This window comes from Paramormyrops kingsleyae, chromosome 7 (genome assembly GCF_048594095.1).
Source record: "Paramormyrops kingsleyae isolate MSU_618 chromosome 7, PKINGS_0.4, whole genome shotgun sequence".
NCBI lineage: Eukaryota > Metazoa > Chordata > Actinopteri > Osteoglossiformes > Mormyridae > Paramormyrops > Paramormyrops kingsleyae.
Window position 1 is genome coordinate 197680 of NC_132803.1, and position 72089 is coordinate 269768.

Sequence of the window (72089 nt, forward strand, 5' to 3'; positions counted from 1 at the left end):
TGTGACTAGACCTAGCATGCCAAATTTCAAACCCCTAGCTGGTACCGTTCAGCTGTGAGGCCCCCCTGAGCTTAATATGAGGCATATAATATCCTGTAATTATAAATTTAAAATTACACCAAAGATGGTGTGGAAGTCGTGCCTCCCTGAGACTTTGCACACTTGTTCATACCCATAAGTAGTTAAATCATGCCAAATTATAGACTGCTAGCTGGTACAGTTCACGCTGATCCCGATTCATGTGAAGAATGTCTGTCTTGGACTCTCAGATCTCTTTTGGAATGATCACTGCAATGATCATTTTTGCTAGCTCTCAGCGGAGGCGTACACACTTCTCTCCCTCTCCCTCCCTTTATCTTCCCTGCTTTGCTCCTCTCGTCTCGTCTAGTCTACTGTCTATACTTGAGAGACTCTCTCAGCCCTGCTCTTCAAAACTAAGGAAATTATGGATTTGATCAACTGGTCTCTCCACGCAATTGACACCATCTTGTCGAAGAGAAGCACAGGTTTGGGGGAACCTGACTGTCCTGCAGGAACATACGCAGCTGGCTACACGATGGACGGATGGGAGAAGTGGAGGGTCGTGTGTCTGGCAGCTCTTTCCGTGGAGGACATCGAAGACATTTACCTATTCGGAACCATGATTACAGGTCTGATGCTGATTGGATTAGGCATTGCCCTGACTTATCGGAAATTGAAGAAAACGGTGACAGCCGCTCAAAGCCCAACTAGGCTGGCCGGGATGATTGACGGACTTGGCAGAGCTGTTGGCGCCCAGACTATGGCTTTAGATCGCAAACTGGATAACATCACTGTGTCTAATGACCGCAGATTTGATAACATCATGGAGAGGCTCACGGCTCTGCAAAGGATTTTGGATGGCGGAGACCAGCATGGACATTAGAGGAGCTGCGAAATTACAGTTTCTCGCCTGAAAACCCAAACAACCCCATTCTATCTGCTTTTGGCTCCCCCCTAATCAGCACGGGCCTTGGTCAAGGCCGCTGCTGAGCTCAACAACTCCCCCTGAAGAACAAGGCAGTGAGACTCTCTTGCATTCCTCTCCCCCAACCACAAGGACACCCTACCCCCATCCCACGCCTTCGCCGCTTCATACCCCCAGCGTGAACGAGCGGGTCCTTGTACAGCGCCGTTGGCTGCAGGACCGGTCGGCTGTTTGTCTATGCTGGACTACCTCCACCTCCCCATTCCCCTCCCCTGTTGTGAGATGTGGTGACTATGTGCTTATTGCTGAGGTGTTTTTTTCTGTTCCTATATTGTACTCCCTACTGGAGTACAGTCTGGGGGCTGTTTTTTTTATTCACCTCCACTCTCCTCACGTAATCTTGTTTCTCTGAGTTTTCCTATAGTCCCCTGTCTTCCTGACCTGTCTACCCCATATTTGTGTATGTGATGTTTGCATACGTATGGTCAGGTTGATGGCCAGTTTTTTCGCTGGTACTTGTGACCAGTGACATGGTGTATTGCAATAGCAATAAAGGGTTTCATCAATCAATCAATCAATCAATTAGCAAATTAACAACGATTTGGATATCAGAAAACTACCATAGACATTTGGGAGAACGCTTCTTGGAATTAAGATCATACCTGTGGAACAAAGGATTACATAAGCTGAACTTCCAGAGCTCAATTTTGGATTGCCACAGGTTGGGAATGTGGTCCTAACACATTCCAAGCGGCCATTGACTGAGCAATGCAAGTGATGGAATGGGATGAATTCCTTGGAATCCCTTCCGAACTCCATATTCCGGCCCATTTTAAAGATTCCACAATGACGAACAAAGTCCTAACCGTACCCATTTGGGAGACCGCTTCTTGGAATTAAGATCATACTTGTGGAACAAAAGATTACATAAGCTGAACTTCCAGATCTCGATTTTGGATCGTCACTCCCATTAGAAAATTAACACTGAATTACATAAGTGCTCCTTACCCTATCCATTCGGGAGAACACTTCTTGGAATTGGAAAATCGTCTTTTTGGCCTCTATGGTCTTTGTGGCTTAATCTGTGGCTGTGCTGAAATTAGAGAATATTTTTTTTTTCTCTGGAATGGCTCCCAATGAATCTCAATGGACCGACTAGAGAATAATATTTTTTATTTGGAACGACGTGGCCTACTGTACATACTGCATTGCAGCCACTTATAATAAAAATCCAGCTGGTTTTAAATGAAGGAGGCATAATCTTAACAGACATGTATAGATGAGATTGAAGAACAGACAGTCTAGTTTCAGGAACACTTTGAACCATCTTCCTAAGCCACTCCTACATGGAGTTATGGCCTCTCAAATGACAGGTGGGGTGCCTCCATTCACTTAACATTGGCGACCTTGGCAGATTCAAATGGTCACTGCAGATCAGAGGTCGGGGCTACAGTTATGAAACTTGGCAAACTAGTTTATACCTACATCTAGTTCATGTAAACCAAATGTCAGACCCCTAGCTGGTATGGTTCAGCTGTGAGGCCCCCCTGAGCTTAATATGAGGCATATAATATCCAGTAATTATAAACTTAAAGTTACACCAAAGATGATGTGAAAGGCATGCCTCCATGAGACTATGTACACTTGTTCATACCAATAAGTAGTTAAAGCAAGACAAATTTCAGACCCCCAGCTGGCACGGTTCAGCCGTGACCCCCCCTAATGTTGTTTGAAAAATAAAGTCAATCATCTCCCCATTGTCTTGCATCTGTGACTTTAGCAAATTCAAAAGGCCACTGCAGCTCTTTGTTGAGGGCTGCACTCATGAAACTTTACATACATGTTCTGACATATGTCTAATGTGTGACCACTGATTTTCAGGCCACTATCTCTACGCCACATAGAAATATCACCTGACAAATGATAGGTGGGCCTGCCCCAATCAGTTAAGATTTAGAGAATAATATTTTTTCTCTGGAATGGCTCCCAATGCATCTCAATGGACCGACTAGAGAATAATATTTTTTATTTGGAACGGCGCGGCCTACATACTGCATTGCAGCCACTTATGACAAAAATCCAGCTGGTTTCAAATGAAAGAGGCATAATCTTAACAGACATGTATAGATGGAATTAAGCAGCAGCTTGTCTAGTTTCAGAAACACTTTGAAACATCCTAATACGTCACATCTTCATGGAGTTATGGGCTGTCAAATTACAGGTGGGGTGCTTCCATTCACTTACATAGGCACTTAAACAGCTCCCCAAGGACCACAAGGACACCCTACCCCCATCCCACGCCTTCGCCGCTTCATACCCCCAGCGTGAACGAGCGGGTCCTTGTACAGCGCCGTTGGTTGCAGGACCGGACGGCTGTTTGTCTATGCTGGACTACCTCCACCTCCCCATTCCCCTCCCCTGTTGTGAGATGTGGTGACTATGTGCTTATTGCTGAGGTGTTTTTTTCTGTTCCTATATTGTACTCCCTACTGGAGTACAGTCTGGGGGCTGTTTTTTTTATTCACCTCCACTCTCCTCACGTAATCTTGTTTCTCTGAGTTTTCCTATAGTCCCCTGTCTTCCTGACCTGTCTACCCCATATTTGTGTATGTGATGTTTGCATACGTATGGTCAGGTTGATGGCCAGTTTTTTCGCTGGTACTTGTGACCAGTGACATGGTGTATTGCAATAGCAATAAAGGGTTTCATCAATCAATCAATCAATCAATCAATCAATTAGCAAATTAACAACGATTTGGATATCAGAAAACTACCGTAGACATTTGGGAGAACGCTTCTTGGAATTAAGATCATACCTGTGGAACAAAGGATTACATAAGCTGAACTTCCAGAGCTCAATTTTGGATTGCCACAGGTTGGGAATGTGGTCCTAACACATTCCAAGCGGCCATTGACTGAGCAATGCAAGTGATGGAATGGGATGAATTCCTTGGAATCCCTTCCGAACTCCATATTCCGGCCCATTTTAAAGATTCCACAATGACGAACAAAGTCCTAACCGTACCCATTTGGGAGACCGCTTCTTGGAATTAAGATCATACTTGTGGAACAAAAGATTACATAAGCTGAACTTCCAGATCTCGATTTTGGATCGTCACTCCCATTAGAAAATTAACACTGGATTACATAAGTGCTCCTTACCCTATCCATTCGGGAGAACACTTCTTGGAATTGGAAAATCGTCTTTTTGGCCTCTATGGTCTTTGTGGCTTAATCTGTGGCTGTGCTGAAATTAGAGAATATTTTTTTTTCTCTGGAATGGCTCCCAATGAATCTCAATGGACCGACTAGAGAATAATATTTTTTATTTGGAACGACGTGGCCTACTGTACATACTGCATTGCAGCCACTTATAATAAAAATCCAGCTGGTTTTAAATGAAGGAGGCATAATCTTAACAGACATGTATAGATGAGATTGAAGAACAGACAGTCTAGTTTCAGGAACACTTTGAACCATCTTCCTAAGCCACTCCTACATGGAGTTATGGCCTCTCAAATGACAGGTGGGGTGCCTCCATTCACTTAACATTGGCGACCTTGGCAGATTCAAATGGTCACTGCAGATCAGAGGTCGGGGCTACAGTTATGAAACTTGGCAAACTAGTTTATACCTACATCTAGTTCATGTAAACCAAATGTCAGACCCCTAGCTGGTATGGTTCAGCTGTGAGGCCCCCCTGAGCTTAATATGAGGCATATAATATCCAGTAATTATAAACTTAAAGTTACACCAAAGATGATGTGAAAGGCATGCCTCCATGAGACTATGTACACTTGTTCATACCAATAAGTAGTTAAAGCAAGACAAATTTCAGACCCCCAGCTGGCACGGTTCAGCCGTGACCCCCCCTAATGTTGTTTGAAAAATAAAGTCAATCATCTCCCCATTGTCTTGCATCTGTGACTTTAGCAAATTCAAAAGGCCACTGCAGCTCTTTGTTGAGGGCTGCACTCATGAAACTTTACATACATGTTCTGACATATGTCTAATGTGTGACCACTGATTTTCAGGCCACTATCTCTACGCCACATAGAAATATCACCTGACAAATGATAGGTGGGCCTGCCCCAATCAGTTAAGATTTAGAGAATAATATTTTTTCTCTGGAATGGCTCCCAATGCATCTCAATGGACCGACTAGAGAATAATATTTTTTATTTGGAACGGCGCGGCCTACATACTGCATTGCAGCCACTTATGACAAAAATCCAGCTGGTTTCAAATGAAAGAGGCATAATCTTAACAGACATGTATAGATGGAATTAAGCAGCAGCTTATCTAGTTTCAGAAACACTTTGAAACATCCTAATACGTCACATCTTCATGGAGTTATGGGCTGTCAAATTACAGGTGGGGTGCTTCCATTCACTTACATAGGCACTTAAACAGCTCCCCAAGGACCACAAGGACACCCTACCCCCATCCCACGCCTTCGCCGCTTCATACCCCCAGCGTGAACGAGCGGGTCCTTGTACAGCGCCGTTGGTTGCAGGACCGGACGGCTGTTTGTCTATGCTGGACTACCTCCACCTCCCCATTCCCCTCCCCTGTTGTGAGATGTGGTGACTATGTGCTTATTGCTGAGGTGTTTTTTTCTGTTCCTATATTGTACTCCCTACTGGAGTACAGTCTGGGGGCTGTTTTTTTTATTCACCTCCACTCTCCTCACGTAATCTTGTTTCTCTGAGTTTTCCTATAGTCCCCTGTCTTCCTGACCTGTCTACCCCATATTTGTGTATGTGATGTTTGCATACGTATGGTCAGGTTGATGGCCAGTTTTTTCGCTGGTACTTGTGACCAGTGACATGGTGTATTGCAATAGCAATAAAGGGTTTCATCAATCAATCAATCAATCAATCAATCAATTAGCAAATTAACAACGATTTGGATATCAGAAAACTACCGTAGACATTTGGGAGAACGCTTCTTGGAATTAAGATCATACCTGTGGAACAAAGGATTACATAAGCTGAACTTCCAGAGCTCAATTTTGGATTGCCACAGGTTGGGAATGTGGTCCTAACACATTCCAAGCGGCCATTGACTGAGCAATGCAAGTGATGGAATGGGATGAATTCCTTGGAATCCCTTCCGAACTCCATATTCCGGCCCATTTTAAAGATTCCACAATGACGAACAAAGTCCTAACCGTACCCATTTGGGAGACCGCTTCTTGGAATTAAGATCATACTTGTGGAACAAAAGATTGCATAAGCTGAACTTCCAGATCTCGATTTTGGATCGTCACTCCCATTAGAAAATTAACACTGAATTACATAAGTGCTCCTTACCCTATCCATTCGGGAGAACACTTCTTGGAATTGGAAAATCGTCTTTTTGGCCTCTATGGTCTTTGTGGCTTAATCTGTGGCTGTGCTGAAATTAGAGAATAATTTTTTTTTCTCTGGAATGGCTCCCAATGAATCTCAATGGACCGACTAGAGAATAATATTTTTTATTTGGAACGACGTGGCCTACATACTGCATTGCAGCCACTTATGATAAAAATCCAGCTGGTTTTAAATGAAGGAGGCATAATCTTAACAGACATGTATAGATGAGATTGAAGAACAGACAGTCTAGTTTCAGGAACACTTTGAACCATCTTCCTAAGCCACTCCTACATGGAGTTATGGCCTCTCAAATGACAGGTGGGGTGCCTCCATTCACTTAACATTGGCGACCTTGGCAGATTCAAATGGTCACTGCAGATCAGAGGTCGGGGCTACAGTTATGAAACTTGGCAAACTAGTTTATACCTACATCTAGTTCATGTAAACCAAATGTCAGACCCCTAGCTGGTATGGTTCAGCTGTGAGGCCCCCCTGAGCTTAATATGAGGCATATAATATCCAGTAATTATAAACTTAAAGTTACACCAAAGATGATGTGAAAGGCATGCCTCCATGAGACTATGTACACTTGTTCATACCAATAAGTAGTTAAAGCAAGACAAATTTCAGACCCCCAGCTGGCACGGTTCAGCCGTGACCCCCCCTAATGTTGTTTGAAAAATAAAGTCAATCATCTCCCCATTGTCTTGCATCTGTGACTTTAGCAAATTCAAAAGGCCACTGCAGCTCTTTGTTGAGGGCTGCACTCATGAAACTTTATATACATGTTCTGACATATGTCTAATGTGTGACCACTGATTTTCAGGCCACTATCTCTACGCCACATAGAAATATCACCTGACAAATGATAGGTGGGCCTGCCCCAATCAGTTAAGATTTAGAGAATAATATTTTTTCTCTGGAATGGCTCCCAATGCATCTCAATGGACCGACTAGAGAATAATATTTTTTATTTGGAACGGCGCGGCCTACATACTGCATTGCAGCCACTTATGACAAAAATCCAGCTGGTTTCAAATGAAAGAGGCATAATCTTAACAGACATGTATAGATGGAATTAAGCAGCAGCTTGTCTAGTTTCAGAAACACTTTGAAACATCCTAATACGTCACATCTTCATGGAGTTATGGGCTGTCAAATTACAGGTGGGGTGCTTCCATTCACTTACATAGGCACTTAAACAGCTCCCCAAGGACCACAAGGACACCCTACCCCCATCCCACGCCTTCGCCGCTTCATACCCCCAGCGTGAACGAGCGGGTCCTTGTACAGCGCCGTTGGTTGCAGGACCGGACGGCTGTTTGTCTATGCTGGACTACCTCCACCTCCCCATTCCCCTCCCCTGTTGTGAGATGTGGTGACTATGTGCTTATTGCTGAGGTGTTTTTTTCTGTTCCTATATTGTACTCCCTACTGGAGTACAGTCTGGGGGCTGTTTTTTTTATTCACCTCCACTCTCCTCACGTAATCTTGTTTCTCTGAGTTTTCCTATAGTCCCCTGTCTTCCTGACCTGTCTACCCCATATTTGTGTATGTGATGTTTGCATACGTATGGTCAGGTTGATGGCCAGTTTTTTCGCTGGTACTTGTGACCAGTGACATGGTGTATTGCAATAGCAATAAAGGGTTTCATCAATCAATCAATCAATCAATCAATTAGCAAATTAACAACGATTTGGATATCAGAAAACTACCATAGACATTTGGGAGAACGCTTCTTGGAATTAAGATCATACCTGTGGAACAAAGGATTACATAAGCTGAACTTCCAGAGCTCAATTTTGGATTGCCACAGGTTGGGAATGTGGTCCTAACACATTCCAAGCGGCCATTGACTGAGCAATGCAAGTGATGGAATGGGATGAATTCCTTGGAATCCCTTCCGAACTCCATATTCCGGCCCATTTTAAAGATTCCACAATGACGAACAAAGTCCTAACCGTACCCATTTGGGAGACCGCTTCTTGGAATTAAGATCATACTTGTGGAACAAAAGATTGCATAAGCTGAACTTCCAGATCTCGATTTTGGATCGTCACTCCCATTAGAAAATTAACACTGAATTACATAAGTGCTCCTTACCCTATCCATTCGGGAGAACACTTCTTGGAATTGGAAAATCGTCTTTTTGGCCTCTATGGTCTTTGTGGCTTAATCTGTGGCTGTGCTGAAATTAGAGAATAATTTTTTTTTCTCTGGAATGGCTCCCAATGAATCTCAATGGACCGACTAGAGAATAATATTTTTTATTTGGAACGACGTGGCCTACATACTGCATTGCAGCCACTTATGATAAAAATCCAGCTGGTTTTAAATGAAGGAGGCATAATCTTAACAGACATGTATAGATGAGATTGAAGAACAGACAGTCTAGTTTCAGGAACACTTTGAACCATCTTCCTAAGCCACTCCTACATGGAGTTATGGCCTCTCAAATGACAGGTGGGGTGCCTCCATTCACTTAACATTGGCGACCTTGGCATATTCAAAAGGTCACTGCAGGTCAGAGGTCGGGGCTACAGTTATGAAACTTGGCAAACTAGTTTATACCTACATCTAGTTCATGTAAACCAAATGTCAGACCCCTAGCTGGTATGGTTCAGCTGTGAGCCCCCCCTGAGCTTAATATGAGGCATATAATATCCAGTAATTATAAACTTAAAGTTACACCAAAGATGATGTGAAAGGCATGCCTCCATGAGACTATGTACACTTGTTCATACCAATAAGTAGTTAAAGCACGACAAATTTCAGACCCCCAGCTGGCACGGTTCAGCCGTGACCCCCCCTAATGTTGTGTGAAAAATAAAGTCAATCATCTCCCCATAGTCTTGCATCTGTGTCTTTAGCAAATTCAAAAGGCCACTGCAGCTCTTTGTTGAGGGCTGCACTCATGAAACTTTACATACATGTTCTGACATTTGTCTAATGTGTGACCACTGATTTTCAGGCCACTATCTCTACGCCACATAGAAATATCACCTGACAAATGATAGGTGGGCCTGCCCCAATCAGTTAAGATTTAGAGAATAATATTTTTTCTCTAGAATGGCTCCCAATGCATCTCAATGGACCGACTGGAGAATAATATTTTTTATTTGGAACGGCGTGGCCTACATACTGCAGTGCAGCCAATTATGATAAAAATCCAGCTGGTTTCAAATGAAAGAAGCATAATCTTAACAGACATGTATAGATGGGATAAAGCAGCAGACTGTCCAGTTTCAGAAACATTTTGAAACATCTTCATACGTCACTTTTACGTGGAGTTATGGGCTGTCAAATGACAGGTGGGTTGTTTCCATTCACTTACATAGGCGACCTTGGGAAATGAAAAAGGTCACTGCAGGCTGTAGGCATAAAATGTGGCACACTCATTCAGGTACGCATCTAGTCCGGCTTTGCCAAATTCCAGACTCCTAGCTTATACGGATCAGCTGTGATGCCCCCTCAGCTTCATTTCAGCACTGCACTTAAACAGCGCCCCATTGACTTGCATTGGTGACATTTATCATTTTAAATAATCATATATTGTGTGGTGTACACCCTTGAGCTGTGGCACACTTGTTTCCATATGTGACTAGTTCTAGCATGCCAAATTTCAGACCCCTAGCTTGTATGGCTCAGGTCTGAGGCCCCCCTGAGCTTAATGTGAGGCATATAATATCGGTACATTAAAAGTTTAAAGTTACACCAAAGATGTTGTGAAAGGCTTCCCTGAATGAGACTTTGCACACTTGTTCAAACCAATGAGTAGTTAATGCATGCCAAATGTCAGACCCGTAGCTGGTACAGTTCAGCCGTGACCACCCCTAATGTTGCATGAGAAATAAAGTCAATTCTCCGCATTGTCTTGCATCTGTCACTTTAGCAAATTCAAAAGGCCACTGTACGTATTTTATTGAGGGCTGCACTGATGAAACTTTACATAAATGTTCTGACATATTTTGATAAGAAATAAATTATTCATGAAAAACAAGTTATACAATTAAGTAATCAATAAAAACACGTTTGTACAGTTAAACCTTGGCATAATAATATTATGGGCGAATCATGGGCGATGTATCAATCTCAGGATGATCAGTCCATACACGATCAGAATCAATCCACACCTCTATCACCTCATATATATGACAGTAACAGCAGGATAATGATTAATTCTAGGCATTTCCAATTTTCCCTGATGAATTTACGTGGGGAGTAATTGATGTTAATTATAGCGATTAAATTAGCAAACGTCGAATTATCCAGTGTAAGATAGTAACACTCGGCTCCACGGACCACGGACCACAGACAGTAACGTGGTTATTACTCTGATAAGTGATTATTACCGCTGTCTTTGTCCTACTTTTCCTCTTTCCTCCCCCTTCTTCCCTGCATGCACCTCGGACGCTTCACTTTTCGGCAGGATAACGCCTTTCTGTTAATCGGCAATAGGGGGGGAAGGGGTGCCCGGCGACCCGAGATACATCATTTATTTAATAAGATTTGCTTCTTTAATAAGCTTTTTGTTATTTTCTTATAAGAACGCAAAATAATATCAGTAAATAAATGCAATATAAGTTAATTTTTTTATTCCCCTGCTCCCTTTTCTACCCCTTGGGGCACCCCTAGCAATTGGCTATACTGCCTTTGTAATTTAAAAATAGCAATGATATCATTATAATAAATATATGGCATGCGACGGAGTATTTTGAAAAGAAATGTTACATAAATATAGCAAGTCAGTCATGTTACAGTGTTGTGTTTAGCTACCATGCCACCTGCTGGTTGATCAGTACATTCTAAACACAATGATTCACAAGTACTGAATCAATTAAAATAAACCAAAAGGAAAGTTTGAGTGGTAATTCTGCAAAATATAAAATAAGACCTGAAGGATATCTTTCGGCATTACAGGATGGATCGTGTCACAGTCTTTGCTGTGTCCTTCTGTCATCCACAAATACCGAAATGACACACAGGATTTGACACATTAGCGATTCTCTTTCAATTCAGCAATTCAGCCGTGACCCCCCCTAATGTTGTGTGAAAAATAAAGTCAATCATCTCCCCATTGTCTTGCATCTGTGACTTAAGCAAATTCAAAAGGCCACTGCAGCTCTTTGTTGAGGGCTGCACTGACGAAACTTTATATAAATATTCTGACATATATCTAGTGTGTGAACACTGATTTTCAGGCCACTATCTCTATGCCACAGAGAAATATCAACTGACAAAAGATAGGTGGGCCTGCTCGAATCATTTTAGATTAGAGAATAATATTTTTTCTCTGGAATGGCTCCCAATGCATCTCAATGGACCGACTAGAGAATAATATTTTTTATTTGGAACAACGTGGCCTGCATACTGCATTGCAGCCACTTATGATAAAAATCCAGCTGGTTTTAAATGAAGGAGGCATAATCTTAACAGACATGTATAGATGTGATTCAAGAGCAGACAGTCTAGTTTCAGGAACACTTTGAACCATCTTCCTAGGCCACTCCTACATGGAGTTATGGCCTCTCAAATGACAGGTGGGGTGCCTCCATTCACTTAACATTGGCGATCTTGGCATATTCAAAAGGTCACTGCAGGTCAGAGGTCGGGGCTACAGTTATGAAACTTGGCAAACTAGTTTATACCTACATCTAGTTCATGTAAACCAAATTTCAGACCGCTAGCTGGTATGGTTCAGCTGTGAGACCCCCCTGACCTTAATATGAGGCATATAATATCCAGTAATTATAAACTTAAAGTTACACCAAAGATGATGTGAAAGGCATGCCTCCATGAGACTATGTACACTTGTTCATAACAATAAGTAGTTAAATCATGACAAATTTCAGACCTGCAGCTGGCACGGTTCAGCCGTGACCCCCCCTAATGTTGTTTGAAAAATAAAGTCAATCATCTCCGCATTGTCTTGCATGAGCTCTTATGACAAAAATCCAGCTGGTTTCAAATGAAAGAGGCATAATCTTAACAGACATGTGTAGATGTGATTCAAAAGCAGACAGACTAGTTTCAGGAACACTTTGAACCATCTTCCTAGGCCACTCCTACATGGAGTTATGGCCTCTCAAATGACAGGTGGGGTGCCTCCATTCACTTAACATTGGCGACCTTGGCAGATTCAAAAGGTCACTGCAGGTCAGAGGTCGGGGCTACAGTTATGAAACGTTGCAAACTTGTTTATACCTTCATCTAGGCCTACATATTGCATTGCAGCCACTGATTATGGAATAACTGCTAGTTTCAAATAAAGGAGGCATAATTGTAACAGAAATTTATAAACTTGATTAAGGAGCAGCCTGTCTAGTGTCAGAAACACTTTGAACCACCTTCATACGTCACTCCTACATGAAGTTATGGGCTGTCAAATTACCTATTAACTGTTTAGGGAAAAATATTTGACATATTCAATTCAATTCAATTTTATTTATATAGCGCATTATCACAACATTACATTGTCTCAATGCGCTTTACATTTCTGCCTTGTAAGGACCCCCCATTGAGTAAGCCAAAGGCAACGGTGGCAAGGAAAAACTCCCTAAGAGGAAGAAACCTTGGGAGGAACCAGACCCAAAGGGGGAGCCCATCCTCCAGGGGCCGGCAGATGAGTCAAACAAACAAGATGATATGACTAAGCTAATACAGACAAGATGAAATGACTAAGCTAATACAGGGGTTGAAATATATGTCTCAATGCAGCGGCCGACCGGTGCAGGCACGTGGTGCTTGATGCACGATGGCAGGATTAATAGACACACAGCCGCAGGATGGATGGCGAGGCATCGTGTTGAGCCAAGGGCAGGCAGGTTGGAGGGTAGTTGCCGGAGGTGGAGGTAGTTGTCTTGCAGGCCGCAGAGGCATAAACTCTTCAACGACATTGTGCTCCATGGAGCACACCCCAGAAGGGGTGAGGGAGGAAATAAGAATAATTGTGTATTAGCCAGAGTTGAGGAAATCAGAGGTAGTGCAAGCAAAATGATCGAGTGCAATATTCGTCTAGGCTCCGGCAGATCTGAGTATAGCAGCATGAGAAAGAGGGAGAGACAGGCGGGAACACAGGCATGGGGACTCCCTGAACATCAGCACTCTAGTGTAGAGCCAGAGTGACAGCACTGACGCCTCAGTGTATCCAAAGCCAATGACACCGATCCCCACCCAGCTCATCACCTCATACTGTTAGTCTGACTGGGAGTGAGGGACTAGCTGGAACCAGAACTAGGTTTCCTATACGCTAAGCTATACAAGTGCGTTTTTAATCTAGACTTGAAAAGCGAGAGCTCTTATGACAAAAATCCAGCTGGTTTCAAATGAAAGAGGCATAATCTTAACAGACATGTGTAGATATCTCTCCATAGAGAATGACCTTTGACCATCTCACCCACAAAAAACAAACACTGAAACATCACCATCTTTGCTGCATTGGCAGTGATTTGCGGAACATAGGCGGGCTGCTGTTGATCCCGATTCATGTGAACAATGTCTGTCTTGGACTCTCAGATCTCTTTTGTAATGATCACTGCAATTAGCAAATTAACAGCGATTTGGACATCAGAAAACTACCATAGACATTTGGGAGAACGCTTCTTGCAATTAAGATCATACTTCTGTAATGAAAGATTACATAAGCTAAATTTCCAGAACTTAATTTTAGATTGTCACTACAACTAGATAATGAACATTTAATTGCATACATGCTCCTAACCCTGAGCATTTGGGAGAGCGTTTTTTGGAATTAAGATCATATTTCTGGAATGAAAAATTCCACAAGCTGTATATCCAGATCTCGATTTTGGATTGTCCTCCAATTAGAAAATGAACATTGAATTGCATACATGCTCCTTACCCTGAGCATTTGGGAGAGCGTTTTTTGGAATGTGAGATCATGTTTTTGAACTCAAAAAGGCATCACTGTGCCACCTGGTGGACAAAAACGCCATTACGATGAGGTTGGGAATGTGGTACTAACATGTTCCAAGCGGCCATTGACTGAGCAATGCAAATGATGGAAAGGGATTAATTCCCTGGAATTCCTTCCAAACTGCCTATTCCGGCCCATTTTAAAGTTTCCACAATGATGAACATAGTCCTAACCCTAACCCTAACCCTAACCCTAACCCTTCCTCACGCTTCCATCAGTCCTACGCCTATTTAGGCCCTTAATTTTTTCGCCGGCTCCCTGATGACGGCATGGCAGCCAGAAACGCGTTGGAGCCTGATCTTTGAGCCCAACTTGGCCAGATCAGTGCCTACAAAATTTAGAATTAGAATACGGCCCAACTTGGCCCTAGATTAAGAATTTAGCCTTAACTAAAATATGGCCCAACTAGGCCTTGCCCCTATCCTAACCCTAAACCTAAGGCCAGTAGGCCGGATCCCTAACCCTAATGTCCCTATCTACGGCCAGTAGGCCTTATCCCTAACCCTTAGTCCCTGGACCTTAAGGCTAGTGGCCGGGTCCCTAACCCTAAATCCCCCCTCCTAAGGCTATTTAGCCGGATCCCTAACCCTAATTTCCCTGCCTATATATACAATAATCCCCCACTGTGCTTCCTCATTTCTATCTGTCTTCCGTGGAGGAAGGTCACAGGACACAGTGCTGGTGTGATTTTGTGTATTGGGCATTCAACCAATCAGGATGGATGTGGATTGACCTTGTGGGGGTCTGGGACACTGGGGGTGCCTCCGGGGGACACCGGAGTGGCGCCGGCGCCGTACACAGGGGGGCGCTTTACCTGCAGCAGGATGAAACCTTAGTGAGGAAACATAACCACAGTGTGGACATAATAGGATACTTACCTCCTGAGCCGGCGTGGGCCTGGTCAGCCACGTCCGAGCTAGAATATAGGAGAGGAACATATAATATTTAGATATAAGTGCGGTGCCCAAAGCCCCAGTGGGGGATCTAAAGCCCTAGTAGGGACATGCCCTGTTGCAGTGTAATCAGTGTACTTACCTGTCTGCGTCGATGCTCCTCCATATTCCTCCGGACCACTTACCTGTCTTGGACTCCTGGATCGTCGTCTGCTCCATCATCCCTGCTAAAAGAAGAAAATATTTCATCACCACAATTTAATATTTAAAGCCCCAGTGGGGAACGGACATGGTGCGTGTAGGGGGGTGGATATATGGGTGGACCTGGATTGGCCAGTGCATTACTGTGGCCCTGGGACGCTGGGGTCACAGGCCTAGGGGTTCCTAACCCCGTCTTATAACCCTAACCAGCCCGTGCCATTCAGGTCCATTGTCTTCCGCCTTCCTCACGCTTCCATCAGTCCTACGCCTATTTAGGCCCTTAATTTTTTCGCCGGCTCCCTGATGACGGCATGGCAGCCAGAAACGCGTTGGAGCCTGATCTTTGAGCCCAACTTGGCCAGATCAGTGCCTACAAAATTTAGAATTAGAATACGGCCCAACTTGGCCCTAGATTAAGAATTTAGCCTTAACTAAAATATGGCCCAACTAGGCCTTGCCCCTATCCTAACCCTAAACCTAAGGCCAGTAGGCCGGATCCCTAACCCTAATGTCCCTATCTACGGCCAGTAGGCCTTATCCCTAACCCTTAGTCCCTGGACCTTAAGGCTAGTGGCCGGGTCCCTAACCCTAAATCCCCCCTCCTAAGGCTATTTAGCCGGATCCCTAACCCTAATTTCCCTGCCTATATATACAATAATCCCCCACTGTGCTTCCTCATTTCTATCTGTCTTCCGTGGAGGAAGGTCACAGGACACAGTGCTGGTGTGATTTTGTGTATTGGGCATTCAACCAATCAGGATGGATGTGGATTGACCTTGTGGGGGTCTGGGACACTGGGGGTGCCTCCGGGGGACACCGGAGTGGCGCCGGCGCCGTACACAGGGGGGCGCTTTACCTGCAGCAGGATGAAACCTTAGTGAGGAAACATAACCACAGTGTGGACATAATAGGATACTTACCTCCTGAGCCGGCGTGGGCCTGGTCAGCCACGTCCGAGCTAGAATATAGGAGAGGAACATATAATATTTAGATATAAGTGCGGTGCCCAAAGCCCCAGTGGGGGATCTAAAGCCCTAGTAGGGACATGCCCTGTTGCAGTGTAATCAGTGTACTTACCTGTCTGCGTCGATGCTCCTCCATATTCCTCCGGACCACTTACCTGTCTTGGACTCCTGGATCGTCGTCTGCTCCATCATCCCTGCTAAAAGAAGAAAATATTTCATCACCACAATTTAATATTTAAAGCCCCAGTGGGGAACGGACATGGTGCGTGTAGGGGGGTGGATATATGGGTGGACCTGGATTGGCCAGTGCATTACTGTGGCCCTGGGACGCTGGGGTCACAGGCCTAGGGGTTCCTAACCCCGTCTTATAACCCTAACCAGCCCGTGCCATTCAGGTCCATTGTCTTCCGCCTTCCTCACGCTTCCATCAGTCCTACGCCTATTTAGGCCCTTAATTTTTTCGCCGGCTCCCTGATGACGGCATGGCAGCCAGAAACGCGTTGGAGCCTGATCTTTGAGCCCAACTTGGCCAGATCAGTGCCTACAAAATTTAGAATTAGAATACGGCCCAACTTGGCCCTAGATTAAGAATTTAGCCTTAACTAAAATATGGCCCAACTAGGCCTTGCCCCTATCCTAACCCTAAACCTAAGGCCAGTAGGCCGGATCCCTAACCCTAATGTCCCTATCTACGGCCAGTAGGCCTTATCCCTAACCCTTAGTCCCTGGACCTTAAGGCTAGTGGCCGGGTCCCTAACCCTAAATCCCCCCTCCTAAGGCTATTTAGCCGGATCCCTAACCCTAATTTCCCTGCCTATATATACAATAATCCCCCACTGTGCTTCCTCATTTCTATCTGTCTTCCGTGGAGGAAGGTCACAGGACACAGTGCTGGTGTGATTTTGTGTATTGGGCATTCAACCAATCAGGATGGATGTGGATTGACCTTGTGGGGGTCTGGGACACTGGGGGTGCCTCCGGGGGACACCGGAGTGGCGCCGGCGCCGTACACAGGGGGGCGCTTTACCTGCAGCAGGATGAAACCTTAGTGAGGAAACATAACCACAGTGTGGACATAATAGGATACTTACCTCCTGAGCCGGCGTGGGCCTGGTCAGCCACGTCCGAGCTAGAATATAGGAGAGGAACATATAATATTTAGATATAAGTGCGGTGCCCAAAGCCCCAGTGGGGGATCTAAAGCCCTAGTAGGGACATGCCCTGTTGCAGTGTAATCAGTGTACTTACCTGTCTGCGTCGATGCTCCTCCATATTCCTCCGGACCACTTACCTGTCTTGGACTCCTGGATCGTCGTCTGCTCCATCATCCCTGCTAAAAGAAGAAAATATTTCATCACCACAATTTAATATTTAAAGCCCCAGTGGGGAACGGACATGGTGCGTGTAGGGGGGTGGATATATGGGTGGACCTGGATTGGCCAGTGCATTACTGTGGCCCTGGGACGCTGGGGTCACAGGCCTAGGGGTTCCTAACCCCGTCTTATAACCCTAACCAGCCCGTGCCATTCAGGTCCATTGTCTTCCGCCTTCCTCACGCTTCCATCAGTCCTACGCCTATTTAGGCCCTTAATTTTTTCGCCGGCTCCCTGATGACGGCATGGCAGCCAGAAACGCGTTGGAGCCTGATCTTTGAGCCCAACTTGGCCAGATCAGTGCCTACAAAATTTAGAATTAGAATACGGCCCAACTTGGCCCTAGATTAAGAATTTAGCCTTAACTAAAATATGGCCCAACTAGGCCTTGCCCCTATCCTAACCCTAAACCTAAGGCCAGTAGGCCGGATCCCTAACCCTAATGTCCCTATCTACGGCCAGTAGGCCTTATCCCTAACCCTTAGTCCCTGGACCTTAAGGCTAGTGGCCGGGTCCCTAACCCTAAATCCCCCCTCCTAAGGCTATTTAGCCGGATCCCTAACCCTAATTTCCCTGCCTATATATACAATAATCCCCCACTGTGCTTCCTCATTTCTATCTGTCTTCCGTGGAGGAAGGTCACAGGACACAGTGCTGGTGTGATTTTGTGTATTGGGCATTCAACCAATCAGGATGGATGTGGATTGACCTTGTGGGGGTCTGGGACACTGGGGGTGCCTCCGGGGGACACCGGAGTGGCGCCGGCGCCGTACACAGGGGGGCGCTTTACCTGCAGCAGGATGAAACCTTAGTGAGGAAACATAACCACAGTGTGGACATAATAGGATACTTACCTCCTGAGCCGGCGTGGGCCTGGTCAGCCACGTCCGAGCTAGAATATAGGAGAGGAACATATAATATTTAGATATAAGTGCGGTGCCCAAAGCCCCAGTGGGGGATCTAAAGCCCTAGTAGGGACATGCCCTGTTGCAGTGTAATCAGTGTACTTACCTGTCTGCGTCGATGCTCCTCCATATTCCTCCGGACCACTTACCTGTCTTGGACTCCTGGATCGTCGTCTGCTCCATCATCCCTGCTAAAAGAAGAAAATATTTCATCACCACAATTTAATATTTAAAGCCCCAGTGGGGAACGGACATGGTGCGTGTAGGGGGGTGGATATATGGGTGGACCTGGATTGGCCAGTGCATTACTGTGGCCCTGGGACGCTGGGGTCACAGGCCTAGGGGTTCCTAACCCCGTCTTATAACCCTAACCAGCCCGTGCCATTCAGGTCCATTGTCTTCCGCCTTCCTCACGCTTCCATCAGTCCTACGCCTATTTAGGCCCTTAATTTTTTCGCCGGCTCCCTGATGACGGCATGGCAGCCAGAAACGCGTTGGAGCCTGATCTTTGAGCCCAACTTGGCCAGATCAGTGCCTACAAAATTTAGAATTAGAATACGGCCCAACTTGGCCCTAGATTAAGAATTTAGCCTTAACTAAAATATGGCCCAACTAGGCCTTGCCCCTATCCTAACCCTAAACCTAAGGCCAGTAGGCCGGATCCCTAACCCTAATGTCCCTATCTACGGCCAGTAGGCCTTATCCCTAACCCTTAGTCCCTGGACCTTAAGGCTAGTGGCCGGGTCCCTAACCCTAAATCCCCCCTCCTAAGGCTATTTAGCCGGATCCCTAACCCTAATTTCCCTGCCTATATATACAATAATCCCCCACTGTGCTTCCTCATTTCTATCTGTCTTCCGTGGAGGAAGGTCACAGGACACAGTGCTGGTGTGATTTTGTGTATTGGGCATTCAACCAATCAGGATGGATGTGGATTGACCTTGTGGGGGTCTGGGACACTGGGGGTGCCTCCGGGGGACACCGGAGTGGCGCCGGCGCCGTACACAGGGGGGCGCTTTACCTGCAGCAGGATGAAACCTTAGTGAGGAAACATAACCACAGTGTGGACATAATAGGATACTTACCTCCTGAGCCGGCGTGGGCCTGGTCAGCCACGTCCGAGCTAGAATATAGGAGAGGAACATATAATATTTAGATATAAGTGCGGTGCCCAAAGCCCCAGTGGGGGATCTAAAGCCCTAGTAGGGACATGCCCTGTTGCAGTGTAATCAGTGTACTTACCTGTCTGCGTCGATGCTCCTCCATATTCCTCCGGACCACTTACCTGTCTTGGACTCCTGGATCGTCGTCTGCTCCATCATCCCTGCTAAAAGAAGAAAATATTTCATCACCACAATTTAATATTTAAAGCCCCAGTGGGGAACGGACATGGTGCGTGTAGGGGGGTGGATATATGGGTGGACCTGGATTGGCCAGTGCATTACTGTGGCCCTGGGACGCTGGGGTCACAGGCCTAGGGGTTCCTAACCCCGTCTTATAACCCTAACCAGCCCGTGCCATTCAGGTCCATTGTCTTCCGCCTTCCTCACGCTTCCATCAGTCCTACGCCTATTTAGGCCCTTAATTTTTTCGCCGGCTCCCTGATGACGGCATGGCAGCCAGAAACGCGTTGGAGCCTGATCTTTGAGCCCAACTTGGCCAGATCAGTGCCTACAAAATTTAGAATTAGAATACGGCCCAACTTGGCCCTAGATTAAGAATTTAGCCTTAACTAAAATATGGCCCAACTAGGCCTTGCCCCTATCCTAACCCTAAACCTAAGGCCAGTAGGCCGGATCCCTAACCCTAATGTCCCTATCTACGGCCAGTAGGCCTTATCCCTAACCCTTAGTCCCTGGACCTTAAGGCTAGTGGCCGGGTCCCTAACCCTAAATCCCCCCTCCTAAGGCTATTTAGCCGGATCCCTAACCCTAATTTCCCTGCCTATATATACAATAATCCCCCACTGTGCTTCCTCATTTCTATCTGTCTTCCGTGGAGGAAGGTCACAGGACACAGTGCTGGTGTGATTTTGTGTATTGGGCATTCAACCAATCAGGATGGATGTGGATTGACCTTGTGGGGGTCTGGGACACTGGGGGTGCCTCCGGGGGACACCGGAGTGGCGCCGGCGCCGTACACAGGGGGGCGCTTTACCTGCAGCAGGATGAAACCTTAGTGAGGAAACATAACCACAGTGTGGACATAATAGGATACTTACCTCCTGAGCCGGCGTGGGCCTGGTCAGCCACGTCCGAGCTAGAATATAGGAGAGGAACATATAATATTTAGATATAAGTGCGGTGCCCAAAGCCCCAGTGGGGGATCTAAAGCCCTAGTAGGGACATGCCCTGTTGCAGTGTAATCAGTGTACTTACCTGTCTGCGTCGATGCTCCTCCATATTCCTCCGGACCACTTACCTGTCTTGGACTCCTGGATCGTCGTCTGCTCCATCATCCCTGCTAAAAGAAGAAAATATTTCATCACCACAATTTAATATTTAAAGCCCCAGTGGGGAACGGACATGGTGCGTGTAGGGGGGTGGATATATGGGTGGACCTGGATTGGCCAGTGCATTACTGTGGCCCTGGGACGCTGGGGTCACAGGCCTAGGGGTTCCTAACCCCGTCTTATAACCCTAACCAGCCCGTGCCATTCAGGTCCATTGTCTTCCGCCTTCCTCACGCTTCCATCAGTCCTACGCCTATTTAGGCCCTTAATTTTTTCGCCGGCTCCCTGATGACGGCATGGCAGCCAGAAACGCGTTGGAGCCTGATCTTTGAGCCCAACTTGGCCAGATCAGTGCCTACAAAATTTAGAATTAGAATACGGCCCAACTTGGCCCTAGATTAAGAATTTAGCCTTAACTAAAATATGGCCCAACTAGGCCTTGCCCCTATCCTAACCCTAAACCTAAGGCCAGTAGGCCGGATCCCTAACCCTAATGTCCCTATCTACGGCCAGTAGGCCTTATCCCTAACCCTTAGTCCCTGGACCTTAAGGCTAGTGGCCGGGTCCCTAACCCTAAATCCCCCCTCCTAAGGCTATTTAGCCGGATCCCTAACCCTAATTTCCCTGCCTATATATACAATAATCCCCCACTGTGCTTCCTCATTTCTATCTGTCTTCCGTGGAGGAAGGTCACAGGACACAGTGCTGGTGTGATTTTGTGTATTGGGCATTCAACCAATCAGGATGGATGTGGATTGACCTTGTGGGGGTCTGGGACACTGGGGGTGCCTCCGGGGGACACCGGAGTGGCGCCGGCGCCGTACACAGGGGGGCGCTTTACCTGCAGCAGGATGAAACCTTAGTGAGGAAACATAACCACAGTGTGGACATAATAGGATACTTACCTCCTGAGCCGGCGTGGGCCTGGTCAGCCACGTCCGAGCTAGAATATAGGAGAGGAACATATAATATTTAGATATAAGTGCGGTGCCCAAAGCCCCAGTGGGGGATCTAAAGCCCTAGTAGGGACATGCCCTGTTGCAGTGTAATCAGTGTACTTACCTGTCTGCGTCGATGCTCCTCCATATTCCTCCGGACCACTTACCTGTCTTGGACTCCTGGATCGTCGTCTGCTCCATCATCCCTGCTAAAAGAAGAAAATATTTCATCACCACAATTTAATATTTAAAGCCCCAGTGGGGAACGGACATGGTGCGTGTAGGGGGGTGGATATATGGGTGGACCTGGATTGGCCAGTGCATTACTGTGGCCCTGGGACGCTGGGGTCACAGGCCTAGGGGTTCCTAACCCCGTCTTATAACCCTAACCAGCCCGTGCCATTCAGGTCCATTGTCTTCCGCCTTCCTCACGCTTCCATCAGTCCTACGCCTATTTAGGCCCTTAATTTTTTCGCCGGCTCCCTGATGACGGCATGGCAGCCAGAAACGCGTTGGAGCCTGATCTTTGAGCCCAACTTGGCCAGATCAGTGCCTACAAAATTTAGAATTAGAATACGGCCCAACTTGGCCCTAGATTAAGAATTTAGCCTTAACTAAAATATGGCCCAACTAGGCCTTGCCCCTATCCTAACCCTAAACCTAAGGCCAGTAGGCCGGATCCCTAACCCTAATGTCCCTATCTACGGCCAGTAGGCCTTATCCCTAACCCTTAGTCCCTGGACCTTAAGGCTAGTGGCCGGGTCCCTAACCCTAAATCCCCCCTCCTAAGGCTATTTAGCCGGATCCCTAACCCTAATTTCCCTGCCTATATATACAATAATCCCCCACTGTGCTTCCTCATTTCTATCTGTCTTCCGTGGAGGAAGGTCACAGGACACAGTGCTGGTGTGATTTTGTGTATTGGGCATTCAACCAATCAGGATGGATGTGGATTGACCTTGTGGGGGTCTGGGACACTGGGGGTGCCTCCGGGGGACACCGGAGTGGCGCCGGCGCCGTACACAGGGGGGCGCTTTACCTGCAGCAGGATGAAACCTTAGTGAGGAAACATAACCACAGTGTGGACATAATAGGATACTTACCTCCTGAGCCGGCGTGGGCCTGGTCAGCCACGTCCGAGCTAGAATATAGGAGAGGAACATATAATATTTAGATATAAGTGCGGTGCCCAAAGCCCCAGTGGGGGATCTAAAGCCCTAGTAGGGACATGCCCTGTTGCAGTGTAATCAGTGTACTTACCTGTCTGCGTCGATGCTCCTCCATATTCCTCCGGACCACTTACCTGTCTTGGACTCCTGGATCGTCGTCTGCTCCATCATCCCTGCTAAAAGAAGAAAATATTTCATCACCACAATTTAATATTTAAAGCCCCAGTGGGGAACGGACATGGTGCGTGTAGGGGGGTGGATATATGGGTGGACCTGGATTGGCCAGTGCATTACTGTGGCCCTGGGACGCTGGGGTCACAGGCCTAGGGGTTCCTAACCCCGTCTTATAACCCTAACCAGCCCGTGCCATTCAGGTCCATTGTCTTCCGCCTTCCTCACGCTTCCATCAGTCCTACGCCTATTTAGGCCCTTAATTTTTTCGCCGGCTCCCTGATGACGGCATGGCAGCCAGAAACGCGTTGGAGCCTGATCTTTGAGCCCAACTTGGCCAGATCAGTGCCTACAAAATTTAGAATTAGAATACGGCCCAACTTGGCCCTAGATTAAGAATTTAGCCTTAACTAAAATATGGCCCAACTAGGCCTTGCCCCTATCCTAACCCTAAACCTAAGGCCAGTAGGCCGGATCCCTAACCCTAATGTCCCTATCTACGGCCAGTAGGCCTTATCCCTAACCCTTAGTCCCTGGACCTTAAGGCTAGTGGCCGGGTCCCTAACCCTAAATCCCCCCTCCTAAGGCTATTTAGCCGGATCCCTAACCCTAATTTCCCTGCCTATATATACAATAATCCCCCACTGTGCTTCCTCATTTCTATCTGTCTTCCGTGGAGGAAGGTCACAGGACACAGTGCTGGTGTGATTTTGTGTATTGGGCATTCAACCAATCAGGATGGATGTGGATTGACCTTGTGGGGGTCTGGGACACTGGGGGTGCCTCCGGGGGACACCGGAGTGGCGCCGGCGCCGTACACAGGGGGGCGCTTTACCTGCAGCAGGATGAAACCTTAGTGAGGAAACATAACCACAGTGTGGACATAATAGGATACTTACCTCCTGAGCCGGCGTGGGCCTGGTCAGCCACGTCCGAGCTAGAATATAGGAGAGGAACATATAATATTTAGATATAAGTGCGGTGCCCAAAGCCCCAGTGGGGGATCTAAAGCCCTAGTAGGGACATGCCCTGTTGCAGTGTAATCAGTGTACTTACCTGTCTGCGTCGATGCTCCTCCATATTCCTCCGGACCACTTACCTGTCTTGGACTCCTGGATCGTCATCTGCTCCATCATCCCTGCTAAAAGAAGAAAATATTTCATCACCACAATTTAATATTTAAAGCCCCAGTGGGGAACGGACATGGTGCGTGTAGGGGGGTGGATATACGGGTGGACCTGGATTGGCCAGTGCATTACTGTGGCCCTGGGACGCTGGGGTCACAGGCCTAGGGGTTCCTAACCCCGTCTTATAACCCTAACCAGCCCGTGCCATTCAGGTCCATTGTCTTCCGCCTTCCTCACGCTTCCATCAGTCCTACGCCTATTTAGGCCCTTAATTTTTTCGCCGGCTCCCTGATGACGGCATGGCAGCCAGAAACGCGTTGGAGCCTGATCTTTGAGCCCAACTTGGCCAGATCAGTGCCTACAAAATTTAGAATTAGAATACGGCCCAACTTGGCCCTAGATTAAGAATTTAGCCTTAACTAAAATATGGCCCAACTAGGCCTTGCCCCTATCCTAACCCTAAACCTAAGGCCAGTAGGCCGGATCCCTAACCCTAATGTCCCTATCTACGGCCAGTAGGCCTTATCCCTAACCCTTAGTCCCTGGACCTTAAGGCTAGTGGCCGGGTCCCTAACCCTAAATCCCCCCTCCTAAGGCTATTTAGCCGGATCCCTAACCCTAATTTCCCTGCCTATATATACAATAATCCCCCACTGTGCTTCCTCATTTCTATCTGTCTTCCGTGGAGGAAGGTCACAGGACACAGTGCTGGTGTGATTTTGTGTATTGGGCATTCAACCAATCAGGATGGATGTGGATTGACCTTGTGGGGGTCTGGGACACTGGGGGTGCCTCCGGGGGACACCGGAGTGGCGCCGGCGCCGTACACAGGGGGGCGCTTTACCTGCAGCAGGATGAAACCTTAGTGAGGAAACATAACCACAGTGTGGACATAATAGGATACTTACCTCCTGAGCCGGCGTGGGCCTGGTCAGCCACGTCCGAGCTAGAATATAGGAGAGGAACATATAATATTTAGATATAAGTGCGGTGCCCAAAGCCCCAGTGGGGGATCTAAAGCCCTAGTAGGGACATGCCCTGTTGCAGTGTAATCAGTGTACTTACCTGTCTGCGTCGATGCTCCTCCATATTCCTCCGGACCACTTACCTGTCTTGGACTCCTGGATCGTCGTCTGCTCCATCATCCCTGCTAAAAGAAGAAAATATTTCATCACCACAATTTAATATTTAAAGCCCCAGTGGGGAACGGACATGGTGCGTGTAGGGGGGTGGATATATGGGTGGACCTGGATTGGCCAGTGCATTACTGTGGCCCTGGGACGCTGGGGTCACAGGCCTAGGGGTTCCTAACCCCGTCTTATAACCCTAACCAGCCCGTGCCATTCAGGTCCATTGTCTTCCGCCTTCCTCACGCTTCCATCAGTCCTACGCCTATTTAGGCCCTTAATTTTTTCGCCGGCTCCCTGATGACGGCATGGCAGCCAGAAACGCGTTGGAGCCTGATCTTTGAGCCCAACTTGGCCAGATCAGTGCCTACAAAATTTAGAATTAGAATACGGCCCAACTTGGCCCTAGATTAAGAATTTAGCCTTAACTAAAATATGGCCCAACTAGGCCTTGCCCCTATCCTAACCCTAAACCTAAGGCCAGTAGGCCGGATCCCTAACCCTAATGTCCCTATCTACGGCCAGTAGGCCTTATCCCTAACCCTTAGTCCCTGGACCTTAAGGCTAGTGGCCGGGTCCCTAACCCTAAATCCCCCCTCCTAAGGCTATTTAGCCGGATCCCTAACCCTAATTTCCCTGCCTATATATACAATAATCCCCCACTGTGCTTCCTCATTTCTATCTGTCTTCCGTGGAGGAAGGTCACAGGACACAGTGCTGGTGTGATTTTGTGTATTGGGCATTCAACCAATCAGGATGGATGTGGATTGACCTTGTGGGGGTCTGGGACACTGGGGGTGCCTCCGGGGGACACCGGAGTGGCGCCGGCGCCGTACACAGGGGGGCGCTTTACCTGCAGCAGGATGAAACCTTAGTGAGGAAACATAACCACAGTGTGGACATAATAGGATACTTACCTCCTGAGCCGGCGTGGGCCTGGTCAGCCACGTCCGAGCTAGAATATAGGAGAGGAACATATAATATTTAGATATAAGTGCGGTGCCCAAAGCCCCAGTGGGGGATCTAAAGCCCTAGTAGGGACATGCCCTGTTGCAGTGTAATCAGTGTACTTACCTGTCTGCGTCGATGCTCCTCCATATTCCTCCGGACCACTTACCTGTCTTGGACTCCTGGATCGTCGTCTGCTCCATCATCCCTGCTAAAAGAAGAAAATATTTCATCACCACAATTTAATATTTAAAGCCCCAGTGGGGAACGGACATGGTGCGTGTAGGGGGGTGGATATATGGGTGGACCTGGATTGGCCAGTGCATTACTGTGGCCCTGGGACGCTGGGGTCACAGGCCTAGGGGTTCCTAACCCCGTCTTATAACCCTAACCAGCCCGTGCCATTCAGGTCCATTGTCTTCCGCCTTCCTCACGCTTCCATCAGTCCTACGCCTATTTAGGCCCTTAATTTTTTCGCCGGCTCCCTGATGACGGCATGGCAGCCAGAAACGCGTTGGAGCCTGATCTTTGAGCCCAACTTGGCCAGATCAGTGCCTACAAAATTTAGAATTAGAATACGGCCCAACTTGGCCCTAGATTAAGAATTTAGCCTTAACTAAAATATGGCCCAACTAGGCCTTGCCCCTATCCTAACCCTAAACCTAAGGCCAGTAGGCCGGATCCCTAACCCTAATGTCCCTATCTACGGCCAGTAGGCCTTATCCCTAACCCTTAGTCCCTGGACCTTAAGGCTAGTGGCCGGGTCCCTAACCCTAAATCCCCCCTCCTAAGGCTATTTAGCCGGATCCCTAACCCTAATTTCCCTGCCTATATATACAATAATCCCCCACTGTGCTTCCTCATTTCTATCTGTCTTCCGTGGAGGAAGGTCACAGGACACAGTGCTGGTGTGATTTTGTGTATTGGGCATTCAACCAATCAGGATGGATGTGGATTGACCTTGTGGGGGTCTGGGACACTGGGGGTGCCTCCGGGGGACACCGGAGTGGCGCCGGCGCCGTACACAGGGGGGCGCTTTACCTGCAGCAGGATGAAACCTTAGTGAGGAAACATAACCACAGTGTGGACATAATAGGATACTTACCTCCTGAGCCGGCGTGGGCCTGGTCAGCCACGTCCGAGCTAGAATATAGGAGAGGAACATATAATATTTAGATATAAGTGCGGTGCCCAAAGCCCCAGTGGGGGATCTAAAGCCCTAGTAGGGACATGCCCTGTTGCAGTGTAATCAGTGTACTTACCTGTCTGCGTCGATGCTCCTCCATATTCCTCCGGACCACTTACCTGTCTTGGACTCCTGGATCGTCATCTGCTCCATCATCCCTGCTAAAAGAAGAAAATATTTCATCACCACAATTTAATATTTAAAGCCCCAGTGGGGAACGGACATGGTGCGTGTAGGGGGGTGGATATACGGGTGGACCTGGATTGGCCAGTGCATTACTGTGGCCCTGGGACGCTGGGGTCACAGGCCTAGGGGTTCCTAACCCCGTCTTATAACCCTAACCAGCCCGTGCCATTCAGGTCCATTGTCTTCCGCCTTCCTCACGCTTCCATCAGTCCTACGCCTATTTAGGCCCTTAATTTTTTCGCCGGCTCCCTGATGACGGCATGGCAGCCAGAAACGCGTTGGAGCCTGATCTTTGAGCCCAACTTGGCCAGATCAGTGCCTACAAAATTTAGAATTAGAATACGGCCCAACTTGGCCCTAGATTAAGAATTTAGCCTTAACTAAAATATGGCCCAACTAGGCCTTGCCCCTATCCTAACCCTAAACCTAAGGCCAGTAGGCCGGATCCCTAACCCTAATGTCCCTATCTACGGCCAGTAGGCCTTATCCCTAACCCTTAGTCCCTGGACCTTAAGGCTAGTGGCCGGGTCCCTAACCCTAAATCCCCCCTCCTAAGGCTATTTAGCCGGATCCCTAACCCTAATTTCCCTGCCTATATATACAATAATCCCCCACTGTGCTTCCTCATTTCTATCTGTCTTCCGTGGAGGAAGGTCACAGGACACAGTGCTGGTGTGATTTTGTGTATTGGGCATTCAACCAATCAGGATGGATGTGGATTGACCTTGTGGGGGTCTGGGACACTGGGGGTGCCTCCGGGGGACACCGGAGTGGCGCCGGCGCCGTACACAGGGGGGCGCTTTACCTGCAGCAGGATGAAACCTTAGTGAGGAAACATAACCACAGTGTGGACATAATAGGATACTTACCTCCTGAGCCGGCGTGGGCCTGGTCAGCCACGTCCGAGCTAGAATATAGGAGAGGAACATATAATATTTAGATATAAGTGCGGTGCCCAAAGCCCCAGTGGGGGATCTAAAGCCCTAGTAGGGACATGCCCTGTTGCAGTGTAATCAGTGTACTTACCTGTCTGCGTCGATGCTCCTCCATATTCCTCCGGACCACTTACCTGTCTTGGACTCCTGGATCGTCGTCTGCTCCATCATCCCTGCTAAAAGAAGAAAATATTTCATCACCACAATTTAATATTTAAAGCCCCAGTGGGGAACGGACATGGTGCGTGTAGGGGGGTGGATATATGGGTGGACCTGGATTGGCCAGTGCATTACTGTGGCCCTGGGACGCTGGGGTCACAGGCCTAGGGGTTCCTAACCCCGTCTTATAACCCTAACCAGCCCGTGCCATTCAGGTCCATTGTCTTCCGCCTTCCTCACGCTTCCATCAGTCCTACGCCTATTTAGGCCCTTAATTTTTTCGCCGGCTCCCTGATGACGGCATGGCAGCCAGAAACGCGTTGGAGCCTGATCTTTGAGCCCAACTTGGCCAGATCAGTGCCTACAAAATTTAGAATTAGAATACGGCCCAACTTGGCCCTAGATTAAGAATTTAGCCTTAACTAAAATATGGCCCAACTAGGCCTTGCCCCTATCCTAACCCTAAACCTAAGGCCAGTAGGCCGGATCCCTAACCCTAATGTCCCTATCTACGGCCAGTAGGCCTTATCCCTAACCCTTAGTCCCTGGACCTTAAGGCTAGTGGCCGGGTCCCTAACCCTAAATCCCCCCTCCTAAGGCTATTTAGCCGGATCCCTAACCCTAATTTCCCTGCCTATATATACAATAATCCCCCACTGTGCTTCCTCATTTCTATCTGTCTTCCGTGGAGGAAGGTCACAGGACACAGTGCTGGTGTGATTTTGTGTATTGGGCATTCAACCAATCAGGATGGATGTGGATTGACCTTGTGGGGGTCTGGGACACTGGGGGTGCCTCCGGGGGACACCGGAGTGGCGCCGGCGCCGTACACAGGGGGGCGCTTTACCTGCAGCAGGATGAAACCTTAGTGAGGAAACATAACCACAGTGTGGACATAATAGGATACTTACCTCCTGAGCCGGCGTGGGCCTGGTCAGCCACGTCCGAGCTAGAATATAGGAGAGGAACATATAATATTTAGATATAAGTGCGGTGCCCAAAGCCCCAGTGGGGGATCTAAAGCCCTAGTAGGGACATGCCCTGTTGCAGTGTAATCAGTGTACTTACCTGTCTGCGTCGATGCTCCTCCATATTCCTCCGGACCACTTACCTGTCTTGGACTCCTGGATCGTCGTCTGCTCCATCATCCCTGCTAAAAGAAGAAAATATTTCATCACCACAATTTAATATTTAAAGCCCCAGTGGGGAACGGACATGGTGCGTGTAGGGGGGTGGATATATGGGTGGACCTGGATTGGCCAGTGCATTACTGTGGCCCTGGGACGCTGGGGTCACAGGCCTAGGGGTTCCTAACCCCGTCTTATAACCCTAACCCCTAACCCTAACCCCTAACCCTAACCCCTAACCCTAACCCTAACCCTAACCTTAACCTTTGTCTCTTTCTAAACCTAACCAATCAGGATATATGCCTAAACTTAACCTTTAAAAACAGGCCTAACACTTTCGGACCAAAGCCTTTAACATTTAGTAAATCATGTTAACCTAGCTAACCGTAATGTATATTGACACCAAAATAAACCTTAACCTAATACTCTAAAAACTTTTACGTTATTTAGACACCGTGGTGACTCATGAAGTATGCAATGAACGTGATTAATGGACCCTGGGAACAGAGTGACAAGCGCCGGCCCGTGCATTGCCTTTGGCTCTCTATACCAAACTGCTCTAGTCGTCAGACAGAGTGGGGAGAGTCATCGAGATAGAACTACTTACACCTAACCCTAACCCTAACCCTAACCCTAACCCTCCCTAACCCTAAGTCCCCCCTTCCTCCCTAACCCTAAGTCCCCCTTTCCTCCCTAACCCTAAATCCCCCCTTCCTCCCTAATCCTAAGTCCCCCCCTCCCTCCCTAACCCTAAGTCCCCCCCTCCCTCCCTAACCCTAAGTCCCCCCCTCCCTCCCTAACCCTAAGTCCCCCCTCCCTTCCTACCCTAAGTCTCCCCCTCTTTTCCTAATCCTAATACTTACCTTTCATCCTAATTCTATCCCGGATTCTTATCCTTCTCACTCACCTGTATATTAATACTTACCTGAACTTTCATCCGAGGAACATGTTTTATTGTAGATTCTTTTACTTATCTTTTAATACTTAGTTATAATGATCATTAGGGACCACTAGGGGGCGTAACATTGTGATCAGTGATACGGTGATCACCAGGTTCCATCTTGGGTTACACCTGCAGGGACCTGTAGAAAAATAATAAAATAAGCAATATAAAACAAATTAATTAACAAATGAAATAGAAATGTACTTACCTTTTTTATCCTTGCCTGCCTTATACTTACCTTCCAGGGATATAGCCATTTAGGCCGCCGTCACCGTCGTTTCCGTCACCATCGCCATCACTGCTGTATTATGCTTCAGCATAGCCCCCATCCAAGGGTATTTTCCCTGCCCAGTAAAGGTTTATACCTAGAACGGACAACGGGAATAGTGTTGCCAGTGCACTTTCAAACACAACGTGTTGTTTTAAACATTTAATTCTTACCTTAACCTAACCCTAACCCTAACCCTAACCCCTAACCCTAACCCTAACCCTAACCCAACTTGGCCCTAACTTAAAAATTTAGAAATAGCTAAAATATGGCCCAACTAGGCCTTGCCCCCGTCCTAACCCTAAACCTAAGGCCAGTAGGCCGGATCCCTAACCCTAATGTCCCTATCTACGGCCAGTAGGCCCTATCCCTAACCCTTAGTCCCTGGACCTTAAGGCTAGTGGCCGGGTCCCTAACCCTAAGTCCCCCCTCCTAAGGCTATTCAGCCGGATCCCTAAACCCAATTTCCCTGCCCATTATGCAATAATCCCCCACTGTGCTTCCTCATTTCCATCTGGCTTCCGTGGAGGAAGGTCATAGGACACAGTGCTGGTGTGGTTTTGTGTAATGGGCATTCCACTAATCAGGATGGATATGGATTGACCTTGTGGGGGTCTGGGGCACTGGGGGTGCCTCCGGGGGACACCGGAGTGGCGCCGGCGCCGTACACAGGGGGGCGCTTTACCTGCAATAAGATGAAACCTTAGTGAGGAAACAAAACCACAGTGTGGACATAGTAGGATACTTACCTCCTGAGCCGGCGTGGGCCTGGTCAGCCACGTCCGAGCTAGAATATAGGAGAGGAACATATAATATTTAGATTCAAGTGCGGTGCCCAAAGCCCCAGTGGGGGACCTATAGCCCTAGTAGGGACATGCCTTATTGCAGTGTAGCCGTCGTACTTACCTGTCTGCGTCGATGCTCCTCCATATTCCTCCGGACCACTTACCTGTCTTGGACTCCTGGATCGTCGTCTGTTCCATCATCCCTGCCAAAGAAAACATAACATTCATCACCACTTAATATTTAAAGCCCCAGTGGGGAACGGACATGGTGCGTGTAGGGGGGTGGATATATGGGTGGACCTGGATTGGCCAGTGCATTACTGTGGCCCTGGGACGCTGGGGTCACAGGCCTAGGGGTTCCTAACCCCGTCTCATAACCCTAACCAGCCCGTGCCATTCAGGTCCATTGTCTTCCGCCTTCCTCACGCCTCCATCAGTCCTACGCCTATTTAGGCCCTCAATTTTTTCGCCGGCTCCCTGATGACGGCATGGCAGCCAGAAACGCGTTGGAGCCTGATCTTGAGCCCAACTTGGCCAGATCAGTGCCACAAAAATTAGAATTAAAATACGGCCCAACTTGGCCCTAACTTAAAAATTTAGAAATAGCTAAAATATGGCCCAACTAGGCCTTGCCCCCGTCCTAACCCTAAACCTAAGGCCAGTAGGCCGGATCCCTAACCCTAATGTCCCTATCTACGGCCAGTAGGCCCTATCCCTAACCCTTAGTCCCTGGACCTTAAGGCTAGTGGCCGGGTCCCTAACCCTAAGTCCCCCCTCCTAAGGCTATTCAGCCGGATCCCTAAACCCAATTTCCCTGCCCATTATGCAATAATCCCCCACTGTGCTTCCTCATTTCCATCTGGCTTCCGTGGAGGAAGGTCATAGGACACAGTGCTGGTGTGGTTTTGTGTAATGGGCATTCCACTAATCAGGATGGATATGGATTGACCTTGTGGGGGTCTGGGGCACTGGGGGTGCCTCCGGGGGACACCGGAGTGGCGCCGGCGCCGTACACAGGGGGGCGCTTTACCTGCAATAAGATGAAACCTTAGTGAGGAAACAAAACCACAGTGTGGACATAGTAGGATACTTACCTCCTGAGCCGGCGTGGGCCTGGTCAGCCACGTCCGAGCTAGAATATAGGAGAGGAACATATAATATTTAGATTCAAGTGCGGTGCCCAAAGCCCCAGTGGGGGACCTATAGCCCTAGTAGGGACATGCCTTATTGCAGTGTAGCCGTCGTACTTACCTGTCTGCGTCGATGCTCCTCCATATTCCTCCGGACCACTTACCTGTCTTGGACTCCTGGATCGTCGTCTGTTCCATCATCCCTGCCAAAGAAAACATAACATTCATCACCACTTAATATTTAAAGCCCCAGTGGGGAACGGACATGGTGCGTGTAGGGGGGTGGATATATGGGTGGACCTGGATTGGCCAGTGCATTACTGTGGCCCTGGGACGCTGGGGTCACAGGCCTAGGGGTTCCTAACCCCGTCTCATAACCCTAACCAGCCCGTGCCATTCAGGTCCATTGTCTTCCGCCTTCCTCACGCCTCCATCAGTCCTACGCCTATTTAGGCCCTCAATTTTTTCGCCGGCTCCCTGATGACGGCATGGCAGCCAGAAACGCGTTGGAGCCTGATCTTGAGCCCAACTTGGCCAGATCAGTGCCACAAAAATTAGAATTAAAATACGGCCCAACTTGGCCCTAACTTAAAAATTTAGAAATAGCTAAAATATGGCCCAACTAGGCCTTGCCCCCGTCCTAACCCTAAACCTAAGGCCAGTAGGCCGGATCCCTAACCCTAATGTCCCTATCTACGGCCAGTAGGCCCTATCCCTAACCCTTAGTCCCTGGACCTTAAGGCTAGTGGCCGGGTCCCTAACCCTAAGTCCCCCCTCCTAAGGCTATTCAGCCGGATCCCTAAACCCAATTTCCCTGCCCATTATGCAATAATCCCCCACTGTGCTTCCTCATTTCCATCTGGCTTCCGTGGAGGAAGGTCATAGGACACAGTGCTGGTGTGGTTTTGTGTAATGGGCATTCCACTAATCAGGATGGATATGGATTGACCTTGTGGGGGTCTGGGGCACTGGGGGTGCCTCCGGGGGACACCGGAGTGGCGCCGGCGCCGTACACAGGGGGGCGCTTTACCTGCAATAAGATGAAACCTTAGTGAGGAAACAAAACCACAGTGTGGACATAGTAGGATACTTACCTCCTGAGCCGGCGTGGGCCTGGTCAGCCACGTCCGAGCTAGAATACAGGAGAGGAACATATAATATTTAGATTCAAGTGCGGTGCCCAAAGCCCCAGTGGGGGACCTATAGCCCTAGTAGGGACATGCCTTATTGCAGTGTAGCCGTCGTACTTACCTGTCTGCGTCGATGCTCCTCCATATTCCTCCGGACCACTTACCTGTCTTGGACTCCTGGATCGTCGTCAGTTCCATCATCCCTGCCAAAGAAAACATAACATTCATCACCACTTAATATTTAAAGCCCCAGTGGGGAACGGACATGGTGCGTGTAGGGGGGTGGATATATGGGTGGACCTGGATTGGCCAGTGCATTACTGTGGCCCTGGGACGCTGGGGTCACAGGCCTAGGGGTTCCTAACCCCGTCTCATAACCCTAACCAGCCCGTGCCATTCAGGTCCATTGTCTTCCGCCTTCCTCACGCCTCCATCAGTCCTACGCCTATTTAGGCCCTCAATTTTTTCGCCGGCTCCCTGATGACGGCATGGCAGCCAGAAACGCGTTGGAGCCTGATCTTGAGCCCAACTTGGCCAGATCAGTGCCACAAAAATTAGAATTAAAATACGGCCCAACTTGGCCCTAACTTAAAAATTTAGAAATAGCTAAAATATGGCCCAACTAGGCCTTGCCCACGTCCTAACCCTAAACCTAAGGCCAGTAGGCCGGATCCCTAACCCTAATGTCCCTATCTACGGCCAGTAGGCCCTATCCCTAACCCTTAGTCCCTGGACCTTAAGGCTAGTGGCCGGGTCCCTAACCCTAAGTCCCCCCTCCTAAGGCTATTCAGCCGGATCCCTAAACCCAATTTCCCTGCCCATTATGCAATAATCCCCCACTGTGCTTCCTCATTTCCATCTGGCTTCCGTGGAGGAAGGTCATAGGACACAGTGCTGGTGTGGTTTTGTGTAATGGGCATTCCACTAATCAGGATGGATATGGATTGACCTTGTGGGGGTCTGGGGCACTGGGGGTGCCTCCGGGGGACACCGGAGTGGCGCCGGCGCCGTACACAGGGGGGCGCTTTACCTGCAATAAGATGAAACCTTAGTGAGGAAACAAAACCACAGTGTGGACATAGTAGGATACTTACCTCCTGAGCCGGCGTGGGCCTGGTCAGCCACGTCCGAGCTAGAATATAGGAGAGGAACATATAATATTTAGATTCAAGTGCGGTGCCCAAAGCCCCAGTGGGGGACCTATAGCCCTAGTAGGGACATGCCTTATTGCAGTGTAGCCGTCGTACTTACCTGTCTGCGTCGATGCTCCTCCATATTCCTCCGGACCACTTACCTGTCTTGGACTCCTGGATCGTCGTCTGTTCCATCATCCCTGCCAAAGAAAACATAACATTCATCACCACTTAATATTTAAAGCCCCAGTGGGGAACGGACATGGTGCGTGTAGGGGGGTGGATATATGGGTGGACCTGGATTGGCCAGTGCATTACTGTGGCCCTGGGACGCTGGGGTCACAGGCCTAGGGGTTCCTAACCCCGTCTCATAACCCTAACCCTAACCCTAACCCCTAACCCTGACCCTGACCCTGACCCTAACCCTAACCCCTAACCCCTAACCATAACCCTAACCCCTGACCCTGACCCTAACCCTAACCCTAACCCTGACCCTAACCCTGACCCTAACCCTAACCCTAACCCCAAACTCCTAACCTAACCCCCAACCCACTTCCGGTCCCTAAACTTAACCCTTACCCAAGCCCTAACCCCAAACCCCTTCCCTAACCCTAATACTCCATATCCTGTCCCCCATTCTCTAACCCTACCACAATTCCCAAATCCTTACCCCAATCCTCAGCCCTAACCCTAAAATACCCCCATGTCTGGCCTTTATCTTTTTTCCCCTAACCGTAACCCTAACCCTAACCTTAACCCTAACCCTAATTAGAGATTGTTAGGGAATTAGGAACGTCGACTTGGAACGATTCCACGACTTTTAAAAATTCATATCTCCCTCAATTATTAACCTATCGTTAAGAAGATTGGCTCCTTTGGTACTCCTCGGCCTCCTCTACCACAAGAATTTTTGTTTGGCTCCATAGCACTAACGGCTGCTGAGAAATAAAATGTTGAAAATGGCCATTTTGCCTGAAATTCCACTGCTGGCCATCATTTTTGGTGGTGCTATCGCTCCACCGTTGATTAAAAGTGCTCTTTACAGTTTTCAGTCTGACAGCTTCCAACTAGTAGAGCATGTCTTTGTCCTCAAAGCTACCGACCGAATGACCACTTGTATGCATATCGGACAACTACCCTGGTCATTCGGGAGAGGGAAACTTGGAATCGTAGATCATGTTTTAGGTCTCAAACAGGGGGGGTCCCTGGAAGTCCACCCAGGGAAGGTGCACCCAAAGCTGGCTAGGGCTCCTGGGCCCCACTGGTAAACTACCCCCAGGGCCCAGGGGACCTTCCCTGGAACCCTACCCAGGGAAGGTGCACCCAAAGCCGGCTAGGGTTCCCGGGACCCACCGGTAACCCACCCCCAGGGCCCAGCGGACCTTCCCTGGAAGCCTACCCAGGGAAGGTGCACCCAAAGCCGGCTAGGGTTCCTGGGACCCACCGGTAACCCACCCCCAGGGCCCAGGGGGCCTTCCCTGGAACCCTACCCAGGGATGGTGCACCCAAAGCCGGCTAGGGCTCCTGGGACCCACCGGTAACCCACCCCCAGGGCCCAGGGGGCCTTCCCTGGAACCATACCCAGGGATGGTGCACCCAAAGCCGGCTAGGGCTCCTGGGACCCACCGGTAACCCACCCCCAGGGACCAGCAGACCACTGCTTCAAAGTGCCAATTTAGATTAGGGAATTGTATTTTTTCTTTGGAATGGCTCCCATGTATCTCAATGGACCGACTAGAGACTTATATTTTTTATCTGGAATGCCTCTCAAGCCATCTTAAATTGACTGAATAGAGAACAATATTTTTTATTTGGAATGGCTCCCATGTATTTCAATGGACCGACTAGAGAATAATATTTTTTATCTGGAACGGCCCGGCCTACAGAATAGATAACAGCCACTTGTCATATGAAAGAAGCATAATCTTAATAGACACGTATATATGAGATTAAGCAGTGCCATTTCTAGATTAAGAAACACTTTGAACCATCTTCCTAGGCCACTCCTACGTGAAGTTATGGCCTGTCAAGTGACAGCTAAAGCGGCCCCATTGGCTTAAACAGGCGATTTTGGCAAATTCAAAAGGTCACTGCAGGCGTTTGGTAAGAGCTACAATTACCAAACTTGGAGGATTTATCCATCACCATGTCTAGTTTATGAATCTACAATTTCAGACCTCTGGCTCCTATGCTTCAGGTGTGACACCACCTGAAGTTGTGTGAAAAGCAAAGTCAGTCCTCTCCCACATTGTCTTTGCTCCATGTAAGTATAACAATGCAAGGTGCACTGGATCCTGAAGTTTGGTCCCTGGAAGTCAACCGAGGGGAAAAGCTCCATCAAACCACTGGTTAAAGCTGGCTAGGGTTCCCGGGACCCACTGGTAACCTACCTCCAGGGCCCAGGGGACCTTCCCTGGAACCCTACCCAGGGAAGGTGCACCCAAAGTCGGCTAGGGTTCCCGGGACCCACCGGTAAACTACCCCCAGGGCCCAGCGGACCTTCCCTGAAACCATACCCAGGGAAGGTGCACCCAAAGTCGGCTAGGGTTCCCGGGACCCACCGGTAAACTACCCCCAGGGCCCAGCGGACCTTCCCTGGAACCATACCCAGGGAAGGTGCACCCAAAGCCGGCTAGGGTTCCCGGGACCCACCGGTAAACTACCTCCAGGGACCCTCCCTGGGACCCTACCCAGGGAAGGTGCACCCAAAGCCGGCTAGGGTTCCTGGGACCTACCGGTAGCTTACAACTAGTAGATCCTGTCTTTGTCCTCAAAGCTACTACTACTTATAGCTCTGATTATGTTTGTGGACTTTGAGATACTGCATTTGGATTCAATGTTGGACGACCGAATGACCACTTGTATGCATATCGGACAACTAACCTGGTCATTCGGGAGAGGGAAACTTGGAATCGTAGATCATGTTTTAGGTCTCAAACAGGGGGGTCCCTGGAAGTCCACCCAGGGAAGGTGCACCCAAAGTCGGCTAGGGTTCCCGGGACCCACCGGTAAACTACCCCCAGGGCCCAGCGGACCTTCCCTGGAACCATACCCAGGGAAGGTGCACCCAAAGTCGGCTAGGGTTCCCGGGACCCACCGGTAAACTACCCCCAGGGCCCAGGGGACCTTCCCTGGAACCATACCCAGGGAAGGTGCACCCAAAGCCGGCTAGGGTTCCCGGGACCCACCGGTAAACTACCCCCAGGGCCCAGCGGACCTTCCCTGGAACCATACCCAGGGAAGGTGCACCCAAAGTCGGCTAGGGTTCCCGGGACCCACCGGTAAACTACCCCCAGGGCCTAGCGGACCTTCCCTGGAACCCTACCCAGGGAAGGTGCACCCTAAGCCGGCTAGCCCTAACCCTAAGGTCCCCCACTACTACCAACCCTAACCCTAAGGTCCCACAACACTAGCAACCCTAACCCTAAGGTCCCACAACACTACCAACCGTAACCCTAACCTGTTCACCGTTTGACCCTTTTGGCCCGAGGTTTAAGCCCTCACCCGACCGCCCCCCACCCCGACCGCGCCAGTCCCGAGGTTTATCCCCCTTTAACCCGGCCAAGTGGAACTCCGGCCACCTGGTCAACTAACTGGATCTCCGGCCATCTGGTCAACTAACTGGAACTAAGGCAGGTCCCTGCAATTGTACCCAGGGAAGGTGCACCAAGTCCCGGGTATGCTTCCCAGGGGCCACCGGTTGGTCCCTGGAAGTCCACCCACCCAGGGAAGGTGCATCGAAACTCTGGCTAAGTGTCTGATCACTAACCCTAGGCATTTGGGAGAAGACTTCTTGGAATGACAGATCATGCTTTTGGACTTGGACTGGTTGGTCTCTGGAAGTGTTACCCAGGGAAGGTGCGCCCAAAGCCGGCTAGGGTTCCCAGGACCAACCGGTAAACTACCTCCAGGGACCAGGGGACCTTCCCTGCAAGTCTACCCAGGGAAGGTGCACCCAAAGCCGGCTAGGGTTCCCGGGACCAACCGGTAAACTACCTCCAGGGACCAGGGGACCTTCCCTGCAAGTCTACCCAGGGAAGGTGCACCCAAAGCCGGCTAGGGTTCCCAGGACCAACCGGTAAACTACCTAGGGTTCCCGGGACCAACCGGTAAACTACCTCCAGGGACCAGGGGACCTTCCCTGCAAGTCTACACAGGGAAGGTGCACCCAAAGCCGGCTAGGGTTCCCGGGACCAACCGGTAAACTACCTCCAGGGACCAGGGGACCTTCCCTGCAAGTCTACCCAGGGAAGGTGCACCCAAACCGGGCTAGGGTTCCCGGGACCAACCGGTAAACTACCTAGGGTTCCCGGGACCAACCGGTAAACTACCTCCAGGGACCAGGGGACCTTCCCTGCAAGTCTACCCAGGGAAGGTGCACCCAAAGCCGGCTAGGGTTCCCGGGACCAACCGGTAAACTACCTCCAGGGACCAGGGGACCTTCCCTGCAAGTCTACCCAGGGAAGGTGCACCCAAACCCGGCTAGGGTTCCCGGGACCAACCGGTAAACTACCTAGGGTTCCCGGGACCAACCGGTAAACTACCTCCAGGGACCAGGGGACCTTCCCTGCAAGTCTACCCAGGGAAGGTGCACCCAAAGCCGGCTAGGGTTCCCGGGACCAACCGGTAAACTACCTCCAGGGACCAGGGGACCTTCCCTGCAAGTCTACCCAGGGAAGGTGCACCCAAACCCGGCTAGGGTTCCCGGGACCAACCGGTAAACTACCTAGGGTTCCCGGGACCAACCGGTAAACTACCTCCAGGGACCAGGGGACCTTCCCTGCAAGTCTACCCAGGGAAGGTGCACCCAAAGCCGGCTAGGGTTCCCGGGACCAACCGGTAAACTACCTCCAGGGACCAGGGGACCTTCCCTGCAAGTCTACCCAGGGAAGGTGCACCCAAACCCGGCTAGGGTTCCCGGGACCAACCGGTAAACTACCTAGGGTTCCCGGGACCAACCGGTAAACTACCTCCAGGGACCAGGGGACCTTCCCTGCAAGTCTACCCAGGGAAGGTGCACCCAAAGCCGGCTAGGGTTCCCGGGACCAACCGGTAAACTACCTCCAGGGACCAGGGGACCTTCCCTGCAAGTCTACCCAGGGAAGGTGCACCTAAAGCCGGCTAGGGTTCCCGGGACCAACCGGTAAACTACCTCCAGGGACCAGGGGACCTTCCCTACAAGTCTACCCAGGGAAGGTGCACCCAAAGCCGGCTAGGGTTCCCGGGACCAACCGGTAAACTACCTAGGGTTCCCGGGACCAACCGGTAAACTACCTCCAGGAACCAGGGGACCTTCCCTGCAAGTCTACCCAGGGAAGGTGCACCCAAAGCCGGCTAGGGTTCCCGGGACCAACCGGTAAACTACCTCCAGGGACCAGGGGACCTTCCCTGCAAGTCTACCCGGGGAAGGTGCACCCAAAGCCGGCTAGGGTTCCCGAGACCATAAGATGATCTTACAGATCTTGGTTTTGGATCGTAAGTCCAACTTGAGAATAAACATTGAACCACATACAAGCTGCTTAGCCTGAGCATTTGGGAGTACGCTTCTTGGAATCAAGATCATACTTTTGTAATGAAGATTACCATAAGATGATCTTACAGATCGTGGTTTTTGGATCGTAAGTCCAACTTGAGAATAAACATCGAACCACATACATGCTCCTTACCCTGAGCATTCGGGAGTACGCTTCTTGGAATCAAGATCATACTTTTGTAATGAAGATTACCATAAGATGATCTTACAGATCGTGGTTTTGGATCGTAAGTCCAACTTGAGAATAAACATTGAACCACATACATGCTCCTTACCCTGAGCACTCGGGAGTACGCTTCTTGGAATCACAGATCACGTTTTGGGAATAACTACGCCACCTGGTGTATGAAAATGCCATTACAATGGGATCGGAGATGTGGTACTAACACATTCCAAGCTGCCATTGACTGAGCAATGCAAGTGATGGAAAGGGATTCATTCCCTGGAATCGCTTCCAAACTGCCTATTCCGGCCCATTTTAAAGTTTCCGCAATGACGAACATAGTCCTAACCCTAACCCCTAACCCTAACCCCAACCCTAACCCTAACCCCTAACCCCTAACCCTAACCCTAACCCTCATACATACATCTAGTTGACGCATGCCAAATTTCAGACCCCTGGCTCGTAGGCTTCAGCCGTGACGGACCCCCCAAATCATTTATGAGGCCTTTAGCTCCCTTACATTAGACATTTAAAATTACACCAGACAAGTTCTCTAAGGCGTGGGCTCATGAAATTTTGCATACTCCCTCATACATACATCTAGTTGACGCATGCCAAATTTCAGACCCCTGGCTCGTAGGCTTCAGCCGTGACGGACCACCCAATTAATTTATGAGGCCTTTAGCTCCCTTACATTAGACATTTAAAATTACACCAGACAAGTTCTCTAAGGCGTGGGCTCATGAAATTTTGCATACTCCCTCATACATACATCTAGTTGACGCATGCCAAATTTCAGACCCCTGGCTCGTAGGCTTCAGCCGTGACGGACCCCCCAAATCATTATGAGGCCATTAGCTCCCTTACATTAGACATTTAAAATTACACCAGACAAGTTCTCTAAGGCGTGGGCTCATGAAATTTTGCATACTCCCTCATACATACATCTAGTTGACGCATGCCAAATTTCAGACCCCTGGCTCGTAGGCTTCAGCCGTGACGGACCACCCAATTAATTTATGAGGCCTTTAGCTCCCTTACATTAGACATTTAAAATTACACCAGACAAGTTCTCTAAGGCGTGGGCTCATGAAATTTTGCATACTCCCTCATACATACATCTAGTTGACGCATGCCAAATTTCAGACCCCTGGCTCGTAGGCTTCAGCCGTGACGGACCCCCCCAAATCATTATGAGGCCATTAGCTCCCTTACATTTGACATTTAAAATTACACCAGACAAGTTCTCTAAGGCGTGGGCTCATGAAATTTTGCATACTGCCTCATACATACATCTAGTTGACGCATGCCAAATTTCAGACCCCTGGCTCGTAGGCTTCAGCCGTGACGGACCACCAAATTAATTTATGAGGCCTTTAGCTCCCTTACATTAGACATTTAAAATTACACCAGACAAGTTCTCTAAGGCGTGGGCTCATGAAATTTTGCATACTCCCTCATACATACATCTAGTTGACGCATGCCAAATTTCAGACCCCTGGCTCGTAGGCTTCAGCCGTGACGGACCCCCCAAATCATTTTTGAGGCCATTAGCTCCCTTACATTAGACATTTAAAATTACACCAGACAAGTTCTCTAAGGCGTGGGCTCATGAAATTCTGCATACTCCCTCATACATACATCTAGTTGACGCATGCCAAATTTCAGACCCCTGGCTCGTAGGCTTCAGCCGTGACGGACCCCCCAAATCATTATGAGGCCATTAGCTCCCTTACATTAGACATTTAAAATTACACCAGACAAGTTCTCTAAGGTGTGGGCTCATGAAATTTTGCATACTGCCTCATACATACATCTAGTTGACGCATGCCAAATTTCAGACCCCTGGCTCGTAGGCTTCAGCCGTGACGGACCCCCCAAATCATTATGAGGCCATTAGCTCCCTTACATTAGACATTTAAAATTACACCAGACAAGTTCTCTAAGGTGTGGGCTCATGAAATTTTGCATACTCCCTCATACATACATCTAGTTGATGCATGCCAAATTTCAGACCCCTGGCTCGTAGGCTTCAGCCGTGACGGACCCCCCAAATCATTATGAGGCCATTAGCTCCCTTACATTAGACATTTAAAATTACACCAGACAAGTTCTCTAAGGCGTGGGCTCATGAAATTCTGCATACTCCCTCATACATACATCTAGTTGACGCATGCCAAATTTCAGACCCCTGGCTCGTAGGCTTCAGCCGTGACGGACCACCCAATTAATTAATGAGGCCTTTAGCTCCCTTACATTAGACATTTAAAATTACACCAGACAAGTTCTCTAAGGCGTGGGCTCATGAAATTTTGCATACTCCCTCACACATACATCTAGTTGACGCATGCCAAATTTCAGACCCCTGGCTTGTAGGCTTCAGCCGTGACGGACCCTCCAAGTCATTTATAAGGCCTTTAGCTCCCTTAAACTAGACATTTAAAATTACACCAGACAAGTTCTCTAAGGCGTGGGCTCATGAAATTTTGCATACTCCCTCATACATACATCTAGTTCACGCATGCCAAATTTCAGACCCCTGGCTCGTAGGCTTCAGCCGTGACGGACCCCCCAAGTCATTTATGAGCCCATTAGCTCCCTTAGACATTTAAAATTACACCAGACAAGTTCTCTAAGGCGTGGGCTCATGAAATTTTGCATACTCCCTCATACATACATCTAGTTGACGCATGCCAAATTTCAGACCCCTGGCTCATAGGCTTCAGCCGTGACGGACCCCCACGTCCGTTTTGAGGCCTTTAGCTCCCTTAGACATTTAAAATTACACCAGACAAGTTCTCTAAGGCGTGGGCTCATGAAACTTTGCATACTCCCTCATACATACATCTAGTTGACGCATGCCAAAATTCAGACCCCTGGCTCGTAGGCTTCAGCCGTGACGGACCCTCCAAGTCATTTATAAGGCCTTTAGCTCCCTTAAACTAGACATTTAAAATTACACCAGACAAGTTCTCTAAGGCGTGGGCTCATGAAATTTTGCATACTCCCTCATACATACATCTAGTTCACGCATGCCAAATTTCAGACCCCTGGCTCGTAGGCTTCAGCCGTGACGGACCCCCACGTCCGTTTTGAGGCCTTTAGCTCCCTTAGACATTTAAAATTACACCAGACAAGTTCTCTAAGGCGTGGGCTCATGAAACTTTGCATACTCCCTCATACATACATCTAGTTGACGCATGCCAAAATTCAGACCCCTGGCTCGTAGGCTTCAGCCGTGATGGACCCTCCAAGTCATTTATAAGGCCTTTAGCTCCCTTAAACTAGACATTTAAAATTACACCAGACAAGTTCTCTAAGGCGTGGGCTCATGAAATTTTGCATACTCCCTCATACATACATCTAGTTCACGCATGCCAAATTTCAGACCCCTGGCTCGTAGGCTTCAGCCGTGACGGACCCCCCAAGTCATTTATGAGCCCATTAGCTCCCTTAGACATTTAAAATTACACCAGACAAGTTCTCTAAGGCGTGGGCTCATGAAATTTTGCATACTCCCTCATACGTACACCTAGTTGACGAATGCCAAATTTCAGACCCCTGGCTCGTAGGCTTCAGCCGTGACGGACCCCCACGTCCGTTTTGAGGCCTTTAGCTCCCTTAAACTAGACATTTAAAATTACACCAGACAAGTTCTCTAAGGCGTGGGCTCATGAAATTTTGCATGCTCCCTCACACATACATCTAGTTGACGCATGCCAAATTTCAGACCCCTGGCTCGTAGGCTTCAGCCGTGACGGACCCCCACGTCCGTTTTGAGGCCTTTAGCTCCCTTAGACATTTAAAATTACACCAGACAAGTTCTCTAAGGCGTGGGCTCATGAAACTTTGCATACTCCCTCATACATACATCTAGTTGACGCATGCCAAAATTCAGACCCCTGGCTCGTAGGCTTCAGCCGTGATGGACCCTCCAAGTCATTTATAAGGCCTTTAGCTCCCTTAAACTAGACATTTAAAATTACACCAGACAAGTTCTCTAAGGCGTGGGCTCATGAAATTTTGCATACTCCCTCATACATACATCTAGTTGACGCATGCCAAATTTCAGGCCCCTGGCTCGTAGGCTTCAGCCTTTGCATAACTATCAAATACATCAATTAGACCTAGCAAATCTGGCTAGGCCTTGCATAACTATCAAACCCGTAATTATACCTAGCAGATCTGGCTAGGCTTAGCGTAACCAAGAAACAGCTTAGGCAGGAGTGCGGGAAAGGGACTGGGACGCACTTAGCCCCGTCGCATTCTCAAGTTAGCGTGTTAGCATTTAGCGTGTCTTGGCATGCTCAGATCTGGATATACACCTTCTGCAGGTGCGCAATCCGCCGTCGTCTCGAGAGTTAGCATGTTAGCATTTAGCATGTCTTAGCATGCCCGGACCGGGCCCGAACTTTGGATCTACACGTTCTGCGCGTCCTAGGCACGCAATCTGCTCTTATCGCAAAAGTTAGCATGTTAGCATTGTTAGCATCCAAACCGGAAGTGGGCGTGTCTCCGCCTGGGAACGTCGTAGACACTCGCAACAAAGTTCCTCTGATCCCTCTCCACCAGTAGAGGCCACCTGCAACAATCAAATCAAAGCCCGCCTACATGGAAAAAAAGTTACGACGTTTTTTCGCAATATCTCGCAAACGGAGCGAGATTCGGCCTTCCTTCGCACGCGTGACGCCTATGCGCCAGGCCACGCCCCCTGCACCGGACGGGGGGCGGGGCCAGGGGGGGTGCAGCCACGCCCATTGCACCACCCTCTCGCGATACCCTAACCCTAACCCAAACCCCTAACCATAACCCTAACCACTAACCTTAACCCTAAAACCTAACTTTTAATTAGCCTCAACCTCAGTCATTTTCTAACCATAACCACTAAGGTTTATTGCCTAAACCTAAAACTAAAATTAGTTCTTTTGACTGCCTGATATTACGGATAACTAAATTAGCCTTAACCTTGGTCTCTTTCTAAACCTAACCAATCATGATAGATTTCTAAACTTAACCTTTAAAACAGGCCTAACACTTTTGGACCAAAACCTTTAACATTTGTTAAATCATGTAAACCTATTTAACCGTATTGTATATTGTAACCAAAACAAACTTTAACCTAATACTCTAAAAAACTTTTACATCATTGAGACACCATGTGACTCATGAAGTCCGCAATGAACGTGATCACTGGACCCTGGGAACAAAGTGACAAGCGCCGGCCCGTGCATTGCCTTTGGCTCTCTATACCAAACTGCTCTAGTCGTCAGACAAAGTGGGGAGAGTCATCGAGATAGAACTACTTACACCTAACCATAACCGTAACCCTAACCCATAAAACCACTGCTAGGTACAGAATTGCATGTTATATATGTGATTTTGCAGTGCATTCACGTGAAATACTGGTTTATTTCATTGACGGTCCCTAACCCTAAGACCCATTTTGGCCCAGGGCCTAACCATAATGGTTATTTACCCTAGAGATTGAATCTAAAATTAATATTAGGGATGGTACAAAAATACCCCCCTATATATAGTACTTCCCTCACTGTGCTACCCGTCATTTCCCTCCAGACACCGAGGAGGAAGGACCTGGGACACAGTGGGGAAGAATTGGACACATAGGAGGTGTCTATGGTGACGGATGGTGTTGGATTGACCTTGGGGGGGGGGTCTGAAACACCAGGAGGTGCCTCTGGGGGGCCCCGGGAGTTAGTGCTTGGTGACACATAGAGGGCAGATGCCAGACCTCGGGGGTGCCATTTCCGGTCCAGCGTTGGTAATGGGGGCCACGCTGAGAACCACAAGATTGTTAGGTCTGAGGGGGTGCCACATTAGAAAGTCCCTATGGAAAAAGGAAAAATAAGGGCAAATTAGTCTGAACCTAAAACAAGGTCAATTGTAGGGCAAATACTTACCTGTGTCATTATCGCTGCTCCTTGGGTGTTCCCCCGGGATGGCTGCCTGGTCCTGGAACTCCTCTGGATCGTCCTCGCCGTACTTACCTGGATCTCCTGTAAAGAAAAGGGGTAAAGACAATTAAAACCTAAATAAAGGATATGGGAACATCAAAGCCTTAACATAGGGATGGCGTGCGGTGCGTGGGACGGTGGATACGAGGTTGGACTCCAGACAGGCCAGTGCACAACTGTTGCCCTGGGTCTCCAGGGCGCAGGATCATTAGGGCTTGCCCTAACTTTAAACCTAACCCTAACCATTACCCTAACCGTAACCTGTAACCGTAACCATAACCATAACCGTAACCTTAACCATAAAAACCAAAAAGGTTAATTTAATTCACTTACCTGGACACTTACCTGGAATCCGGAAACATCCGCGACCTGGAAACACAAAAATGATTATTAGTTACAGTTATGGGAAGGACTATACCCCAAGGACATTTAATTCATTAAATTAAGCGGCAGTGCCGAATAGGGGGCGGGGCTTCCCCCACATATAAATAGCTGAGCTGCAGTGCAGGAGGTCATTTGGACGGCTGGAGCCGAAGGGATAAGGCCTAATTGGCATCCCAAGATCTGAGGCCTAGTGGGCATGGGATAACGCCTAGTGGGCATCCCAATAGTTTTGTAAAGTTCAGACGTGTAGGTCATACGGTTTGGCTGTGACGCCCCCTAATGTTAGTTGAGGCCTAGTAAGATCGGGGAAAACACGTAGTAATTGCAGAATTGCTAGGTTAGTAATATGATAACAGAGAAGTCACATCGCAATTCCTGAATTGCTAAGTTAGTAAGATGATACCAGAAAAGTCACATAATTCCTAATCTGCTAAATTAGTAAGATGGTACCAGAAAAGTCACAGAGCAATACCTGAATTGCTAAATTAGTAATATAACAGAAAAGTCACATAGCAATTCCTAAAGTGCTAAGTTAGTAAGATGATAACAGAAACCACACATCACAATTCCGGAATCGCTAAGCTAGTAAGATGATACCAGAAAAGTCACATAACAATACCTGAATTGCTAAGTTAGTAAGATGATACCAGAAAAGTCACGTCACAATACCTGAAGTGCTAAGTTAGTAAGATGATACCAGAAAAGTCACATCGCAATTCCTAAAGTGCTACGTTAGTAGGATGATACCAGAAAACACACATCACAATGCCGTAATTGCTAAGTTAGTAATATGATACCAGAAAAGTCACGTCGCAGTTCCGGGATCGCTAAGTTTGTAAGATGATACCAGAAAAGTCACAACAATTCCTAATCTGCTAAGTTAGTAAGATGATACCAGAAACGTCACATAGCAATACCTGAATTGCTAAGTTATTAAGATGATACCAGAAATGTCACATAACAATACCTGAACTGCTAAGTTAGTGAGATGATACCAGAAATGTCACATAACAATAACTGAACTGCTAAGTTAGTGAGATGATACCAGAAATGTGACATAACAATACCTGAAGTGCTAGGTTAGTAGGATGATACCAGAAAACACACATTACAATGCCGTAATTGCTAAGTTAGTAATATGATACCAGAAAAGTCACATCGCAATTCCTAAAGTGCGAAGTTAGTAAGATGATACCAGAAACGTCACGTCACAGTACCGGAATTGCTAGATTAGTAAGATGATAGCAGAAATGTCACGTCGTAGTTCCGGGATCGCTAAGTTAGTAAGATGATAACAGAAAAGTCACATAACAATACCTGAACTAAGTTAGTGAGATGATACCAGAAATGTCACATAACAATACCTGAACCGCTAAGTTAGTCAGATGATACCAGAAATGTCACATAACAATACCTGAACTGCTAAGTTAGTCAGATGATAACAGAAACCACACAACACAGTTCCGGAATTGCTAAGTTAGTAATATGATACAGTCAATCATCAACAAAGATCTTCCAGGCAGGCAGAGGCAGAACATGCACTCAAGGTCAAAAGCCTAGTGTTATCAAGTTAAGGAGGCACAATTTTAATAAACATGTTTTGGGGGGATTGTAGAGCAGACTGTCTAGTTTCAGGAACACTTTGGATCATCTCCCTAGGACTCGTAGTCTCTGGTGAACTTTTACCCGTCATCCTACGTCACTCCTCCGTGGAGCCATTCCCTAATTTATGCTAATTGAAAATCAATTAAGCAGGAAGTGCACTTAGCATTTATGCAACCATAATTACGCCGAGCGATTATGATATGGTGGCTTGTGATAAACTCACCTGCTAGTTTCATATCAAGGAGGCATAATTATAATAGACATGTATTGAAGAGATTGTACAGTACACTGCCTAGTCTCAGAAACACTTTCAATGATCTTCATAGGTCGCTCCTACATGTAGTTATGGCAGCTTAGGTGACTACATTGACCTAACATTGCCTAACTGTCAAAATTTAAAAATTTACTGCGGGACGTCGGTAACAGCTACGGTCACGAAACTCAGCAAGGTCATTCACGCAGGCGTCTAGTTTCGTTGTGCCGAATCTCAGACCTCTAGCTCGTACGGCTTGGCCGTGACCCCCCGTAATGTTGTCTGAGAAATGGAGTCGATCATCTGGTTAACCCCTTGGGACCGGCGATCTGACAGAAATTTCGCAAAACCGTTTAAATAACTCCGCGAGTTTTTGTCATATACACATTTTAAAAATACTCTCAGAAACCTTGGGCGGTCTACTTTTCAAATATATATAGGTAGAAACTAAATATATTTTTACAGCTTCGTGATACGAATTGAAAGAACAAGAGTGACTGACTTAAGAGTCTGCGTCTCGAAGCGGCTCTGATCGCCCACCCACTTGCAAATCGCGCTATTCGCATGATAATAACATGATAATCCGACAGTTAGTATTGGGTAAAGAAATATGTGAATACGCCCATTGTGACCGAAATAAACAAGAGCACATGTCTGGGTAGTGTTTACACTGATCGGCTACAATATAGCACACGGATACGTCTCTGCCGCTGAAGCGTTGCGCCAGTGTTGCCACTTTCAGCAGCGAAGCTCATACCTGTGTTCATAGCTCAGTGGGCTAAGCCTGTGTGCCTGTAATCACGTGGTCGCCGATTCAAACGCAGCGTATTTAGAACGTGAATAGCGATCTTCCGCTGAGAGCGGTCCTACACGCTCTCGACGCAAGTAAAACAAAGAGAGATGACACGATTTGCTTTTTTGCCTATTTAACCTAATTTTAAAAACTTTAATACTTCTGACAATGGAAGTTTTGAAAAGAAGACAGATAACGGATTTAGTCAGTGTTTTTTTCATGATTCTACATAATGATTTCAGCGAGATATAAACTGAAATACACGAGAAAGATACGCGGTCGATGATGCCCTCGTCCCCAGAGCGTCAATAATAGTCACTGCATCATATTTATCGCTTTCTATATTTATATAGTCACAGTTTTTCATTTTTCATTCCATCTATCAATAAACTGTGAAAGGGATTTTATTGTTGCTACTTTTCTTGCGTTTCAAACTGCCTTTCCAAAGTGATGGGTGTGGGGTGCAGTGACATTCCAGACTGATGGGCCATTGACAGTATGCAAACTACTACAGGTGTGAGGACACCTATCTCATCAATATTCATTGTGAAGACCACTGACTTTGAGAAAAAGAGTGTCACTCCAAAGTTCTAACACTTTAGTAATCAAACCATATAAAATTTCTGAATGTCACTTTCACCTATGTGTAGCCAACCCCTGTGTCTATAAGCTTCAGAGCTCAAAAGTCTTACCTAGAAATGTCTATAATGTGATTTTTTACAATTTCTCAGCATGTCTGAAAATAGGTTTTTGAAAAGTATATGTTTAAAGTTGATTTTAACAAAAAATAGAATAATAACATTTTAAGAGGTCTCAGATTATTGGTGCTGAGTTTGTGCTGAATAAAAGCAAATGTATCACTTTGGGATAAATGTTTTTTAGATAGGTGAAATATTTTAAAATGTCAAGGCATGTCAGACTACCTCGAAAGTGGAAAAAAGGCCTCAGGCCCCAGGGGGTTAAAGATCTTCCCTCTAGGCAGATAAAAAAAACAGTCTATTTTCAAATTAAGGAAACATAATTTTAAAGCACATGTATAGGGGGAATTGAAGCTCAGACCATCTAGATTCAGGAACACTTTGAACCATCTTCCTTGCTTCTACGGTTGTGCAGTTATACCGACTTAAGTTATTTTGAGGCCTACATTGCATGACAGCCATGGCACTGTAACTGCTGACCTTTGCAAATTCAAGTGGTCACTGCAGACCTTTGGTAAATGCTGCAGTCATAAAACTCGGCACAGTTGTTCCTGAACTGGTCTAGTTTGTGGCTGCCACACCTCTATCTCATACGGTTTGGCCGTGACGCCCCCCCATGTTAGTTTGAGGCCTAGCACTTGGGCATTGCCTGCCGCATTTACTAAGATTAAGTACGGAAGTACATCGTACATCTACCTACACCTTAAATATTCTGAACCACACTGTAGCGATTCAGAACAGCATCGTCGATGATCTGTCATCATAACGGTACAGAATTACATCAGCTATATCATGAACATCTGACGACACCTTAACAGTTCCTAACATAACCTTAATTAATCTGAACTGCACCATCAATGACCGGTCACCTTAACGGTACAGAATTATATTGCCGATATCATGAACATCTGACTACACCTCAACAGTTACGAACGTAACCATAATTAATCTGAACTGCACCATCAATGACTGGTCACCTTAACGGTACATAATTACATCGGCGATATCATGAACATCTGATGACACCGTAACAGTTCCGAACATAACCTTAATGAATCTGAACTGCACCATCAATTACCGGTCACCTTTACGGTACAGAATTAAATCAGCGATATCATGAACATCTGACGACACCTTAATAGTTCTGAACACAACCTTAATTAATATGAACTGCACCGTCAATGACCGGACAGCTTAACGGTACAGAATTATATCAGCGATATCATGAACATCTGACGACACCTTAACAGTTACGAACGTAACCTTAATTAATCTGAACTGCACCATCAATGCCCGGTCACCTTAACGGTACAGAATTACATCGGCGATATCATGAACAGCTGACAACAACTTAAGAGTTCATAATGTAACCATAATTAATCTGAACTGAAACATCAACGACCGGTCACCTTAACGGTACAGAATTACATCAGCGATATAATGAACATCTGACGACACCTTAATATTTACGAACGTAACCTTAATTAATCTGAACTGCACCATCAATGACCGGTCACCTTAACAGTACAGAATTAAATCAGTGACATCATGAACGTCTGCCTACAACATAAGTGTTCCTAACGTCACCTTAACAATTCTGAACTGCATCGTCGATGGTCAGTCATCTTAATGGTTCGGAATTACATCGGAATTACATCTGTCATAATTAGAAGCACTTAACTGTTCGTAATTACATGGGTGATATTACGAACATCCCCCTACGACTTAAAGGTTCTGAACCTAACCTTACGAATTGCGAACTGAGTCGTTAATGATCAGTCATCTTAACGGTTCGTAATTACATCAGCGATATCATGAAAGTCTGCCTACAACATGTGTTCCGAACATCACCTTCACGATTCTGAACTGCATTGTCAATGATCAGTCATCTTAATGGTTCGCAACTACATCTGTGATAATCAGAAGCACATCATAACAATTCTTAATATCATTGTCAATGAGCTGTCATGTTAACAGTTCAGAAATACAACAAACACATATAGAGCACTTACAACAACTTTATTTTTTACAGTGCATTGTTTTAACAATAAATTGCCTCAAAGTACTTTACAGCATCCCCACCAAAAGCCCCCAGTGAACAAGCCATAGGTACACATATAGCGGGGTATGTTGGATGTCTTGATTGAGCAGTTTATCATTGAGCACACCATGTGAAGAGTAGCGGTAAGAAAATGTGTAAGTATAGTAGTGGTTCATGTCAACTGGAGAAATGGCAAAGTCCGACATTAAGCTTAACATTTCAGAATTGTTAGGCTTCTTTACGGAATAACGTCGTACCTGCTTAAAATTACTTAAATGTTAATAATATATATGTAATTTTTAATAATCAAAGGCAGGGAAACCAAAATTACACTTAACAAGTCAGAAATAATTTTTCAAAATCTAAAAGGCGCCACCTGGTGGAAAAGTGGAGAAAGGTGTACTAACTAATTCCTGAAAAAGCCACAATTATTAAGAAACTAACAATTATGGCTTTCTGAACTAATGGCATTTTCCATTGGAAAAGCAATAATTCAGGAGGGTTAAATTTTGTACAGATAAACGTCGCCGTTCACAATAACGTTGCAAAACAATGTTAATGGGATTAGCCGTTACGGCTTTTCATCATAACAATCGTGGATGAGGTCTAACCTTAACCATAACCTTAACCCTAACCCCAAACCCCCTTCCCTAACCGTAAATCTCTTTCCCTAACCACAATTATAAAACCTAATCTTGCCCGTGCCACCATGCCGTCATACGGTGTCCGCCCGCCTCCCCCCATCCCCTTGAAAAGATCAGTAAGCTGCACACAAAAATAAAATAATAAAAATAATACTTACCTGGACACTTACCTGTGGAATCCGGAAACATCTGGAAGGGGATGAAACAGACACAATTATTCTTCACTGTTATGCGATGGACTATGCCCCAAAAATGTATAGAAATTTATATTAAGCGGCAGTGCCGAATCGGGGGCCGGGCTTCTCCCACTATATATATAGGGAGCTGCAGTGCAGGATTTCATTTGAACGGCCGGAGCCGATGGTGCAACATCTAAGGCCCAGTGGGCGAAACTCAAGGCACCAATATATTTAAGGCCTAGTGGGCAGTTTGCAGGGGGCTGAGGTCTAGTCGGCACCCCCTTTATGATTTTATGGCCTAGTGGGCAGTTTGCAGGGGATGAAAGCCTAGTGGGCGCCCCCTTGATAATGTTTCCGCCGGTTTCCTGATGAGGGCAAGGCAGCCCGAAACGCGTTGAGACCTGACATGGTCCGCAATTTATAAAGCCTAGTGGGCAAATTTAAAACCATAGTGGGGGATGGAAGGCCTAGTAAGGCATATTCAAATGGCATACTGGATGGATGGCTCCTAACAATATTTTTTCAAAGTCCTGTGGACATATTAAGCACTAGTGGGGATCTGAAGGCCTAGTGGGCAACATTTAATTATAAGTGTCCTATATACTCACCTGTAAAGTCCTGGAGATGTCTTACACAGCCGTAGAAAAGGATTTAGATTATTTAAGGCCCAATGGGCGTAATTAAAGCCATATATGTTTAGCAGCGATGCCAGGGGATGGGATGCAAAGGGGTGGGCACTAGATGGCATGTTGTAGGCCAGTGCCTTCCTGGGGTTATTCCCTAACCCTAAACCCCTACCCCAGCCCTTACCGTAACCTCAAACCCCCTTTCCTAACCCTAACTCCTACCTTTAACCATAACCCTATAAAACAAGCTTTTTTAACTAAATGAATTGGCCTTGACAAATTAAAAAAAAGACATCATCCCTGCCACTAATGGCATCTGAAATATAAAAAGACAATACCAAAAGAGAATGATCAGTGAGGAGAACCACAAGAGTGCAACAATAGTAGTGGTGCGAAAAATTAAGGTTTTCAATGCTTACTGATGTGGCTTACTTTCGTAAATTGTTAATGACGTCACTGGTTTAAACTTATGGTCCGATGCTTTCAATAACTGAGGACAAACAAACGTCTTTAAGATCACCATACACATTGATATACAGTGGTACCTTAGTTCTCGAACTCACTAGAATTAGAATTTCTTTTGAAAGTTGAACAAACCATTTTGACCTAGAACTCTGAATATCAGAAGTCGAACCGTGAACATTGGGCTAATATAAATCGTACACACCAGGAAAGAACGGATTAAGTTCGAGAACCGAGGTACCACTGTATATAGAGATCTTCTTGAGGAAGTGTAATGCTATGACAAGAACTTTAATTATATATGTTTTTATTTTTACCTGTGTATATATCCAAGACAATACATTGGTGTGACTTACTTTTAGCCTCTTTGGTTGAGGGGGGGCGCTTGGGTCTCAGATGCGGGGGCATCTTCATCTCCAGCTGGAATATCAAGACATACACCAATAATTTTGACAATCACCATCACCATTCAATTTTATCAGCTATACTTTGTCACTTACATGTCTTACATTCACCAGGGGGATGATTGTCATGAAATAGATTTATACATTGGTGTGACTTACTTTTGGCCTCTTTGGTTGAGATGAGCGCTTGGGTCTCAGATGCAGGGGCATCTTCATATTGATCTGCCATTGTGATTGTGATGCCTACCACAGAAAACAGCATTAAATTATTATCAATCCATTTCAAAACGTTTGAAATCCGCAATCAATAGAAGTCCGGGAATGTCACATACAATTAATAAAACACTCAGTTATACATTCGAAATAAACTGGATTGTAAATAACATACATACACATGAATGCGCACTGTAGTAAAAAATTTAAATTAAATTATACTTGCAAAAGCAGTTCCCAGTTTAAAAAGCTTGCGATAAGTAGTCTGAATATACTTGTTAAACAGCCATCATAAAACGTGTTTATTTTGTGAGACAATGCATAGCATTTCAATCAATAGCAAAAGGCGAAAATGTACAATTAATAAAACAAATGCACAGGCAATGCATCCGCAATCAATAGAAGTCCGGGAATGTAATGTTTACAGTCAATTATACACTCGAAATAAACTGGATTGTAAATAACATGCATACACATGCATGCGCACCACCATTATTGTCTTCATTAGCTAAGCAAACATTTCTCAGTCACCGTATTGTACGGGTGCAGCGTTTCGGTCGCGTTTAACTCTCTGGGGTCGAGTATGTCGTCGGCGACATCGCGTACTTTTCGCGTCTATTTCAGTTTATATCTCGCTGAAATCTTAATGTAGAATCATGAAAAAAACGCTGGCTAAATCCGTAATCTTCTTTTCAAAACGTCCATTGTCGGAAGTATTAAAGTTTTTTTAATTAGGTTCAATCGGCAGAAAAGTAAACCATGTCATCTTACTTTGATTTACCTGCATGGGGGGCGTGTAGTGCCGCTCTCACCTGAAGATCGCTATTCACATTTTAAATAGCCGCATTAGCGCATATTCAAATCGCATTCGCATGGTAATTTGATTAACAGCGCAACGGTGAAACGCGATCCAGATACATCCCCTTCAGCGCCATAAAAGGGGGTTGGGGACGTGGCCAGGTGACAATGGCTCATTCATACACATGAAAGTTGCTACATATTCAATGAAAGGAGCCAGAAATAGTGACATAGGTTAGGTTTTTCTTATTTATTTATCCAAATTAATGTTGCATCTACACCATTTAGTCATCTTCATGTAGCCAAGACTTTGGTGATCAGATATCTGGGATCAAAACAAACTGCCAGCATTGCTTACTATGTACTTTTATAATGTTTCTGCAAGTGTTCCAAACTGCATTTTGCAATGTCTATACTTTGATGTCAAATTTCAAACTTAACAAAAATCTGACATATTTACAATATATATTAAAATAAAGATGAGTGTAATGGCAAAACAAATATATAAGAAATAATTTATTTGCCATGAATTAAGTTTATGATATTTGAAGAAATGTGTGATCATGCCCCAGTCAGTGAAAGTGTGTTTCCTACCCCTAGACCCCAAAGGGTTAAAGACTTGTGGAAGTAAAATTGGACATTAGTAGGCCCAGGAGGGGAGGCATATTGGGTCTGTTATGTCTTAGGCCTTAGGCCAGAAGAGATTGTTTTGAATACTATGTGACCTCGCTTTGTGATAGCTGCCTGCAGTTGACTCCGCAGAAGCTCGGACCTTGGAGGGGCAGACAGTGGAGCAAAGGGGGGGAGAAACCACTTGCAGGAAGAGACTGGAAGCCACCCCAACTGGTGCACAAAGAGTTATAGCTTAATACAATAGTAGTAGTCAATATAATATGTTAATCAAACTAATCATATGTTAACCATGTATTTTCAGTGATTCAGGGACAATATGTCAATGTGTTAATCATTAATCAATGCAACACCAAAACATTAAAAGTGATTTAATGTCATATAATTAATATCTATATACAAATCACATGTAGAGTCTAGAAGCCGAGGCTGTCTCCAGTAAGTTCCGTACAATGGGTGGATTTTACCTTGCTACCAAAGTGAACCAATGGAGCGGGAGAATTGTGTTTGTTATACGTTTCAGCTTAGTTTGTTGATGTTTCATGACCAATCAGGCCTTAGAAGGCCTGGTAGTTATGTTTTATCTACTGGTTGCTCTGTGTGCCGGGTGTGACTTGGTACCAAGTGCCAGAGTGTGATGGGAGCGCTTTGCTGAACTTGCTGGAATAAGTCCTTGATTTATAATTTTTCTACCACAGACTAAAGTCAAATCATCTCACTCTGAGATAAACAGTAACGTGGCTTAAAATTTAGTTTAGAAGATTAAATGCGACTAAAAAAAGGTTTTACATTACTTACAAAACGAAACACTGCAACTCTGCAGCCTGCGCACACACGAAAACAGCCTTCCCACGTGGTTCAGAGCACGCGAAAAAGTATCCCGCCCACCCTGCCCTGATATGATTGCTGACGCAACCGCTCTATTGACAGCCAAGCACAGGAGCCTTTCAGTTTCAAAGTACAGTGATCCCCCGCCTATCGCGGAAATTACGCTCCCGATACATCAGCGATAGGTGGAAATCCGCAATATATAAAGACCACATGAAAAAACATTTTTTTTATATAGTTAAAATACCGCTCGCGCAGCCATTAAACACATGAAAACTTATTAACCATATGGAGTGAACCAGGGGCCCCTCGCATGGGGGGGCATTTCTTCCCTCTTTGGAATACTTACCTTATAACTTCAGATATAAAAGTCACAGACACATGCCTGATACCTAAAATCAAAGTTGACCACTTTAGAATTGATTGTAGGAAGTTCAATAACGAAATGAATAACCTGTGTATAATTTATGGACATGCGAATATAACAAAAACAGCTGGAAAAATACAAAAACCTGTCTTTGTGTTTTAGATTTTTGTAAATATTTCAAAAACTACATGATGTAATAGGTCCAATTTTAAAAATCTGGTTCCCAAACTTGTTTTCTACATGTGTGCCCAATTTCATATCATTTGATGCAGCCCAACAGGTTTTACGGAGGAAAGAGCAAATGGTGCAACTGGGAGCCTTTCCTATCCAAAACCTAACCTAAACTAATCTGAAACCTATCCAAAATGGCAATAGTGTAACTAGCAGTGTTTTTTGCGGTAGCAACTTTCATCCTAAATGCATTACCACTTATAGGTCATAAGTAACAATTTGTCACACATCATCACCACACATTTGTAGGAAAATCTATATTTTATTCACACGACTTGTGCCAAACCTATCCAAAACCTATCCAAACTGGCCACAGTGTAACTAGCAGTGTTTTTTGGGGTAGCATCTTTCTTTCGAAATGCATTACCACTTATGGGTCATAAGTAACATTTTGTCACACAACATCACCACACATTTGTAGGAAAATCTATATTTTATTCACACGACTTGTGCCAAACCTATCCAAAACCTATCCAAACTGGCCACAGTGTAACTAGCAGTGTTTTTTGGGGTAGCGTCTTTCTTTCGAAATGCATTACCACTTATGGGTCATAAGTAACATTTTGTTTCTAACCCTAACCCTGCATAACTGTGCCCAAACAAAGCCCGACAAGTGCCCCGCATAACTTTGCCCAAACAAAGCCGACAAGTGCCCCGCATAACTTTGCCCAAACAAAGCCGACAAGTACCATACATAATGTTGCCCAAACAAAGCCGACAAGTACTGTACATAACTTTGCTCAAACAAGGCCGACAAGTGCCCCGCATAACTTTGCCCAAACAAAGCCCCGCGTAACAAGCTTAGATCAAGCTTTCCCTGCGTAGATCAAGCTTTCAAACGAGGGTAACTGTCATTTTATTCATTGGTTTTCTTCTAAAACTCCGAAGATAATAAACATTGCACGAATGTACAGAATGCCGACTGACATTTTTCCGCGATGAGTGAGCAAGCTATTTGAGAGCATTACAGTCATATTTATGGAAAAATGCGTGTTTTGTCTTAATACTGTGACGGTTTATGAATTATTGGCCGTGAAAGAAATAGTTTGAAGTGCTTAGTTTTCATTTTATTAACACTTATATTTTACTTCCTGACACTCGACCCGTTTAAAGATGGCTACCATGGTCATTTTATTTTTACTTGTTACAAAAAAACCATGGTACAAAAATTGCGCAACTTTCTACAGATATCTGAAAGGTTTTTTGTAGTGTAACAAGCCGTTTTTGGTTGATTTGATACATTTGTTTCTTTTATTGAACGTCATTTTTTTCTGTTATTGAAAATTCGGACGTATGCGTCCGAACCACTAGGCGGCGACAATGAAAGAGTTAAGAACATGATACAATGATACACATATGACAACAACCAGTCTTTAATGGTCAGGTTCACCTTAAACCCCGCCACATACACTGCAACTTTACAAGGTGTGGCTCTCTTCTGTTGTAAAAAATCAAAACCAAAAAAATCACCAAATTAATTTAAGAACTTAAAGACAGCTTTGCTAAATTTTGTATTTTGAATTAACCAAATCGCTTTAACCAACTTACTTTTTCTTACGTTTTTGTCTTTTCTCTTTCAACGTCTTTAATGCCTCCCGTCTTTTTAAAATAGCCTTGGGGGAAACATATCAACTCTAATTCTGAAATTTTTGGGACTAAAAAGCCTTCTGGCAGCCATTGATTTTCTTCCTGCTCCTCAATGTGGGCGTTTTAACCCCTTGGGGTCGGCGGTCCCGCCGGCGGGATCGGACAGAAATTTCGCCAAACCGTTTAAATAACTCTGTGAGTTTTTGTCATATACATATTTTAAAAACACCCTCAGAAACCTTGGACGGTCTACTTTTCAAATATATATAGGTAGAAACTAAATATATTTTTACAGCTTTGTGATACGAATAAAAAGAACAAGAGTGACTGACTCAAGTGTCTGCATCTTGAAGCAGCTCTGATCGCCCGCCCACTTGCAAATCGCGCTATTCACATGATAACGACATCATAATCCAACAGTTAGTATTGGGTAACGAAATGTGTGTATACGCCCCTTGTGACTCGTATAAAAAAGGGCATATGTCTGGGTAGTTCACTGATCTGCTACAACATAGCACACATGCACTTCTCTGCTGCGGAAGCTTTGCGGCAGGTTCAGGAAAGCCTTGAACTGGAGAGCGATGAAAACAGTGAGGACAGCGAGGAAGAACGTTGCCACTTTGAGCAGCGACTCGATGCCGTGGAAGACAATTCTGATGAGTAAGTTAAATTCACTTTGTGAATTATTTTAATAATAGTGACTTATTTTATTAACTCTGCATAGGCACTGTGTCATATTTATCGCTTTCTATAGCGACTGCTCACAGTTTATCATTTTTCATTTTACAGAGACACAGAACATTCCTGTGACTAAGAAACCACTGTCATGGAAGGGAGAAAGCGATGGCAATGTGGCTCCATCGCCGCTGCGGTTTAGTCCTGCTAGGGAGCCTGGCGTGCAGCTAAACAGAAGCAACAGTGTCTTAAAATGGATGAGAGAGGGATATAGGGCTCTCGAAGGAACAAACAGGCACGCTTAGGTTCACTCAAATACACTTTAATAAGTAATACAAAATGATCTCACATTAACACCAATACTGAGCTATCATATTGAAGGCAATGCAAAATAACTCGTACTACAACGAATATCAAATAATATATATCTTATAGCTAATAGTATTAGGTGCAAAGGTATCAATATTTATATAGAAAAGAAGCAATTACACATACAAGAAGCAAGGAAACATAAAAAGTTATGAAATATTATCACAAGCGGCGATAATTTACTCGCAACAATTAAGGGAAAGCATAAGCAGTTGCAAAGCTATTTACACTCGGACGTGCTATCATCACCCACCTTCATGGACTGGGGAGCCCTTTCAGTCCTGGCAGGAGACCAACACGTGAGTTCCGAGAAAGTGCCGGGCGATGCGCGCTCTATCCCACGGCTGAACTCAGGTCAGTACTGGGATCTCCCCCTTCCTTTATACTAAATTTAGAGTTGCATGTGGGCAGGGGGTAAGCTGGCCAGGCTCACCCCTTCCCCCCAAGCAATATAGTGTGCTCCAATTGCCCCTTTTGTCCGAGTGATGCTGCTTGCGATAACATTCTACAATAGGCGTCCTTGCGCAATGGTGGTTAATGGACTGCAATATGCAGTTCCGGTCACGGCTTCTGTCTTTACATCCCCGTCTTTGTCCACAGTCCCGTCAGTCTGCGTCACATGGTCGCCTTTGGTTATGTCTTCTGCTGTCTTGTCCCAGTGTTTGTCTGCAGTCCCGTCAGACTGCGTTGCCTGGTCGCCTTTGGTTGTGTCTTCTGCCGTCGCGTCCCAGTCTTTGTCCGCAGTCCCATCAGTCTGCGTTACATGGTCGCCTTCGGTCATGTCTTCTGCTGTCGCGTCCCCGTCTTTGTCTGCAGTCCCATCAGTCTGTGTCGTGTGGTCGCCTTCGGTCATATCTTCTGCTGTCGCATTCCCATCTTTGTCTGCAGTCCCGTCAGTCTGTGTTGAGTGGTCACTTTCGGTTGCATCTATTGTAATAATGACTATATCTCAGTTCATGTCATACACAATTGTGCTGGTTGTCCGATCGATGACATTTGGTTCTGGTACTTCCAAATCACTGTCACTATCAGTGAGGTGACGCCTCACTCTACGCCACTTTCTTTTTTGAACAAACATCTCTTCGCCTGAGTCACTCTCACTGTGGGGTCTCCCCCTCTTCTGGCCCTAAGATGTTCCCTCACTTCCTCTGTCCTCCACATCATCTTCTGACAATGTGCCACACTGCTCAGCATTCTTTGACATGGCTTCTTCTGTATCATTTCTACTTTGAAAAGCTTCATTAACCCTATGGAGTGAACCAGGGGCCCCTTGCATGGGGGGGGGCATTTCTTCCCTCTTTGGAATAATTACCTTATAACTTCAGATATAAAAGTCACAGACACATGCCTGATACCTAAAAGCAAAGTTGACCCCTTTACAATTGATTGTAGGAAGTTCAATAACGAAATGAATAACCTGTGTATAATTTATGGACATGCGAATATAACAAAAACAGCTGGAAAAATACAAAAACCTGTCTTTGTGTCTTGGATTTTTGTAAATATTTCAAAAACTACATGATGGAATAGGTCCAATTTTAAAAATCTGGTTCCCAAACTTGTTTTCTACATGTGTGCCCAATTTCATATCATTTGATGCAGCCCAACAGGTTTTACGGAGGAAAGAGCAAATGGTGCAACTGGGAGCCTTTCCTATCCAAAACCTAACCTAAACTAATCTGAAACTTATCCAAAATGGCAATAGTGTAACTAGCAGTGTTTTTTGGGGTAGCAACTTTCTTTCTAAATGCATTACCACTTATAGGTCATAAGTAACAATTTGTCACACATCATCACCACACATTTGTAGGAAAATCTATATTTTATTCACACGACTTGTGCCAAACTTATCCAAAACCTATCCAAACTGGCCACAGTGTAACTAGCAGTGTTTTTTGGGGTAGCGTCTTTCTTTCTAAATGCATTACCACTTATGGGTCATAAGTAACATTTTGTCACACAAAATCACCACACATTTGTAGGAAAATCTATATTTTATTCACACGACTTGTGCCAAACCTATCCAAAACCTATCCAAAATGGCCGCAGTGTAACTAGCAGTGTTTTGGGATAGCGTCTTTCTTTCTAAATGCATTACCACTTATGGGTCATAAGAAACATTTTGTTTCTAACCCTAACCCTGCATAACTGTGCCCAAACAAAGCCCGACAAGTGCCTCGCATAACTGTGCCCAAACAAAGCCCGACAAGTGCCCCACATAACTGTGCCCAAACAAAGCCCGACAAGTGCCCCGCATAACTTTGCCCAAACAAAGCCGACAAGTACCGTACATAATGTTGCCCAAACAAAGCCGACAAGTACTGTACATAACTTTGCTCAAACAAGGCCGACAAGTGCCCCGCATAACTTTGCCCAAACAGAGCCCCGCGTAACTTTGCCCAAGTGAAAGCCAAAAGCGCTGCATTACTTTGAACACTTCAAAGCTTGACAAAGGCGATGCGGAACTTTTCCCAATGTACCACAATACAAGTGTTACCAAAGCAAATGTTAATTGTAATTTGCTGAATCACGGAATTATACAAATCTATAGAATAAAAGAGTAAAATGTAAACTGTAAATAAATGTACTTATGTCGAGCGTTGCATCCTCTCCGCGCAAAAAAGCGTCCTCCTCCATCGAATCAATGGATAAAAGCGACACTTTCTTCCCCCGAACCACTCTTCAAAATCATCTTCTGTGCTTTCTCAACAGTGAAAGTCATCCGAGCCATTTTTCTTCAGTCAAAAAAGTTGTTGTCCGAAAATAACTGGGTAAACTCACGGAGACTACGTGCGTGATGCGTAATCGAGACACTCCCACAAATACTGCACCTGCAGATAATAAGTTGCGCATTCATGTCCCCAGCGCGAAAAACAATGCCCAATCAGCACATCCCATACCATTTTGCAAACCTTAGACACACCTCTATTGGATGAAGCAAATGACACTGTAATTTGATGTTCATGTAAAAAGTTTATTATGGTGAAACATAACCATGGGCAAAGGTTCAGTGCGTAAAAAATAATGTGCTAGCAGGGAAGCAGAGCATATATCTGAAAAAATACTTGACAATGAAGGATTACAGTGATTGATTTATGTACATAAGAGATCAAGCTTTCAAACGAGGGTAACTTTGTCATTTTATTCATTGGTTTTCTTCTAAAACTCCGAAGATAATAAACATTGCACGAATGTACAGAATGCCGACTGACATTTTTCCGCGATGAGTGAGCAAGCTATTTGAGAGCATTACAGTCATATTTATGGAAAAATGCGTGTTTTGTCTTAATACTGTGACGGTTTATGAATTATTGGCCGTGAAAGAAATAGTTTGAAGTGCTTAGTTTTCATTTTATTAACACTTATATTTTACTTCCTGACACTCGACCCGTTTAAAGATGGCTACCATGGTCATTTTATTTTTACTTGTTACAAAAAAACCATGGCACAAAAATTGCGCAACTTTCTACAGATATTATCTGAAAGGTTTTTTGTAGTGTAACAAGCCGTTTTTGGTTGATTTGATACATTTGTTTCTTTTATTGAACGTCATTTTTTTTTGTTATTGAAAATTCGGACGTATGCGTCCGAACCACTAGGCGGCGACAGTGAAAGAGTTAATAAACCCCTTTTTGTTTTTGGAGCCGCAAGTGGGTCGTCCGCCCTTTTTCGTGCACCATGCCTCGTTCCCGTTCCCGAGTCGCCCGGATCCGTGACAACTGGATGTTTTTCCCTCTGCACACCATTCTTTGTAAACCTTAGAAATGGTTGTGCGTGAAAATCCCAGTAACTGAGCAGATTGTGAAATACTCAGACCGGCCTGTCTGGCACCAACAACCATGCCACGTTCAAAATTGCTTAAATCACCTTTCTTTCCCATTCTGACATTCAGTTTGCAGTTCAGGAGATTGTCTTGACCAGGACCACACCCCTAAATGCATTGTAGCAACTGCCATGTGATTGGTTGATTAGATAATTGCATTAATGAGAAATTGAACAGGTATTCCTAATAATCCTTTAGGTCAGTGTAGATTTCTTCATTATTATTAAAAGTTCTGCTGTGTGTGCTTAACACATGTACATTTAGCACTACAACAAAGCTTTTCCATCATAGTTAAACAGTAACACAGTTGGCAACTTAGTGTACGAGATTAAATTATAATTCATTACAACTTTTTACATGGGCTTACCACATAATTTTTTTTTACTGTCCTCGGCAATGCAAGCTGCAGCAATAAATTTACTGAAGTAATGTGGCAGTAAGTTGTTTTTCTCTTACTATGAAACCCTGCCCTAGGCATTGCCATGACAACTCATACAAAGTAACTTTTCGCTGCTGCTCTGTGCACTGAGGCTTCACGGTTCACAGCACACAAAGCTAGACCCACCCAAAAAATCAATACTGTGAGCTATAATATTGAGGCTTAAACTTTAAGCTAAGTACAAATCTAAAAATCTATTAAAAGTTGTCTGTAAGTGCTGCGCTCATGAAACTTGGCAAACTAGTTCATTTACCCACCTAGTTTATCTGTGTGAAATTTCAGCCCCCTAGGTCACAGGGTTCAGCCGAAGGACCCCCTAAAATCATAAAGCCCACTGCGGCTCTTTGGTAAGTGCTGCAGTCGTAAAACTTGGCAAACTTGTTCCTGAATGGGCCTAATTTATCCAAGCCAAATTTCAGATGCCTAGCTCATACAGTTCAACTGTGATGCCCCCTAACGTTAGTTTCAGCAAATATGGCTAGGGCTAGCCTAATGATGCATAATTACACTGAACAAATGTGTTCAGGGCTAGCCTAATGATAAACTCAGTCAGCAGATCTGTCATATCAATATGTCAATAGTGATCCATGATATACATCTTAAGGTTGCTCAGAGGATAGTTGACTGTCCTCTCTCCTCACTTGAAGAACTTCACAGCTCCTGTTGTCTCAGGAACGCAAAGAAAATTCTTCAGGACCCATCACACCCAGGACATGTACTGTTTGAACGCCTGCCCTCAGGCAGACGTTTCAGATCCATAAAAACCAAAACAAACAGACTGAGAAACAGTTTTTACCCCTCAGTCATTACCATGCTGAACACTGCTAGGTGGTCAATTTGAGCCAGGGCACCGTTCATGTTTACATTACTACACTGTTATTTTGTTTACATTACAGCCTTATGTTTCATGCCAAAACTGGCTAAGGAAACAAGTGCAATACGTAGTTTGTTTGTAACTTTGTTTGCAGGTACGAAAGAAAGTAGCGTTCAGGCTCTTTCAGAGTGACTGTTTTTATTTTGCACTGGAGAATTGCACTTTAATTTCGTTGTACAATGTCTCATTGCTACAATGACAATAAAGATTGTATTCTATTCTATTCCCATCCAAGCATTTGCTGTTCAAACATGCTGATTCTCTCAACCAGACTCTCTTTCAGAGCTTGAAATTCTTCCTCTGGCAACCCACTCACGTCTTTGTCTTCCAACTCGACACATTTCTCCTCTGCACCATAAGCATATTGCTTTAAGTCAACATAGGCAAATTTGGACCACAATGTCTCCTTAGCGACCTGAAGTGTTTCCGTGTATTTAGCAAAGCACTTCTGCAGTTTCTCCTCTACAGAAGAAACTTCTTCCACTTTTCCCTCCTCACATTTTACTTCTCCCAGGGCATCAACGTACTCAAGACCAGTGTCGTGCAACTTCACAAAGTCCACACTAAGTGTTCTGATCTCGTCAATTAGCGCCTTTTCTTCTAGGAGATCTACAGCAAGAAACAGCTTATTGGCTCTTTTACTAAAAAGAGCTTGTGCTGCTGAGCGCTTTCCTTTTAGGGCTTCTAATTCAGCTGAATCCATCCTCCTTTGTTCACACTGACTCCGGCACTGTTACACAGAGGGGTCTATTCGGCCTATTCCTCCTTTTTTGGTGCACTTCTGCAGGTCAATGCAAACAGGGCAATGGCAGACTTGGCCCTTGTCTTGATACAATCTGGCACTTGATTTATTACTGTTCCGTTTATTTACTTATTTGTTTTCTCCCAACGGAAAGGGCAGCCCAGTGCACAAGAATATTACTCGGATTCCACTTATTATTTCTTCATTTATTTCAAAGTGAAAGCAGGTAATAAATCTGAAACAATAATAACGGAAAATTCACATTTCTGGTTAATCAGCCAAATGTCTGTTGCTATTCACCACAATAGCTTAATGACAACAAGCAAGAATAAATAACACATCAACTCATAATAAACAGCATCAACCCACATCCTATGACGTGGCAAAGTATTATAAATGGTATAATATGACATACATTATTGATATGCAAATATAAACCTACATATAATAAATATAACACTAAATATAATACTAAATGCATTTAATTTTATTCCATTCTGCAATATTGTCAAGTTTAAACAGGGTATATAAAATGCACATTTTAGCTTGGGTATGGAAAACTACAATTCCCACAATGCTTTACAACAGACCAGGGCGTACAGTGCCTACATTCAAACACTGGTCTCCGTGATTCAAACACCAAACATTTAACACGCTGCTTAAACACGAATAAATACGGATAAACCATCAATAACCATCACAACAACAAAGTTTAGTTCTTTGTCTTATGCCCCAAAGGTTCACTACATCGTATTAATCTTTTAACAGGTTCACATTAACTAAACAAACTGCCAGCCTTTTACCGGCGCATAGTGCCTGTCTTAATGCAGAATATAAGGGAGCACACGTAACAAAGTTCAACATTACAGCATAGCAACAGACAAAATCTAAAAAGAGCATCAACTCACCAAGTGGCTACACACCGGGCTGAAACCACAATCAAACCAGGTACCTACTATTGAGAGACGTATCCATTGTATTTCCTTATAAAAGGTCACATGATCTCGCAGCATACACCTTTCTTAAAGAGGTACTACATCGATTAGATCTAACAGCATCTAGCTTTCGCAACCAAACAAACATACACACAAAGTCATGAAACATCAAAGATCAATAAATATACAAATAATACAACAGGTATTAACAATAGGGAACAGGATCCAAATAAAACAGCTATGAAACAGCTACAGGCTCTTTGGAGAGCAGCAGCTATAACATTTCCTAATGCAACTGTGTATACCGCAATCATAAATTATTCTGATCTGTTACCTAGGGCACATCAGGAAACTTTAAAAACAATTAATGACTACATTTTAAAAAATGGGAACTATTTCCAGGAATTACATGGACTAAGGTTCAAAGTAGATCTAAGGGATAAAATCCATTGGACTAAAGAAACAGCCAAAACCCTCTTAGACTATTGGTTGCAACAGTTAAACTGTTAAGTCAGGTGAAGTGTCGGGCAGAATTGCCCATACACACCGCCTTAAAACATAATGGTATACAAGATAAACAAATTATCAATGTCTAACACCTTTAAATTAACAGAGTCGGAGGGGGAGCTTTTGAACAAAGGCCTGTCTTTTATTCCAGCACCACTAGGGGGCGACACTAATACCCTTAAAAGGGATGTGCATGGTTTCAATAGAAAATTAAGACTTTGCGACTATTATAAATTACATAGAGCTAAAGAGCAAGTTCAATTTACATCGGGGACAAAATGGGAACCGAGAACAGAAGTGTTGTCAATACCAATACAGCAATTAATAGGACAAAACAACAGAGCGGTGGCCAAATTAAAAAAGACCAAAAGAGTGCAGGACAACTTAACTAAAACACAACGAGGAGCTATTAATACGTTAAAAAATAATAGGGACATAGTGATTAAACCGGCGGATAAAGGGGCTAGTATAGTAATAATGGATAGACAACAGTATATATTAGAAGCTAAAAGACAATTAAACAATGAAACTGATTATACCACATTAGATCACCCTTTGTATAAGGATTACCAAATTTTACAGGAATTATATAGAACAGGATTTATTAATGCAAAACAGAAATTTTACTTAATGGGTCCGAATCCACCTCGACCCCGACAATTTAATTTACTTCCTAAAATACATGCGGAACCACATACTTGGACTATTCCGTATGAGGTTCCTAAAGGCAGACCGATAGTTTCAGATTGTGATAGTGAAACATATAAAGTAGCGGAGTATATTGACTCTTTTTTGAATCCACTGTCTCAAACACACAGTAGTTATTTGAAAGACACATGATTTTATAGATAAAATTTCTAGGCTACAAATGCCAGAAGGGGCCTTTCTATTCACTATAGATATAGAAAGCTTATACACTAATATTAGTATGGAAGTAGGTTTGAGGGCAGTGAAACGGTGTTTTCAGCAATGTCTGAATGTACGAACAACTCTTGCAGTTACTTGAAATTAGTCTTACCAGAAATGACTTCCAGTTTGACAACCAAGTTTATTTACAGATTCAGGGGACGGCTATGGGCAAAAAGTTTGCCCCAGCATATGCAAACATCTATATGGCTGATTGGGAAAGGAGCCTGTTTGAAGGGTGCACCCACTTACCATTGGTGTACCTGAGGTATCTAGATGATATCTTTGTGATATGGCATTTGGGGGCAGATACGTTTAAAACATTCCTAGAGGAGGCAAATTCACACCATAAACACATTAAAATTAAACATAACATCAATTATGAGTCTGTGAATTTTCTGGACACTACGGTATTTCTGGGTGACACAACAGGATCGGACAGGAAACTAAAAACAAAAGTTTACTTTAAGCCTACAGATACACATTGCCTATTACACAAGGGGAGTTACCATCCAAAGCATACGTTTAGGGGTCTAATTAAATCACAATTAATTCGGTTCCACCGCATTTGCTCAGAAGAGCAACATTTTCAGGAAATACCAAAATAACAAATTTTCAAGGAATTTTATTTCTCATTCATTCAGCCAGGATGGAGGTGGATTGACCTTGTGGGGGTCTCGGCACTGGGGGGTGCCTCCGGGGGACACCGGGAGCGGGGTCGACGCCGTACACAGGGGGGCGCCATAACCTGCAACAGGATGAAGCCTTAGTAAGGAAATAACCGGAGATGGGAATACTGAACCACAGTTTGGAAATATTAATAATTATAAAGTGTGGAACCCAAAGCCCCAGTGGGGGACCCAAAGCCCCAGTGGGGGAATGCCCTGTTGCAGGAAAACGGTTATACTTACCTGTCTGCGTCGCTGCTCCTCCATCTGCTCCTCCGGACCACTTACCTGTCGTCTTGGACTCCTCTGGATCCGTTTACTTCATCGCCCCTGCAAAAGAGGAAAATAAAATAAATAATTAATATTTAAGCCATAGTAAGGGATGACGGTTGTGTGCGTAAGCGGGTGGATGCAACAATAGACCCAGATTGGACAGTGCATTCCTGTGGCCCTGGGACGCTGAGGTCACAGATTTTCATTCCCCTAACCTTAACCCTAACCATAACCCTAACCTAACCACCAACCCACTTCCGGTCCCTAAACTTAACCCTTACCCAAACCATAACCATAATCCCAAACTCCAGGCCCTAACCGTAAACCACAACTGCAACCCTATTACTGCCCTAACCCCAAGTCCACCTCCGGTCCCTAAACTTAACCTTTACCCCAAACCACTTCCCTAACCGTAAAACACTCCAAACCCTAACCCCAAACCACTTCCCTAATCCTAAAACCTAACTACAACCTTAGGCCCTGCCCTAACCCTTAACCATAACCACTAACCTTAACCATTCACCGCCGTACCACGGTTCAACATAGCCCCCATCCAAGGGGATTCTCCCTATTTAGTAAAGGTTTATACCTATAACGGATAACTGGAATAGTGCTGCCAGTGCACCTTGAAACACTATATGTGTTATGTTAAACATTTAATACTTACCTTAACCTAACCATAACCATAAACCACAACTGTACCCCTAAACGTAACCTAGCTTCCGTGGAGGAAGGCTAGGGGCCGCATCCCTAACCCCAAACCCCTTTCCCTAACCATAAAACCACTGACCTCATCTCTAACCGTAACCCTAACCCAGTGAGGCCTAAAACCTAAGCCCAGTGAGGCCTAAGCCCTAACCTTAATCACCCTGTAATTTAAAATAACCCTAAGAAAGGGAAATCTAACCCTAGATGGGACTTTAAATAACCCTAAGTAAGGGGAATCTAACCATAGATGGGATTAAAAATTATGCAGGGTGACATAATAATTATTATTATATAGATGTATTCCCCACTGTGTACCCTCATTTGCCTCAAACCTCAGAGGAGGAAGGTCATGGGACACAGTTGTGGTGTTAACAACTTTATTCATTTTCTTATTGGAAAGGATGGCAGTGGATTGACCTTGGGGGGTCACCGGCACTGGGATGTGCCTCCGGGGGACACCGGTAGCTGCGCCGGCACCGTACACAGGGCAGCGCTATAACCATAGTAGGGAAAACAAGCCTCAGTGAGGAACATGAAGCCTTAGTAAGGACATAACCTGAGACAGGAAAAATAGGACAATTACCTCCTGAGCCGGCGTAGGTCTGGTCAGCCACGTCCGAGCTAGAGTATAGGAGAAGAAATAATAAAGGGGATATATATAAAAACCTCAGTGAGGACATTTAAAAGTCAGTACTTACTTGTCTGTGCCGTTGCTCCTCCTCCTGCTCCTCCGGATCACTTACCTCTCCTGGATCCTTCTGCTCCGTCGCCCCTGGAAAATTAAAACAAAAAGGATTTAAATTAAATTAAACAAAGCCCCAGTTGGGGATATATGGATGGACTCGGATTGGACAGTGCACTCCTGTGGCCCTGGGACGCTGGGGTCACAGTCTCATATCCCTAACCCTAACCATTAAATTATTGGGATGCCCACTAGGCGTTATCCCATGCCCACTAGGCCTCAGATATTGGGATGCCAACTAGGCCTTATCCCATGTCGGTGCTCTAAGGGTGTCACACCATCGGCTCCAGCCGTCCAAATGATATCCTGCACTGCAGCTCAGCTATTTATATGATGGGGGAAGCCCCGCCCCCTGTTCGGCACTGCCGCTTAATTTAATTTATTATATGTCCTAAGGGTATAGTCCTTCCCATATCAGTAAATAATAAGTATTTTTGTTGTTCCAGGTCGCGGATGTTTCCGGATTCCAGGTAACTGTCCAGGTAAGTAAATTAATTTTTTGTTTTAGTTTTTCCGCAGCTAAATGA

At 45.8% G+C, this 72089-nt stretch overlaps 4 long non-coding RNA genes across 14 annotated transcripts in view; all 4 read right to left on the minus strand.

Annotated features, from left to right (window-relative positions):
* Positions 1–12440: 12440 nt before the first annotated feature.
* LOC140592045 (uncharacterized) lies at positions 12441–24403 on the minus strand. Of its 9 annotated transcripts, none has more exons than XR_011992268.1 (9): positions 24061–24403; positions 22925–23308; positions 21789–22175; positions 20653–21039; positions 19517–19903; positions 18381–18767; positions 17245–17631; positions 16109–16495; positions 12441–15359 (listed from the first exon to the last, which is right to left on the minus strand). It is a non-coding gene; the product is annotated as an uncharacterized lncRNA (long non-coding RNA). The 9 variants fall into 9 exon arrangements; XR_011992275.1 differs by having other exon boundaries at positions 21789–22172; positions 22925–23311; XR_011992274.1 differs by having other exon boundaries at positions 20653–21036; positions 22925–23311.
* Positions 24404–24667: 264 nt separating this feature from the next.
* Positions 24668–27811, minus strand: LOC140592007 (uncharacterized). Of its 3 annotated transcripts, none has more exons than XR_011992224.1 (3): positions 27469–27811; positions 26333–26716; positions 24668–25583 (listed from the first exon to the last, which is right to left on the minus strand). It is a non-coding gene; the product is annotated as an uncharacterized lncRNA (long non-coding RNA). The 3 variants fall into 3 exon arrangements; XR_011992225.1 differs by having other exon boundaries at positions 24668–25580; positions 26333–26719; XR_011992223.1 differs by having other exon boundaries at positions 26333–26719.
* Positions 27812–54842: 27031 nt separating this feature from the next.
* Positions 54843–69908, minus strand: LOC111853833 (uncharacterized). The gene is made up of 4 exons (XR_011992276.1): positions 67732–69908; positions 55407–55490; positions 55200–55263; positions 54843–54871 (listed from the first exon to the last, which is right to left on the minus strand). It is a non-coding gene; the product is annotated as an uncharacterized lncRNA (long non-coding RNA).
* Positions 69909–69940: 32 nt separating this feature from the next.
* LOC111859007 (uncharacterized) overlaps positions 69941–72089 on the minus strand; it is a 2185-nt gene continuing 36 nt past the window's right edge. Inside the window, exons 1-3 of the long non-coding RNA XR_002841720.2 lie at positions 71404–72089; positions 71238–71313; positions 69941–70169 (exon numbers count right to left, since the gene is read on the minus strand). The exon at positions 71404–72089 is cut by the window's right edge and continues 36 nt beyond it. This is a non-coding gene — a long non-coding RNA (uncharacterized lncRNA). The remainder of the gene's footprint in view (positions 70170–71237; positions 71314–71403) is intronic.